The following is a 72,089-nucleotide window of genomic DNA, read 5'->3' as shown; positions in this document are numbered from 1 at the left end:
GAGGACAAACGAGCGCGCCCGAAGATCACCGAGCCGTCACCAGCCGCGGCCGCGGAAACAACCGCGTGGCGCGTGCGTGCGGGCAAGACCGCTCGGTCGTAAGCGCAAGGGGGCGCACCCCCGGATCTGCCCGCGCCCGCCACCGACGCTTCATCCCGACGCTCGGGTCGGACAGCCGCGGATCGCGCATGGACAAGAGGCCGGACGTAGCCATCACCATGGAGAGCTATTGCGCCGGGTGCGGCAAGCCGCACACCACCAGCCACAGCACCGGTGAGTACCCCCACCTGTACTGCACATGCGAAACGGTACGCGTCAAGACGGAGGGGCAGCCCAGAACCCAAGCGGGTCCCCAGTGCGCCGCTGTCCACTGTCCCGGTTACCGAGGCGAGATAGCGAGATGCCAGCAGTGCGGAACAATTAAACACCGCGCATGCGCAGACGCGCTGGAATTCGTAAATTTCCGGGACGGACTTTTTCTGTGTGGGGGGTGCGAGCGACGCGCACGAGGGCACCCAGGGGGTCAGCTAGCTACCACGTCCCGCCCCCTCACCGGGCCTATTACCCTCCCGGAGTTCGCGGGCCTCAACCACGAGGATCCGCGCGTGTTTTTGCGAGCCTGCGAGGCGAGGCTCGTGCGGCACCTGATACCGCGGGAAGAGTGGGCGGAACGCGTGAGTGCGCAGCTGCGCGGCGAGGCGCGCGAGTGGTGGGCCCAGGCGGGCAGCTACGACGCAGACTGGGAGGACTTCGCCCGCCATCTGGAGGCGCGCTTCAATGACACCCGAGCCCTGAACACATGTCGGAGTGAGATGTTTAGCCGTTGCCAAGGGGACAAGGAGGCGGTGGAAACGTTTGTTTATAACAAGCTCAGACTATACCGCCGCCTAACACCCGGGGGTCAAACTAGCGACATACTGCCCTTCATAGTGGAGCTAGTGTCCCCCGAACTTCGCCCATTCTTGCGCGAAGCAGTGACTCGCGGGCTGGATGTTTTTCTCGCACGAGCACGAGCCGTAGAGCATGACCTCCAATCAGCTCGCAGCGCCAAGGGCGTCGCGACGCCCCGGTCAGCCCCGTCCACCAAGGGGGCGGCGCGCGCAGAGGTCGAACATGCCGTAGTGCCGTACACGGGCCCGCCGCCGCCGAGGGGCAACTACCGGCCCACCGACCCGTCCCCGATGGGGGAGGGGATGCCCCTACCGGGCCCTCCTCACCGTGGCGCTGTACAGACGCGTCGCGACGACCACCGCGGGGGAACACAGGGCGCCCAGGACAGCCGGCCACCCCGCTGCCGCTACTGCGCGACAGAGCAGTAACACTGGCACACGGTGTGCCCGACCCGCGAGGCAGTCTGGCGAACGCGAGGGGGCGAGGTGAAGCTCCCGGGAAACTCCGTCTAGGGGGCGGTGACGCAGCTGGCCACCACCCCCCAATTAACAGCCCAGCTCCGCGGAAAGACTCACCCCGGCGCCGCGGAACCACCCAGCCGCCACCCCGCCCACCTATCACAGCTGGAGAGGGCCCGCCTCACCTGGTCGCGGTGTCCGCGTCCCGCTCCAGGTCGCCGGCGAGCGACGCCGTCCACCTGGCGTCGGCGCCGCCCCCGCACGCTGCTGCGGGGGCCACTCAGCTGCCGTCCCATCCACCTGGCGCGGGTGGGGGCGGCCCGCCTCACCTGGTCGCGATGTTCGCGTCCCGCTCCAGGTCGCCTGCGAGCGACGCCGTCCACCTGACGTCGGCGCCGCCCACACACGCTGCTGCGGAGGCCACCCATCTGCCGTCCCATCCACCTGGCGCGGGTGGGGGCGGCCCGCCTCACCTGGTCGCGATGTTCGCGTCCCGCCCCAGGTCGCCTGCGAGCGACGCCGTCCACCTGACGTCGGCGCCGCCCACACACGCTGCTGCGGGGGCCACCCAGCTGCCGTCCCATCCACCTGGCGCGGGTGGGGGCGGCCCGCCTCACCCGTTTGCGGCCAGCCCAAGGTCGCCGGCGAGCGACGCCGTCCACCTGGCGTCGGCGCCGCCCCCGCACGCTGCTGCGGGGGCCACCCAGCTGCCGTACCATCCACCTAGCGCGGGTGGGGGAGGCCCGCCTCACCCGTTCGCGGCCTGCCCCAGGTCGCCGGCGAGCGACGCCGTCCACCTGGCGTCGGCGCCGCCCCCGCACGCTGCTGCGGGGGCCACCCAGCTGCCGTCCCATCCACCCAGCGCAGGTGGGGGCGGCCCGCCTCACCCGTTCGCGGCCTGCCCCAGGTCGCCGGCGAGCGACGCCGTCCACCTGGCGTCGGCGCCGCCCCCGCACGCTGCTGCGGGGGCCACCCAGCTGCCGTCCCATCCACCTAGCGCGGGTGAGGGCGGCCCGCCTCACATGTTCGCGGCCTGCCCCAGGTCGCCGGCGAGCGACGCCTTCCACCTGGCGTCGGCGCCGCCCCCGCACGCTGCTGCGGGGGCCACCCAGCTGCCATCCCATCCACCTAGCGCGGGTGGGGGCGGCCCGCCTCACCCGTTTGCGGCCAGTCCAAGGTCGCCGGCGAGCGACGCCGTCCACCTGGCGTCGGCGCCGCCCCCGCACGCTGCTGCGGGGGCCACCCAGCTGCCGTCCCATCCACCTAGCGCGGGTGGGGGAGGCCCGCCTCACCCGTTCGCGGCCTGCCCCAGGTCGCCGGCGAGCGACGCCGTCCACCTGGCGTCGGCGCCGCCCCCGCACGCTGCTGCGGGGGCCACCCAGCTGCCGTCCCATCCACCCAGCGCAGGTGGGGGCGGCCCGCCTCACCCGTTCGCGGCCTGCCCCAGGTCGCCGGCGAGCGACGCCGTCCACCTGGCGTCGGCGCCGCCCCCGCACGCTGCTGCGGGGGCCACCCAGCTGCCGTCCCATCCACCTAGCGCGGGTGAGGGCGGCCCGCCTCACATGTTCGCGGCCTGCCCCAGGTCGCCGGCGAGCGACGCCTTCCACCTGGCGTCGGCGCCGCCCCCGCACGCTGCTGCGGGGGCCACCCAGCTGCCGTCCCATCCACCTAGCGCGGGTGGGGGAGGCCCGCCTCACCCGTTCGCGGCCTGCCCCAGGTCGCCGGCGAGCGACGCCGTCCACCTGGCGTCGGCGCCGCCCCCGCACGCTGCTGCGGGGGCCACCCAGCTGCCGTCCCATCCACCTAGCGCGGGTGGGGGCGGCCCGCCTCACCCGTTCGCGGCCTGCCCCAGGTCGCCGGCGAGCGACGCCGTCCACCTGGCGTCGGCGCCGCCCCCGCACGCTGCTGCGGGGGCCACCCAGCTGCCATCCCATCCACCTAGCGCGGGTGGGGGCGGCCCGCCTCACATGTTCGCGGCCTGCCCCAGGTCGCCGGCGAGCGACGCCTTCCACCTGGCGTCGGCGCCGCCCCCGCACGCTGCTGCGGGGGCCACCCAGCTGCCGTCCCATCCACCTGGCGCGGGTGGGGTCGGCCCGCCTCACCCGTTCGTGGCCTGCCCCAGGTCGCCGGCGAGCGACTCCGTCCACTTGGCGTCGGCGCCGCCCCCGCACACTGCTGCGGGGGCCACTCAGCTGCCGTCCCATCAACCTAGCGCGGGTGGGGGCGGCCCGCCTCACCTGGTCGCGATGTCAGCGGCCCGCACCAGGTCGCCGGCGAGCTACACCAGCCACCGGGTGCCCCCGTCGACCCTGACAGCACCTGCGGTGCCTCCTTATGCACCGGCGTACCCCGTCAGGACTGACGGGGATGACCAGCGCTACCCGTCAGCGGCCCGCACCAGGTCGCCGGCGAGCTACAACAGCCACCGGGTGCCCCCGGCGACCCCGACAGCACCTGCGGTGCCTCCTTATGCACCGGCGTACCACGTCAGGACGGACGGGGATGACCAGCGCCACCCGTCAGCGGCCCGCACCAGGTCGCCGGCGAGCTACACCAGCTACCGGGTGCCCCCGGCGACCACGGCAGCACCTGCGGTGCCTCCTTATGCACCGGCGTACCCCGTCAGGACGGACGGGGATGACCAGTGCTACCCGTCAGTGGCCCGCACCAGGTCGCCGGCGAGCTACAACAGCCACCGGGTGCCCCCGGCGACCCCGACAGCACCTGCGGTGCCTCCTTATGCATCGGCGTACCACGTCAGGACGGACGGGGATGACCAGCGCCATCCGTCAGCGGCCCGCACCAGGTCGCCGGCGAGCTACACCAGCCACCGGGTGCCCCCGGCGACCATGGCAGCACCTGCGGTGCCTCCTTATGCACCGGCGTACCACGTCAGGACGGACGGGGATGACCAGCGCTACCCGTCAGTGGCCCGCACCAGGTCGCCGGCGAGCTACAACAGCCACCGGGTGCCCCCGGCGACCCCGACAGCACCTGCGGTGCCTCCTTATGCACCGGCGTACCACGTCAGGACGGACGGGGATGACCAGCGCCATCCGTCAGCGGCCCGCACCAGGTCGCCGGCGAGCTACACCAGCCACCGGGTGCCCCCGGCGACCATGGCAGCACCTGCGGTGCCTCCTAATGCACCGGCGTATCCTGTCACGACGGACGGGGATGACCAGCGCCACCCGTCAGCGGCCCGCACCAGGTCGTCGGCTAGCTACACCAGCCACCACGTGCCTCTGACGACGTCGGCAGCGCCCTTGGAGCAGTCGGGTGAGTCGCCCCACCTGGGACAGTTGGGACCTGAGGCTGGGTACCTACTTAGGATACCGGTGGCCATGAATGGGCAACCTGTGCATGCATTAGTGGACACGGCTGCCAGTCATTCCTACGTGTCAGCTCAACTCATACCCGAGGGGGACCTGATCCCGGAGCGTGAGAATGTACAATTAGCCACCGAGGGGGCGAAGGCACTTACGGTCGGCCGCACCCAAATCACCCTTGCCATTAGAGATCACACCAGTCAAACCACCGCCCTCGTGATGGATGGGCTCAGGGACCAGTTGATTTTAGGGTTGCCATGGTTAGCCCAGGAGGATGCTACAGTAGAAGTGCGGGCGGGGAGGGTGCACGTCGGCAAGCAGGAGAGGCGTACCGTATACGGCCTGGGTCGGCGGCTACCACCTCGGCGAGAGAACCCCATCACCCTAGATGAATTGCAAAATGGTGTACCACCCGAGCAGATAGACCTAATTAACCGGGTATTGGCACAACAACCGCAAGTGTTTGCTGCTACTGATATGCTACGACGCACCACGGTCGCTGAGCACGCCATTCCGACCAGGCCACATGAACCCCGGTTCGTCAAACCGTTCGGGTTCGGGCCCAAGGAGAACGAGGTCATCCAGACGCAGATCGCTGAGATGTTGCGCGATGGCGTCATTGAGCCAAGTGAGTCCCGTTACAATTGTTTGATTGTGATGGCCAGTAAGAAGGATGGCTCAATGCGCTTTTGTGTCAACTTCAAGCCAATTAACGCAGTCACCATACCTGCCCCCCTCCCCTCATCAACATCACGGACGCCTTGGCGGGGCTGGGCGACGCATGCATCTTTACCTCGCTAGACCTAAAATCAGGATATTGGCAGGTGCCGGTACGCCCGGAGGACCGGCACAAAACAGCTTTCACCGCGCCTGATGGGAGGCGTTTCCAGTTCTGCGCCATGCCGTTCGGGCTGATGGACGCCCCTGCGACTTTCCAGGCCATGATGGTCCGCGTCTTGGATGGCTACGCCGGCGAGTTTGCTGCAGCGTACCTAGACGACGTGAACATCTGGTCGCGGTCGTGGGAGGACCACGCACGCCACCTAGGCCTGGTCCTTGAGCGGCTGGCCAGACATGGACTCACATGCGCCCCCCACAAATGCCACGTGGGTGCGCGAGAGATTGAGTACCTGGGGCACCTCGTGGATGCCGAAGGCTGTCGGCCGCTGCCCAAACACCTGAACCTCATTGAATCCAAACCTGCACCCAGCACCCGTAAGCAGCTACAAAAACTCCTAGGTCTCTTGAACTGGCTAAGATCCTTTGTACCCCACTTTGCCAGCATAGTTGCCCCTATGACCGACCTATTGTCACCGAAGACCCGGTTTCGGTGGACAGAGGAGGCAGATCATGCACTGGCCACCGTCAAGCACGAGTTCCGGGAGTGCCACCGACTCGCCCGCTTGAGGCCCGACTCCCCGCTATACTTGCAGACAGATGCAAGCCAAGAGGGGATGGGGGCCGTCCTATACCAGGTAGGGGAAAATGAGGAACGCCGGATAGTGGAGTACGCGAGCGCCAAGTTCGGCCAGCCCGAGCGGCGGTACCATGTGAACGAACAGGAGTGCATGGCCGTCGTTTGGGCGATGCGGCGGTACCGACACCACCTGGAGGGCCGGCGTTTCACGTTGAGGACAGACAGTCAGTGTCTAAGCTGGCTGGATTCCGCCCAAGGCCGCAAGTCGAAGTTCACGCGGTGGGCACTCATGCTCCAGAGCTTCGACTTCGCGGTCGAGCATGTGAAGGGGCAGGACAACCAGCTCGCTGACGAGCTGTCACGTCACCCCGACCCTAGGTCCACTTTCCAGGACGACCACAGCTGGGAGGGGCTACTACCCCCACCAGGTACCCTACCTGTCGCCACCGGGGAGGAGGCACCAGCGGTGTTGTGCGCCGTGACCACGCCCCCGGACATTGCCCCAATCCAGGTGTTCGAGACCCTCACTGCCCTAGTGGCGGCCGTGCAGCATGCCCAGCAGACGGACGAGGCCACTCAGACGGAAGTGCAGGCGGGTGAGGGAACAGTCCACCCCTACCAACGGGTAGTAGACGGAGTGCTACAGACACGGGTGCCTGGCGACATGGAGGCATGGCGTCTCTACGTACCCGGGTGCGCACGAGCTGGCGTACTACATTTTCACCACGACCATGACTTGGCTGGCCACCCCGGGGCAGACCAGACGCAGACGGACATCCGCAAAACATTTCATTGGCCAGGCATCACCCGCGACGTTAGGGGTTATGTGCGACAGTGTCAGCGCTGCCAACAGCGGAAGGCGCGGCGGATGGACGGAGTGCAGCAACAGCGCCCCCGTCGACCCCGTGACCCGTTCCACACACTGGCACTCGACATCATGGGGCCATATCCCCGGACCACTCGGGGCAAAAGATTTTTAGTGGTCATCACGGACATCTTCACAAGGTGGGTTGAGGCCTTCCCAGTGTCCAATGTGCGAGCTGGGACCATAGCAGCTCTACTGGACCAGGAAATTTTCCCGCGCTACGGCTTCGCGAGGGTTCTACTGACAGACAATGGGTGTCAATTCACTGGGAAGCGCTGGCGAGCTGACTGTCGTCGGTGGGGTCTAGACCACCACACCACCCCTGTCTATCACCCCCAGGCCAATCCGACCGAGCGTCGTAACCAAGAAGTAAAAGCACAGTTAAGATTGCGCCTGGGGGACGACCATTCTAAGTGGGATGTACATATACCCAAGTTACTGTATTGTCTTAGGCGCCGTACGAATGCCGTCACAGGCCACAGCCCGGCCGAGCTGCTGTATGGACAGAACCTCGCCCTACCAGGGGAGTGCCGGGTGGCAGCGGCCATCACGGACACACTAATCTGTCCGGAGATTGTGGAAGGGAGGGAACAGGCCAGGCAACAGCAAAACCAATTCCTATCGGAGCACACACCACAGACCAGTCACCCCCCAACGCCCCTACAACCTGGACAGTGGGTGTACGTGAGGCAGCACCATCTGTCATCGGTCGCTCGCAATTTCTGTGCGGGGCTGGCCCCCAAGTGGTCGGAGCCAAGGGAAGTGCTCTGGAAATCCGGACCCACGTCATACGCGGTCCGTACCCCCCGGGGACGGCCTGCCAAGGTCCACAGGGATGACCTGCGGTTGGTAGCACCCGGGGTAATGGAAGGCGTGTCACCAGGGCCCAACTCGAGGGTGCCTCAATCAGAGGGCCAGCAGGTAACGAACCAGCAGGTTCTGCCAAAGGGCACCGCCCCACCATCTGATGATAACATTGGACTTGAGCCGATACATATTGCCCCCCCCGAACTTGAAACTCCAACTGCCCGTACACTGAGCCCTCCGATCGACACCGCGGGTGGCACCCATCAGGACTCCCCGATATGGCAACAGAATGACGAGGAGGAGACAGAGGAATGGGATGAGCCATCATGGATGCTGAACATGAGCTTGGTAGATGCCAACCCCCAGATGTCTGTCGATGAGTCAGGTGATGAGTCAGAAGGGGGGGAGGAAGGAACTGACATTGGGGGAAGGTACCCATCACGCACGCGGCGGGCTCCAGTCCAGACGTGCTGTCTAGACGAACATGAGTCCATGGATATCACGCCCCTGGACGAGCCCGGGAAATACATAATTGAGGATGTCACCCCCCCGGACGAGCCTGAGAGAGACCAAGCTAGCCATGCCTACACCCTGGCCGAACATGGGACATACATAATTGAGGATGTCACCCCCCCGGACGAGCCTGAGAGAGACCAAGTTAGCCATGCCTACACCCTGACCGAACCTGGGACATACATAATTGAGGATGTCACCCCCCCGGACGAGCCTGAGAGAGACCAAGCTAGCCAGGCCTACACCCTGGCCGAGCCCGGGAGATACATTATTGAGGATATCACTCCCCTGGACGAGACTGAGGACAATACCTCGGACAAGTTCTTGCCCCTGAAGGGGTGCCTCCCGCCGAACATCACACCCGAGCAAGCGGCAGCCCCCTCCCCTCCACGGCGGCCACAGAGGACCCGCAGGGCTCCGGTTCACCTTGCTGAGTACGAATGGACCAATCATCAGGGCCAGGCCAGGGACCCTACAGTGCCACCACAGTGCAACTCAATGGAGCTTATCTACATCAAAACATCACTGCCCCTACTGAGGGGGAACGAGCATAGTGAGGGAGGCACACAGTCATTTTCTTGTTTGAAGAGAGATGCTCAGGGCCTAGAATCTCACCCCAGGCATAGTACACCACCCCAGTGCCGCGCTTCGAGTGCATCACTCCCGTGCGATCATTGTGAGGCGTCGGTGCACATAGCGGCCTCAGATAGAGGGGGGCATTTGACGCCAGCCGATAGTGCGCCTCTTAGTCGCACAGGCCGCGATGCCTCTCCGACGCCTCTCAAAGCCGTGTGCCACGAACACGCCCGCGCGTGCAACATGGTGCAACGAGTGTGAGTGCACCGAACGACCCGCAGCTAGCACCACTACCGGCCACCTCGGCGGAAGCACTCCGCCGGGTGTGGCAATGTGCTTCCGCCGGACTATAATAGCATCAAGGGCACATGTTTTCTCTCACAGACATAAACTATGTAATGTATATTTCATCAAATGTTTTTATTTGTTAATTCCATTGTTCAACGTGCGAATAGGTCCTAAACTTGGCCGCGTCTGTTTCCCGCGCGCTGCGCTTCTGGCGCGCAATTGGCAGGCCTGCTGTAGCGCTGTGCTACACGAGTGAGTCAGTACCCACCGGGAGCTCGAAGAGGCTGGTCGTCTTCGCGCAACGTTGAGAGGCCACCTTCGCGCCAATTCCGCAACCGCATCTAGATCGTGAGTACAACACCACTGGCCGTGCATCACCGCGCATCACCGCACATCACCGCGCATCACCGCGCATCACCGCGCAGGTCTTAGCAGCAACGTCCGCCACGTACTGTTCGCTCAAAACTCCCCCCTCTCCATAGTAAGCGGGGTCATCGCCGAACAGCCGTACACGCGCAGAGCTCTCTAACCCCGAACAGTCGCGGCCAGGGGATGGATAGCACCATGTAGAGGTCGATGTGTAATAAAAACCACACTTCACGTAGCAGAGTGCATCATTTGTAGTATAAGGCGTCTTGGGTGGCCTAAACAGCCCAAGGATCACCTCTACGGACACGTCCCTGCCTCCCGCCACTTGGCCGAACCCAAACCCCGAGACCCATCCCGCAAGACTTGATAGCTTTGACGGGGAGGCAGCCGGAACGGTGTCACAGTATATGAATGGATGATTGGCTCATCCCTAAACCATCGACCTGTTGGTTGGCTGAGAATGGGAATGTGGCATGGTTGCACTGTCAGCAGCTTTCTCAGCAGCTGGGGACAGCAGCATCGGGACAATGAGTTGGAGGCGGTGCTCATTGCTGTCTTATCTGGCAGTGCGACTCGGCGATGACGATGCAGCTCGACATCGCATCAGCAACCTGTGGGTCAGCTGGGGGTGGTGGTTTCGGGGACTTCATGTCCGTTGTGGTTACGTCCAGCAATATGTCGGTGGCATTCTGGTAATCCGGAAGTGTGGCTCAGTGATGGTGATGCTGTCTGCCATTGCACCAGCAACCGGCGGAGCAGCTGCAGGCAGCAGCACCAAGGGTGAGATATTGGTCAGATAGTGGGCCGTACTGTGTAGGTGGCCTGTTGACCAGCCGCAAAGTGCGGCTTGGTTGTGATACGCCCCTCGTGCCCTAAAATTATATTATTTTAATTTAATTAAAAAAAACCTAGGAAACAGCTGGGCAAAATAATAGAGAAAAATACAAGTATTGCCAGAGGGGGCACGAGGTGGTGAACAAGACAAATTTATACTCCCTGCACACAAGCAACTAGGGAGCTAGTGGATCATTTAAATAGATTTAAGTAATATGATAAATAAATAAACACTACAAAGTAGTTTGGTCTATAGTTTTCCCTGGTTTATTTGAATAGGTTTTGTTTTCGCATTGTTTCAATATCAAAATTAAAGATCTTATCAAGTAACAAAAAGGAGGGCCGGCCCGAAATTATTTAAAACAATTTATATTATATTAATTTATCATCATCACAGAACAAAAAATTGAAATATTCCACCTTATTAGATATTCTTTTGCTGATTACATAGATAATAGTCTCATTGATTTTACATATTCTCGTCGATTAAGTTCTTAAGTCACTGTTCGCTGGTATGCATTTAATAATTTGTTTCGTTGCCGCTAGGGGGAAGTTAAATATCACCCGGGGCTTCACGTTGAACATCTGGCCGGGAGGAAACTCTTCTTAGAGCGAAATGAAGCTGGAGGTCCTGCACAACATGATGGGTGTAATTTCGGCACCAAACTGTTGGACCCTGTCAAACAGGGTGTAGCTCCAGGGCTCAGGAGATGTCTCGCGCCGACATCAGAACGGCGCGGACCGAGAATTGCGCGGATGACGTGACAGAAATCTTCATTTAGAAAATAAAAAAAAAATTAACAAAATATAAACTAAGACATGACTTGTACTAATTGTTTCTACTGACTGGCTACTACTGAAATTTAGCTGGGATCACATCCCTTAAGGCAGCTGACTACATATCTTATTCACACGATTTTGCCGTTGCCGCGAAAAGCCTCTTAACACAGAGGATGCCGAGATGACGCGGTAAGTAGCCGAAGTCAGAGTACTGAGTGCCGTGGTGGCAGACAAAGCTCCTAATTAAAACGGGTGATAGGCCCTAGGGAAAAGGAGGGGGAAAGTTCGGTTCTAGGCCAAAGAAATCCAGAGGTGACTGAGTGGTCGTAAGCACGACTTCAATTGTTTGCGCCGAAAGGCGACTGCCGGCGGGCACAGAAAGCAACAAACAATTGACTTCTACAGGTCACGATTTGAAAGCATAGGGGCATATGGCGCCGCGGAGCTGCTCTCTAGCGGCGTAAAGGGGAACTAACGGAAGCAGTGAACTGAATCGCCACCAGGTGTCACGAGCGTGGGCTCTGCACGCTGGCGACCAGGGCCGAAGTTACTTTTTCAGTCACTAGGTGTCGTGGAGGGCTCTATAGGGATAGGGAGAATGTCCTTGGAGTAGGCCATCGCCTTGGCGGGGTTCATGCCAGGGCAATGATCTTGGGCTTAATTCTTAGAATCAAGGAGGGGTGTACATGGAATTTGGGGGGGGGGGGGGGGGCAGAACACGCAACCGGGCTGGGAACGGGCCTCCTAGCCATGACTTTCGAGGAGTGAACCTAACACGAATGCGTGATGCTAAAGGCTATGGTAAGCTCATCTCTGAGAAATGGTAACGACTCGTCCAGAGCTGCTATATTCAGTTTTGGTCATTCAGGGAAATAATATTACAAACCCGGGACGTGCCTGCAGGAGAAATTCAACCGGGCTGCTAACGACTACATTAGACTAGCAAAAGCTCAGATTGATCCTTGAGAAAAGGTGCCTCTGTCCACTGGCACAAAGTTTTACTACGTAGAGTACACCAGCCTAGCAAAGAGTAAATCATCCTTTTGTAACCGAATTATAAAGAAAAATAAAATTTCAAAAAATAATTTAAAATTATAATAAAAATTAAAAAAAAGTGTCGAAATTCTTTATTTCCGGCACAGTTGCAACAACAAAAAGTGCAAGAAGCCTTCTCAGCATCTGGGGTCATGGTGTCATTGGCAGCAGCACATTGAGGGTGTTAAATGCTTATACTGTGTCAGGAGCCTGCTGAATTAACTGACAGCATGTCTCGGCGATGATGATGTGACTACCATTGCACCAGGAACCTGCGGGATAGTAGGGTTTGTGGCACCAGGGGTGGTATGCTGGAGTAGGTATGACAGGTCCATCCCACCTTCAAGGTCCATCGGTACAAAAAAGGCAGTATCTGGACAGCTTCCAAGGGTGATGGTAAGTCGATATTAATGCTTCAGTCAAATGTAGTGGAGGCATCGTTGTGATGGAGGCGGCACATTGGTGACCAGCCATGTGTTCTGACGGCAGCATGAGGTGCATGGTAAATGTTATTTGTGCTGTAAAAGTTTGGTGTCGTGAACACTAGCGATGGGTCTATGGTGTGATATAGTGAACACTAGCGATGGGTCTATGGTGTGATATGATGCACATCAAATGGTGTTGGGTGGAGTGTTATCAATGAATGCTATGTTGTGTCTATCAGCTGATGCTGTTAGCGTGGGCTTCCCTGTCTTAAATCAGGGAACGTCAAAGGGCAAAAACACAGTCAACTTGTCGTAGTCCCGGATATCACCCCCGTGATGCGGGCTGCGTATTAATCTCAGGAAGGGTTCAGGCCTCGTGGCGGGGGAAATTAACACTATCCGAGCTACAATGATGTTTCGACAGTTTGAACGTAAGTATTTATTGAGCCCTTCTCTCAATCTATTTACATGGGCGATCCGCGGCACAACACCCGTCCCTCCGCAGAGTGAGGCTCGGCTGCACGTGTTTGGGGGTGGGCAGGCGCCAAGTGCGGGCTGCACCCCCTGGTCTCGTTTGTGCTTGATGAACTCTCTCTGCCCTTTCCTTATGATAGCGAGAAATAAATTCAGTATGAATGCCGTTGCCGGCAACGTAGAGTCCGTCCCGCTGCGGCACGCCCGTGTCCGTCGATGCACACAATGTCCAATCTCAAGCGAACAAGAAAGATACTTATGTACAGTTAAAATATTTACAATGGAGACCGACCGCGTGACACGTGTGGACGCGAGACTCCCGATTCCCCAGACCCAGTCTCACCCGTCGTTGTCCTCGTCTCTCCGCGACACTCGTCTCGCTCTGCAACCGCTTCGCTCCGCCGCCAGATGACTACTCTTCTCGTTGCCTGCGACTCTCGTCTCTCCGCGCGTCTGTCCCGGCCGGCTGCCAGACTCCGACTGCCTCCCCTGCAGCGCGCCTCTGCGCCCCTCCTCCCCCCACTCTGCGACACGTGCAGCGCTCATGCAATACTCCGGGTATTGGCCTCGGCTTCGTTGCCCGGTGACAGTTAACATAAATATATCACATAATATTTTAGGAAAAACATATAATAATTACAAAAGTTTATGGAAAAAATAATACATCAAAAATTATTAAATATAAAAGTATGTTCCTCATAACACATTATCACTGCACGGGGCAGGGGAGGATCAGGGGTTGGCGCAGCATAACGGACTTTATGAGCAGGGGAGACACTTGGGTCGACGTCAAACTGTAAGATTAGATGAGTGAGATAAGGTATGAAGGTGGTGATGATGTTGGAATGGGTAACCTCTGTCTCTCATCATAGTCAAGGCTTTAACAGCATCCCAATTGCATAAACATCGCCCATGGGGGTCAGGGCGGAAAAGTGTATGCTAGAATGCTGGGTTCAAATAACAGCTTTTGGTGTAATATCCCTAAGATCATGGATGATTAACACGGATCACACTTGAAACTATATATTCACACCTCTGCTCAGAATTTAGAGGGTAAACAGTCGGCCAGTCATAATTCTGCACACTTGTTGCAGCAGAAATCATTGGGTATGCAGTGGTAAATAAGTGCTCGCCTTACTTCGTCTTGCCATAGATATGGTACTCAAAACATTATCCACACTCGTATTGTACTGAGGGTTCGCAATTGTTGGCTAGCTCACATCTCGTAGGCTTCCTGGAATCTATTTATGTTCGCGCGACATGTGGTGATCCATGAATGAATTATTCGGTGGTGCTCGGCTCTGCTCTGCTCTGCTCAGTTCGGCTCGTCTGTCACGCAGCCAAAACGGGCTTCGTGCACACTAATGTGCGCTCAGCACGTGGTTGGAGGGGTGGTGTCCAGCGCTCTCGCCTGATGTGGATGCGGTTATTGTGACTCAAGATTCCTCGCCAGTTCCATTTGTTGCACCAGCCAGGCATGCACTAATGTGTTTACTATGACTTATACCTAGAGACCTGAAAAATTCGCAGATTCATTCGGTGATAGGGTAGAATTCAAACACATATACCTCTTAGATAATTTTGCTATTGGCTTACTGTTCATCTGGACGAATCTCAACCAGTTATAAACCCTCAACCAAAGAAGGATCGAATCACAGACAAACCAGCTGAGACGACTTACAAGTCGGCAGCCAATGAACTTGCGTTATTTGCTCGAGTGTACAGGGAAATGTGCAGTTTATCCTGAAGGCCATCGAAACCGCGAATTTTGCAGGTCTCTACTTATACCATTTTTATGCATATCCCTACCGAGATTTTTGCCTATTTTTTATGGTTGATTAACACCAAACTGGTTAAGAACAATTTAACAACCTGCCACCTTTTGCAGTTGGTGATGATGACGATTGCCCGAGACACCAAATAGCAAATTATAATGAAGCATGAGCATTAGTTTAAAGGATTGTCGAGATTCTGATTGTTCAGAGTTGCCATGGGACATTCAGACATACTACTGTCTGCTGTCTGTTATAGATGCCAGGGATGCTATGCTAATAACTTAATTAGAATGTTGATTTATCTGAAAGGATTGCTTTAATTTGCATACAACCCTCTTACAAGGAGCTATTTATCAAGTGTCCTGTTTAGTTCTTGTGGAGTAGCTTGGCACAGCAAACTTTACTTTGTCACATGATTAAGACTATACGAGCATCGTTAAACAGTATATTAGCCAGAGGTGCCCACCCCCCCCCAAACACTATGACTCACCCCCCCTAACCTAATAATGAGCTCCCCCCCCCCCTTTCACGAAAATTTTTGTGTCATTTTCTCAATGATTTACTCAATGATTTTATAATATTATACTTTTATAATATTATATTTTGTCACATTTTGCATTAATTAAAACTGATTTTCTAATAATAATTTTGGTCATATCAGGTAATATTTAATATTATAATTTAAGCATACTATGACATGTGACAATGTTCTTTTCAATCTTTGCTTGTTAGCTTAAAAATGAGATGAAATAGTATCGCAGCATCACTCACAATAGTTCAGCAGTACAATGGAAAATTTTAAAAATTCTGAATTAGACATATATTTAAAACAGTTAACATTGAGATATATGATATATATATACATCTTAGCATAACAAACAAAAGTAATACAGATAACTGCCTGTTTGAAAATCTAGCTCAAATTGAATTTGTGTCTCCTTGCAATAACTTTCACTAGCAAAAAAATTGCATGATTAAAAATTAACGCTGATCTATATCTTTGACAAAAGCTTCTTCCTTGTAGATGTAGATAGAGAGAACTTCTCAACGATTTCATCATTTGAAATGGATGCAAGCACATCTTTTTCCGAACACAGAACCATTAGATTTGACAGCCATCTGTCACCCATGCACGATCTCAGCCTTTTTTTCACTATACGTAACTTACTCATTGCTCTTTCTGCGGAACAACTTGTTACTGCCAATGAGAGTTAAGTTGCATAAACAACTTTAATAGCTTTAAACCCAGAAAAGTTATTGAGGCATCAATAAGGTTTCAGAAAGCCTTCGGTTACCCACAAAACATTTTTCTTTTCATCTCCCTCATCTTCCTTTTCCTCTTCATTACCATCGATTTCTTCTGTATCTACCAGGTTTTCATTAGCCACTTCAGTCTCTTCATCTTCCTTTCTTGATGTTCTTGGGCTTTCTTTTACCACATCGGATAGTGAGATATTTGGATGTGTGACAAGGTATAGATCACTGAAGCTGTTCAGTTCTTCAGCCACCGAGTCACAATCCCACTTGTAGAAATCACATAACTCTTTGATGTCTTCAGATTTAACATTATCTTTCTCTGCATTAAGAACTCCTGTGTGAGAAAAGTGGCTCATTTGCAGAACCATTTTTAAGGAATGATCGGAAAATCTATCCTCGAGCTGACGATGCAGAGAATCTAAGAGCTTAAAATACATTTCAATTTTAAGTCTACGATTTAGGTCTATTATGGGCTCGTCAACCCCATCTCGTCCATTGCCCTCTTCCTAAACCTTATTCTTCCAGGTACTGGTACAAGTGGATGAATATCATGTTTTTTTGCAAAATCTTCAGACTTTTTTAACACTTTGGACCAACCTTCGTCACTTCGGAGGTTCTTGATATTAGTCTTAACACTGTTAATGATTGTTTGAACAGTCCCATCATCTATAACTACACCTTGATGACTAACTGTCACAGGATTCATTACAGTGAATACAGACTGGGCGACATGAAGAGGAGTGATTACATTAAAAGAGTTTAGCTAGCTCAATAGCCCTTTCGCAAGAGTCACGGTTTCTCTGTCAAATTTTTTGCTGTCCTGCAAATCCTCTAAAGCTGATGTAATCTCCTCGAAGCACAATATTATAACTTTTATTGCTTCGGCTTTGTTTGACCATCTTGTTGTTTGCACCCTCTTCAGTCGCTTCCTCTTGTCGCTTAACTTTGTTCTCAAATCCATTTTCTCAACAAAAACATCATGCGTTTTATGCCCAGAGTTAAACAAGCGATATAATTCTTCCAGCACTGAAAACAATTCTTGAATCTGGGGGCAAAAATCAATTGATTTCTCAAGAACGAGGGCGAATCTGTGCGAAGTACACCAAACATAGAAGGCAGTGTCATACTCATTTTGAATTAAAGTTTTAAGTCCTGAAAAATTTTCCCCCAGTGTCATACTCATTTTGAATTAAAGTTTTAATGTCATTCATTTTCCCCCTTCCAAGAATTGTCACAACCGTAATAGGCGGAAATAAATATAATTGATACCGCCTGCAATTCTCTCTCTCTCTCTCCATCCCTCCCCCCACGCCCCTTTCTTGTTGTTCCGATGCTACGTCCGTCGCATACAATGCGGTGACCTAATAATTTTATTTGTGCATAGTTTGTAGAAAGGTCCAGCGCATGCCCTTATATTAGTGCCACATACATCCCCTGGATAGTTAGTAAGATACAGAAGCCTGAAAAACCCATTTTTGGCCATGTTCAAGGGTAATAAAATATTGTTTTTATGTACAGTTCATTTTGAAAATATATTTTAGTTCTTGCCTAAAGTTTGAGTTCTTTTCATACCGAATCCGATTTCTAAAATTTTCTGTAGTATTCTGTTTAAACGTGTATTTTAAACACTATGTAACACTGTTCTTTTGCTAGGTAGGCGAGTGCCTTAAGCAAGGGCAGTCGTTTGAAATGTGTGTTCTTTTCGTAGATAAATGGCGTGAACACACATTTACATAGTTTCGGTATAAAAACGTGTTCTAACACGCTGCGGCGTGATTTTCTGGCATGTAGACGGGCCCCGTAATAAGTGTCTGATACCGATATGTACATTTGTATTGCTTATTATATTTTACATTTACCTTTCTCATTCTGGTTGATAAATAGCAGTAGATGTCGATGTTCCCTCAACAAAAAGGTTTCCACTCAAAACTATCACTGCACTGCACCTGAATTATTTTGATTCCTAATTTCTAAATTGTGCTTAACTTTATAAAAATGCTTCTTCTTGCAATGGTCTGCCCACTTATCATGTCTAACAGTCCCTTCACACAAAATCTCTGAACATTTATATTTATATTGCGTTTGCTTTTTAAGCATGGCTACAATACCAGCATTATATCACGATTACACTTCAAAAACTAATTAATTCGAAGATGATAACAATAAGAGTAACGCACAAGCACAACCCGACTTCGCACTGATACATTCAGTAATGGCAGACAATAGCTTCAGTGTGGTCTAGCCAATTCTGGACGTCACTGCCAGCTATAACAAGCAAAACAATGAAATGAGAAGGAATGTGTGTAAAGTGATAACAATTTTCCTTTTTCTGTCTATATTTTTTGACTCGTAAAGAAAGTGTGGGGAATAATCGGAAATATGGTCTCAACTATCAGGCGGGCACGAGATGAACATAGGTATAGAATTTCCAAGACTGATAGAATGCATCAGATTCTCCTTTCAGTTGCATGGTCTGCGCAGGCGCGAAGTTTTTGTGCGCTTATTGTCGAAGCGGGGATATGGACCATCCTGAACCAACAGATGCCAAACTGCTTTTGTTGAGGAAAATGTGGGGTTGCCAATTTGATTTACATGATCCCTTTAAATTATCAAAGCACCAGAAACGTACTTTCACATTAGAAGCTATAAGTATGTAAATAATATATATATATTTCTCGTCTTTTAACAACGCCTCCCCCCCCCCCTGAAATTTTAATGACGCAGTCTGCGTCATTACCCCCCCTTGTGGGCACCCCTGTATTAGCTGAGGGCTCACTGGCCTTAGGTCGAGACTAAATATACAGACATCATTGATGTGCTGCCTTGAATGAAAAGTTAATGGGTGATAAATTTACTTTAATCATTTAGCATGTTATGTGGCCTGACGAAACGTACATTTCACTACACTAAACTTAGTTACCATCCCTCAATGTTTAACTAACAAACAAACCACTTGGATGCGAACTCATGGACATACAATGAAAGACGTTATACGTGGATCAATAATTACATATTAGGCATATGCTAAATGGCAACCAATTAACTGCCAAGTAGGTGGAACAAAGGGCGGGCTCTTCTGGTCGTTTTATTAAAAGGAGTTAGTTCATTGGAGTTGAGAAACATTTCTGATGTAGGGGGCTGACCACGGAGCCGATGACTGATGATGATAAACTTACTGCGTGATGGAATGTTGCCGATTTGGAGAGCACCTCTACAGTGCCCTGACATGGCTAGCCCCATAAAAATGAGAAACTGCAAGATCCTTTGGTCTCTGTATTCTTCCAGAATACCTGCCAGGTGCAGCAGAGTAATTCAGGCCAAGGATATAGCATAGTCGCACTAAATCATAATTTGTTATTTATTTATTAAAGTCTTTTTCTGTAAAAACATTCCCTTCTAATTACTTACTTATTAATAAAGTAACTTCAATGCAAAGGAAGAATACTGGTCGATTGTCTTTCGTATGCCAATCAAAAATGTATAGCCGTAGGGGCCTTTCGCAGCGTTTCACTCGCTCCACTGTGCTGTGCTGTGCTGAAGGAGCATTCAGCACACACATTAAGACACATACACTCTAGCTAGTCACCGTTGTGGAATAGCAGTATTGTGCGGATTGAAGGAGCACCGACAGGTGTTATCAGCCTGTTACATATCATATTGTCCTGATTAAGGAAGGATATCAAATTATAACATTTCAAAACAAAACATTTGAAAAATATTGGCACTGCTGAAGGTACGTAGATGAATTTTTTTTAAGGTTACATTCCTTCATTAAATTTTATAAAGAAGAGTAGCTTTCAAAGCTAAGCTTTATTGATAAAACAAATACAACTTTATTTTAAAAATCCAGTACATTACCTAATAACAAATTCCATTCTTAAGTGTCGAGCGACAAGTGCTCAGGTGACCTAGTTAAGAGCAAATGTCTGAAGTTTCACTGTACACTGATGACCTGCCATATTTTGCCATTGGTGATGATGTTTTTTGCCCAAGGTGACAACTAGGAAATTACAATGAATCCTGTGGCTAGTTCACAGGGTGGTCGAGACTATGATTACTAAAGGCCTCTTCACAATAGCGCAGCGCGGCGCGGCGCGGTGCGGTGCGATGTGACCATGGAGGTAATAGTCTATGGAGTGGAAGCAGGTGTACTTTTCAAGGGTAATCAATGAAGCCTGTACCCGAATTAAAATCTCCGGACTGCGCATACACACGACGATTGTTTACATGTACCGCCATATCGCGGGTGGCAAAAGAATAGCAGACAGCAATGTAATTTGTATGACGCTTTAGGAAATTTGCATGCAAACATTTTAAATATGAAACTATTCTTTTTATATTATTAGTAATAATAACAAAGAACCACGCAGGAGGGCTAGCATAGCTTTCACATTTAAACAGTATTATAAGTGCTTAATTAGGAACAATTTAATTACAGACTATGAGTGTACGAACTGCCAATACCACATTCAAGTATTTACGATTCTGCATGTTTGTTTAATACAATGAGCAACTATAATACTTGGTTTTTAAAATTGTCTTGATATTATTTTTTACTGTGAATATTATTATTGATGTACTGCGACGACTGATGTGAAGTGTTATGAAATCGACACTATACTTTATATTACAATTAATGAATGTTCAATTCAAACTAGTTTTTGGATTCCACGAAATGCTATGCTGCAAACTGTAGTCGAATAAAACATTTTTTTAAAAACAGCTAATGAGAAAATTGTACAAAGGTAGCGAACGTGTAGATTAAGTGTAGATACTTCTCAAGATTTTTTCATTGTGAATAAAAAAAACATGCTGTTTTAATATTCATTAAAAATTTAATTTAAATCAACAGTTGAAAGTGCCTAGGGTAGGCCAACATGATTTTATGCATAATTAACATTGTTCATGCACCTAGTCCAAATGTTTAATTTATGAAGCCACTGAATTCAATTCAATTCTTTGTTTTCCAGGAGACTACACTTACACACAAATGTGGTACAAGTAGTATAGGACTCATCAGCAAAGTTATATTTCACAATATAAGTTACCTATTTGATTATATATATACGTATATATACGTATATATATATATATATATATATACATACACACATATATATATATATATATATATATATATATACATACACACACACACTTGACAAGTGACAATAAACAAAGGGTAAAATTCTTGGGTCGCGGCTTTTCCGTAAATAAAATAATAAAATTCTGATAATACATTTTTTAAACACTAATGACGTTCCTCTACTTAACCTGAAAACGGAGTTTCTAAATTTCTACTGGTTTCCTAGATATTGCAGTTAGATATTACTGGATCATTCCATCAGGACCAAGATATTAACTTGGATACGTAATTATGGAACTTTTACTACATTATCAATTGGTAGACCAATGACAAGCTTGTAGTCAAGAGAATAAAATTTATGTAAAATATTAAGTTTAGGTGCATCTGCCTTGCATCGTAAGTGTGCGCTCCTTTTACACGCCATATTTTTAGTAACGGCCGTTCAAAGCACATTAAATTTACATGTTCATGAATATAATATCTTACATATACATTTACTATTTACAATACTATTTACGTCGTCCAACAGCACTTAAAATTAGGTTAGGAAAATTGAAAAGCCAAATTCAGCTCTCGCTGTATGAACGCACATTATACATTTACAAAAAGAAAATAACAGTTTCTTACCTGTGGAAAGTTAATCCACCACAATTTAGTTTTAGCTCCACCAGTAATTTTTGCTTTAACAAATTTAAGTAGTTTATCATGTTCATTTGGAATTACTAACTCGAAGGCTGATTCAACATTATTTATGAATTCCCTTAACTTTTCCTTATTTCCAGAAAACGGCTCTCCGATTAGTTTAATGGCCTCAGACAAGCTACAGAACAGATTGACAATCTCTCTCTCCTGTTGTGCCATCGTTGAAAGTTATTTCACGTACAACTACTGTTACAAAATTTGAGCACTTATAAATTCCTTCCTTTTCACTGCAACCATAAGAATCAAAGGGCGCTGAGTGTGACTGACCTGTACAATAATATCTTCTTTCTTCATTTGTAGACGCCTTCTGGACTCGTTGCTGTCGTCTCACCGAAGTCTTCTTTTGTGGTCTTCTTTCTTCGATATCCTCTAGAATCTCTGAAGTTCTCTCTCCAATATCTTGTTTCTTTGTTCTTCTTTTCTTCCTTACTTGAACAGACGCCATATGGAATCTGCACCTGTCTTGTCCTTAGCAGTCAGCTCCTCTGCTTCTTCCGTTTATACTTGTTCCTTCTATTTGGCTAACCCCACATCTGAAACCAATTATTGTTGCGCCCGTCTGCCTATTACTGTGCAGTTGGGCCTAGGTAGGTTCGAGTGCCGAGCGGTACACTCGCTGATAGCCAAAATTAAGGGATAGGTACCCCAAGAAGGAACTCCATGAATCAGTGGAAGATCTTTTTTACTCCTGTTCCCAACTCTACACTTCATTTACGTACAAGTCAGCTACAACCATAATCATATTCTAGACATCCGCTCCCTCCGAGAGCCTAGCCTCCTCTGCTCGCGGTCCCCCAGCGTCTCTCATCTCAGTCCACCGCCAGCAACGCCGTAATCAAAGTTCAGATTTTCAGGCGTCCAGTCACGAGGCACTCCGGCTTCCAGGAATCAGCAGCGATGCACACGCATAATCATCCTCGGTTTGTACAGTATACAGAGTTCCACAAACAGTTCTGTGTACATGCCTGCTGACGTTTTCAGATTACAAACATTCGCTACGCATCAGCCGGCTAAGTGCACATGTATCCTTTCCACCAAATCATAAGAACTACGTAATATTTTTATAAATGTCTTAAAACGTATGCTTAAATGAAATAAATACAATACAACGAATACAAACAAATAATCTTGTCGATATGTCTATCCTCCCGGAATCCCGGACACAACAATGCACACAATAAAAAACAAAACATTTTTAAGCAGTTCAAACTTAAACTATTATTATGGCACTGGGAGAAAAAAAAAAAATTCACCTTTCAATTTGGTAAGGTAAGTGCACCAGTAGTCGTCATGCTAAGAACAATTTAAGGGAAAAAAATCGCCTACCTAACCTTTTTGGTGTATTAGCGCTTATTATGTGTTTGAGTTGAACCTCAAACATTCCTCTACAATAATATAACTCACTTTTGTATAAAGACAAATTATTTTAGTATATTTACAATTTTAAAAAAAGTGTTATTTTGAGCCAGTAGTCGTCATGCCAATTTTCGTATTTACCAGTACTCGTCACATCTTTGTGCCAGTAGTCGTCATGCGTAATTTCGATGCCTATAGATTGTAAACAAGAATTTGCAATTATTATATAGTACCATTTTGGGTTTAACACTTTGTTTTAAATGATAATGCAAACTATTAAATGGAACTGCTAACATAACATTGTAATGTAAATACACAAACATAAAAATTATATTACTTATACTCAACTTACCGACCTATACATTGCTTTCGGCAGTCGCAATTGGTCGCAATAAATAAAGCTGGAAACAAGATACATTGTGCCAACACTTACATATAAACATTGGAAAATACAAACGTGATAAGAAGTTATTAAGTACATTTTTACATAACACACGTAAAACAAAAAATGTACAAGTATTTAAAATATTCAGTCAAAAAACATTCTTTAAAGTGATCATTTTTGTTTCGTGATTAAATTTCACAACAGTATGAACATTTGCCTAATGAAAATGCAATAAAACATTGAAAATAATTAAACCTAAAGTTATATTTCTTAAAAATTATCTAATTAATTATTGTTCAATAATTGTATTAGTTCGTGCAATCTTCCACAAGTTCTCTAAACTTAATTTTCATTAACATCAACAGATGCACTAAAAATGTAGTTGACCCTGGCACCTTGTTGATTCATGCTTGGAGATGGAAGAATGCCATTAATCTGTGACCTACTTACATAAGAAACATCATTTTCTTTTGTCACAAATACCTTCTTACTCTCGTCTTGAGCTCGCATGCCCATAACTCTTACTTCTTCCCCTTCAGTTTCTTGGATGATGCAAACAAATCTGTATTTTGTTGCGCCCCTTTTCCCACCCATAAATGTCACAAGAACAAAAGATCCAGGCCGCAAATTTTCATCAGTCACCTCTTCTAACTCTACACATTCTTCTTCTTCATGTTCCCCACTCCATTCATCAGAAGATTCCATAGGAATGATTTCTTCCTCCGATGATGATGATGTAGAATTGTCATCCACTTTCCTCTTCTTGGCAGTCTGTTTTTCTTTCTCCAACCTCTTTCGCAATCTTTCAGCTGCCCGTTCTTCCTTTTGCTTTTGCAAGTCAATTTTGGCCTTCTCTTTCTTAGAAAAGTAATCTTGCCAAGCACTCGAACTAGCAACAGAAGGAATTTTCTCTCTTGGTGCACGTTTCTTTAACTTGGTTTTCTGAGAAGGCCAAAACAATGCTCGCTTGAAGGGTGAGGGAATGGATTTGTCTGTGGGCACAGCAGTAAGATCTTTGGATGTTGATGGAGTAGGCTCAGGATTAATTGAGGAAATGGTGTCTTCAATGATTGGTAGTTCTTCTTCAACAGCAGTTGGAGGGTTTGATGGTTTTTCAGGTACTGTTGGTTCTTCAATTTGGGGGTGTGGTTCCTCATGTTGGGCAGAAGAGCTGGTTTCGACCTTGTCGTAATTTCTAACATGTCTCCAATATTCAAATATTGACGTGTCTCTAACATCTCCCTGCCACACATCTCCCGATTCATTGAAAAGCTTCAATTTGTTATGTCCCAGAAACTTTTCCAAGTGCTCAACAACCCGAGAACTACCAATATTACTTTCTGGAGTCTTGGGTGTAGGTGAGGAAAGTGTTGATGCTGGTGTGCATGGGACACTGGAGGGCCTAGAAACGAACTTGTCCTCATCCACTGCAGAAGGATCCCATGGGAAAATTCCACTTTTCCTGAACGAGTGCTGCAGTATTTCTGGGGTGACAACTTTCGCGATCACAGTATCCAGCAGTTTGGCGAAATCTTTCTTCTTTAGTGTGGGGTCTTCCTTGTGAGCCACACGCTGCAGTCGCCACTCATGAACTACATTTTTCCATGCACTTTTGAGTGGCTTGAAGACTCCGACATCCATGGGCTGCAGTATGTGGGTGGAATTAGGCAATAACGCCACTAAAACTATCCCATGATCTTTGCAGAATGTGCTGCTGTTCAGAGTCAGATGTGATGAATGGCCATCAATGAAAATAATTGCTGGTAAAGTTATCTCCTTCTTCACCAACCATGGGTGAAATATGTTAGTCAGAAATTCATAAAATACTTCACCAGTCATCCAACCATTTGGTGACTTGCCAATTCCCCACTCGGAAGTTATTCCTGCTACAATATCCTGTGGAAGCCTTTCATACTTGAGGCACAGCAGTGGTGGGCAAAGTTCACCAGCTGCATTCCCAGTCAGTAATACAGTGATACATTCCTTTTCGTCAGAGTTGACTTGCTGAAAAATGTTTTTGTCTCCTTTTTTGGCCAGAACTTTGTTACCCTTAGGGTTCAGGAAAAAAGCAGACTCGTCTCCGTTGAAAATTCTTCTTGGGTCAGACAGAACATCTTCCAGCTTGTTCTCCTCCAAGTACTTGTATACTTCCCTAAACCATGCTGATATCTGTTCCTGCGAGACAGCTGCCCGACTGGAAGTCAGATTTTGTGCAGTTCTCAAGGTTAAACCTGGATTCCTTTTAAGGAAAGATGTGCACCATTTCCTACCTGGCCGCCCATCTTTAAAAGGAAAAGGCCTCCTTAACTCCTTAGTTAACTGCTGCACACTATTCTGCAAGTCGTCTATGGTAATCGGGAATCCTGCTTTACAGAGAGAAAGAGCCCACTGCACTAGCATGCTCTCTTCCTCTTTCTTAAGCCAAGATTCGGGTCCCATTTTTCGTCCTATAGGTGTCTTGCCCTTTACTTTATCCGAAAGTGTGTTCCTCGGAACACCATGTCTTTCCGCTGCCTGTTTTATGGACATCCCGTCCTTCACAGCCTGCAAAGCCTCTTCCATCTGGTGGGGCTCATATTTCAGTATGCTTCCTCTCAGCATGGCACTGCAAATGAGTTTTATTGTGTTAATTTATGATTTGACATCAAACTAATACCGAATGAAATACTTACAAACTATTTTCAAATCATATCGAGAAATGTTTATTTTAATGAAAATAATCCAATACTTATATGTAACCAAAATTATATATTATCGGGGAGGAAGCAAAATACACTAATGAGGGTAAGTTTTCAAATAGTTCTAATTTTAGTATGTTAATTATTTTTTAAGCTAATGTTCTAGTATTCGTCATGATTCTGTACCAGTGTTCGTCACCTGTGACGACTACTGGTCCTGATCACTGATTGGATGTTTTACAAACACAGTTAACTTATCATGATGTAATATACATTTTAACGAATGCAGATATTCGATTTTAAAAATAACTGACATGTACCAGTGTTCGTCAGGCATGACGAAAACTGGTGATTTATGGTATTAAGTGATCCAGTGCTCGTCACCCACATTTTTTTTGTAACTTTGCATAATATCGCTAGACTTAATATGCCAGATATTTTGCTAAACACCTCTTAGAAACATAAAAATGCAAACATTACCCTGAAAGAAATACGAATGCAATAATTGAAAAAACTAATTACTTACCTTCTTAGCACAAACCAACAGCAGTATATACCACTTCTCGGAGTATGGTGCACAGCCTCTTAGATGCGGGAATTCCCCTTATGTAATCGGGTGCGTTCCGAAAATCTTTATGTCGACAAAAATAAGTGACTATCAATCTGAATTTTAATACGTTCGAATCGCGAGACTTTGCATACTTGCACTTAATATTAATTTTTTTATTTATAAGTGACGACTACTGGTGCGATGACGACTTCTGGTACACTTACCTTACTGAAACATATTTCTTCCAACACATAAAAATTAATTTTAGACATTAAATGTGTAAACATTTTTATAACATGCCATGGGTAGTGGCCATCGTGACTTAAACAAAAGAACATTTGCCCTTTGAAATAGTATGAAAATAGTTGAAATTCATAACCCCAAATAATTTTCCAACGGGGAATGTTTATTTTTCCCAGTCCAAAATTTTCTAGAACCGAATTTCCCTATCCCGCCCAGCTCTAGATAAAACACTTAAGACAACTATCCTAATGCTCTGTCATGCCAGACAAGAGAAGACTGCAACTTTCGAAGGGCAGCCTCACTTCACACCCACGCACACCAAGCTGTTCTGTTGTGTGTACTGTACAGTCAGCATACTGGAGCATCCCAGCGAGTACTTGCAGATATCTGGGGTTGACAAACTGCAACAAACCACTGAATATTAACAACTTAACAATTACTGGTTTACAAGACAAGAGAACAACACATATTTTGTATTGTTTAGAAAACTAGCCTGCTTACACGTAACTGCTGATGGCACACAATTAAAGCATTCCTTACTGAATATGCTGAAAGATTAAAGTTTTTGAATTATAAGAATTAGTTTGATTAAAAATAATTTCATGGCACTTCAGTCTATTAATGTTTTGAAACTGATAGTCATACTATTGAATAAACAAAAAAGGAAACACTTAAAACAAACCAATATTAGCTGCATGCCAAGACAGTAACAGGTAATTCAGTGGAATCTACGTTGTCTAGGCATGCAACATTTGACTTCAGCTGACAAAGGCTTGTTCTATGTAGTCATTGTCAATGAAATTATTTTAAATAAATATTCCCCATTCAAAGAAGGTAAAAATTAGTTTACTATTGAATTTTTTTTGATAGACTGAAAAAAAAAAAACCTTCACTCTGACATTCAGTATTAATAAAAAATTTTGAATTTAAAATTAAATAACTTATCACTTTATAAAGATATCAATGGTCATTTAGTCAACACATCCATTCATGTGTTATTTCTGCTTTAAGATGGGTGAATCTTCAATGGAGACTTTCAGTTGTTACCTTGACAAGCCTCAATCAAGCCTGGCTAAGACAATGATCGTTTCTTGCACATACAAAGAACACTTGAGAATATTCCATCTGATGTTGCATGCAGTTGAGTGTAAAGTTCTGTCTATGATTACTAAATTATATGAAACTGTTACTCATTGAATTTAAATAAAAGAGTTTGAAATGAATTTGGGTAAGTTATTCTTCACACCATGTGTCCGAAAGAAAACACTTATTGCTGATCGCTCCTCAGTCCTATGCCTTCATGAAATAATGTCCCTAACGACCTGTCATCTAGTTAGGTACAGAATAAATGGAAAATATGTCCCAGTAGACCACCCGGGCCCGCGCCATATGCTTGGCGCCTAAATTTCTAATTACAGCGTCTGAAAACTGGAAAAAATGCCTACTGCGGCATGGCCCCTGCATCTAGATGTAAAATTGTCCACCTCTATTCCCTCATAACATGGTTCAGTGATTTGCAGTCTTGTATGTCCTTTCAGCACAGTATTTGAAACGACTGAAGATGCTAGACAACTGCGTACCACCAAGCATTGAAGAGGTAGATGCATGACCTCACTTACTAATCAAAACAGAACTTTTTCATCCAAGGATACAATTACATACAAAATATCTACCTTATTTTCGATTGAGGTGTTCTGAAAAAAAAATAAACATACAAACTAAAAAGTTCTTTCTGATCGGATGTGACAAAACCCTAATAAATTTACAGTCTCCCAAGCGAGTGCTGATTTTCCCATCTTAAGAAATGCAGCAGAATGTCTCAGCGACATATCAACTGTCTGAAAAATTGGTGCCACTGTGCTGCACACATATCTCTCCTTTCTTTTACTAAAACAATACACAACATTCCAGAAATATTATTATAGCTTTAGGCATAAGAACAATACTGAAAGTAAATATGTGAAATACTGTTAAAGCACTTAAAACACTAACCAAGCAAACAACGTGAAAACAGTAAATTAATGAATTGGGAAAAGGGGGGGGGGGGAGGTGGGGGGGGGGGGGGAACAGGAGTCCTCCAAGAAAATCCATTGGCTTATGGCATCATCCAACATTAGAGGTCCAAAACCCAGAACCAGTTGCACCATTTAATTTTATTATGAATTTATATACATAATACCGTAGAACGTAGTTATATTGTTGCTTAGCTGACAATACTAACTAATATTTCAGTAAATGTCAGATGGTATTGTTTGCTAAGCACTGATATGCAAGATGTTATCAAAAGAAAATAAGTGATTCTCCTGAGGTTTATATTTTTTGAATATTAGATATCAACCTGCGAAAAATCCTCGACAGACCCCGCCGGAACTCAAGTGGATCACCTAGGTGGGAGTCGAGCATTCTAGCAACTCGATCATGTAAACTTATGGAGTGCACTCACAAGGGCTTGCACTTGGCCGCTGTGTAGCACTTGGCGTTCCAGACGCGCACGGAGCCGTCGCGCGCGCACGAGGCCAGCAACTCGCTGTCGCCCGTCCAGCAGAGGGCGGTGACCGGGGCGGAGTGCCCGCGGAACTGGGCCACCACGCTGGCCGCCGCCAGGTCCCACACCAGCACCCGCCTGTCCTCCCCTGGCACGGCACAACACACACACAACACCTCTACAGCGCGCTACAGCTCACAAGCCGTGCCTGCCCCCAGTCCGCAAGTTGTGCAGATTTATACTTACGCGATAACTCATTGGGACAAACAAAAACTTCAATGCTGAAAACCAATTATTATTTCACTGGAGAATCTACCTGTAGCAGTCAGTCATTATTATTATTATTATTATTGATTACATTTAATAAAATATACTGTCCCAACCCACACCCTGGCTAAGTCTCATTGGTCTGAATTGCACATACAGTACATAAAAAAAAAAAAAAAGAAATTTGCTGTGTGCCAAGAGAATTTACGTTCCAAAGAATGATACTTTACTGAGGTTATGTATGTTTACCTTGAAGATTGCCTCAAATAAATAAACAAAGTCACAAGTAAAGTTTGTCGATTTAGTTCTCTCTCTCTTTAGCAAACTATGAAAACGGCCACCATTTTACAACACATTAGCATTTACACTCTGAAAACAACTAAAAACTTGCTGACAAACAAACCTTCACAAAAAAATCGGTTCATCACTTGGGCACAATATTTTATACACAGTTCATTAAGGACAATCCCGCAATCGCTTGCGACGAATGGTACAAAGGGGCCGACACACCTTTGTTTGTCACCTATGGTCAAAAACTTCTAATTAAAAAAGTCCAAAACAATATTCCTCAGCACAGATTAGACCATAGGTGTGAAATTATTTTCGACTCTGCATTATAACATAAATTTGGGTGCTCTACTGCTCTCACAGATGCCCAAGTGACAACTAACTACAAGACTACGAAACTGCAGCCACCACGCCGGGAAGAGGCAGGTTCGTGACCTCACCGACCAATCACAAAACAAGCAACGCACACACACAATGGCAGTTCAGACTGCAATTCCAACTGATAAGTCTAAACTGTACTGATTGTGTGTGTGGGGGCCTTTACTGGAACATACTCTGAAAAATGTGGGAAGGGCAGGATTCTGCAACGCTACAATATATAAAAAAAAATTGTCGACAAAACCAGTTGAAACCAAAATGGTGTCTTTCAATTAAAACTCCTTGGATATAAAAGTGGAATATTAATAGACGTCAGGCTCTATGGCATATGTCCATATAACGTTTAAAAAAATTTTTCGGTTGTGTGCATAATAATTTTTTAGTTGTTGGAGCGACTATCTGCAAAGAGCCAATGTGATGCCACATCATACTGGCACAAGAGAAGAGAGGAGAGCATCAGGCCTGGCCAGTGCTCCGAGCTTGCGACTTAGCACCTGCACCGCCCGTTCCTCGGAAAATGCCATCGTACCTGCAGAGGCCAGGTGCTTCCCGTCGGGGCTGAACGCCACGGCTTGGACGGCACCTTTGTGCCCCACCAGGATCCTGACCAGCTTCGAGTCGTACACGTTCCACACCCGCACTGTCTTGTCCGTGGATCCGCTCGCCAACAGCATACCGTTTGGGTGGAACTTCACGCACTGAGGGAAGTAAAGGATGACTGACATAAAACTATAAAAAAATCCACTTTTACCTAGAGCTAGGCCAAAAAACAAGGAATGTTAAATAACCAATACTAAATATTTTTTTTTTACAGATTGTTGAGACTGATGACATGATTGATGTTCCTAAAATATACAATTCATAAAAAAATTATTTATTATATAAAACTAAAAAAACTATAACCCATTGCATCCATCATTCGCTGAGTGATTCACAACACTTTGCACATCCATCATAAAATTATTCCATTTCAATGCCGCCAACTGTTGAGAAAACTTACCTTGTGTAATTAGATTCATTTGAAAACTAGCTGCAGTACCCGGCTTTGCCCGGGCTGAACACCGGGTGATATATTGTCCGCGAGTTACAGCAAAATGGATAGCGATATGTCCAGTGTGGTGGACATTAAGAAATGACACATAATTACTGTTTGTGTATCTGTGACCTATGGTTTTCTGTTTACCCATGGCGATTGGTTGAAAGGTTTAAGGTACGATTCCTAAGGCGCGACTCACGTGATTCTAGCCGCGCGGCAGAGCGTCACGAGCATCTGCGCATGCGCAGCATGATGTAGTTTGGCCGCGCGCGGCTGCGCAGCGCGACGCGACCCGACTGGTGGCGGGACCAGTCCAGTCTCTTCCGCCGCGCGCCGCGGACCGAGCTGCTGATCATACAAATTGAATTTTCAAGTACAGAAGACGTAGTGCTTGCTGAGTTAGTTGGCCAGCATCCATGCTTGCATGATTTAAAGCATCCACAGTATAAGGATCAAAATGTACGGGAAAATGTGTGGGCTGATCTAATGAACGAGAGGAGATCCTGAAAGCTCTTAATCGAAGTAAAATAACGGAACGTGAAAATGATGCAACTGATGTGTTCTTCAGAAGTATGTCGCTAACAGTGAAACAGCTACCACCCTCTCTACGTGCACAAGCTAAGATGCGCATCTGCAGTGTTGTGTCAGAATTAGAAATAAGAGCACTTGAGATGGCACAGCACACAAACCTGTCTCCTTTAGGAGCTCCTGTACGATCTTCATCCACTTTGTCTGACACTTCATGTCCTAGTCATTCGGCGAGTGATTACTATGATGATGTTACAAATAGTGGCAATACACACCAATCGCAGTCATTGTTACAAGGTTCCTTCCAATACAACAATCCTATTATCAGTGAAACAAACAAAACGTATATGTTAAATATGTCATAACATACAAAACTTATCAATTCGTGTCATCTCCACAGTTGTATTGACCACGTGCTTTGTCTTTATATTTCTCTCATACTACTTTATGCAAGATAATTGTACTTTAAGCAATTTTATTCACTCTACTTAATATGGCAATTGAAAGTTACAATTCCTGATACTAATATTTATTTTAGAAATTAAATTTTATAACTAAAATTAATATTGACATGAGTGCTTTTGTTATATTTAATTTATAATTAAGTTCAACAGTTTACCTTAATGTTATGGCCCGTTTCTCTGCAGGTGTTATTGGTTTTCTTACTTTGTTGCACGACTTACATTTGACATCATCTTCCACTAGTCCCAAAATATAATTGAACTGCCTTACATTTAAACGGAAAAACTCCCTCGTCGTCTTTCATTAAGTGTCTGTTAATAAGGATTGTGTAGAATCCCTCTTCTCGTCTTGCTTTAAACATCACATGTGCATCAATGTTTTTGATGTTGTGACTCAGTAACAACGTCATCAGTTGATCTTCTTCTTCGTCCAGCAGTAACCATTTAACAACGTTACGTTAATCCATTGCTACAAACAACTGGAACTGCACTGTGGTCGCGCCGTATGAAGTACCTATAGTTTTCAGCCGCTTCTTAGGAATGGGGCAACCTCACGAGCCGCGCGGCTAGAGTCGCGCCTTAAGAATCGTACCTTTAGAAGTAGATGCGCTACAGCGCCATCTAGCGGCGAGTTAAAAAAAATGGTTAGCATAAAAACCTTCTCCATGATAAAAACACTTCTATGTGCCAACTTTCATGGCGATCAGTCAAACGGTGTAAGAGTTTATCGACGTCAAACATGCCAACATTGAATTATATATATTCTTATATTTCGAAATTTTGGGGCTTTCACTTTTGCGGAAAGTGGATGTTCAGGATCTCGAATGGTTTGGAACACTCCATCTCGAAAGAATAGATATTTGAAATTCCTGAAATTGTCGAAATTTTGGGGCTTTGTTCCCAGAGGGGGGCGGGGGTTCGAGGACCCTCAATGGCTCGAAAATACTTAAAATCGAAAGAGATAGATTTTTAAAATTTTCTAAACATTCGAAATTTTGGGGCTTTAACCACCTGTGGGGTGTGTGTGTGTGTGTGTGTGTGTGTGTGTGTGTGTGTTTGATGTTGAGGAGCCCGAATGGCTTGGAAACACTCCAAATCGAAAGAAATATAAAGGAATATAAGAATGTAGGCATTTACTGTACTCCTATCTACCATAACAACAATATTGACAAATAGAAAGCTTATTACCTACCCATGAATAATTATCTAAATAAATTAATAAATAACTGTATGTTTAAGAATTTACGTACATACATAATATTAAACTTCAAACTATACACACCAAAAAAAACTAAGGATGTTTTTGAAACTATTTTTTATTTGTCATAATGTTTAAAACATTTGTAGGATTTGTTTATTATATGTAAAACTGTGGTGGCAATATTCCGCTTATCCAAAGGAGTATAGAAATTAATAGAGATATCACTCCCTGTACATACTACAAAACTTTGAATTAAGTAAAAAAAAAAACATAGTCCAAAATGAAACAAAAAGTATAAAAAACAACTAATTTGACAAAAAAATTTATACAACTGGAATGACAATGTTAACATCCACCTGAAATTTAATAGAAGTAGGTAGGTAATAATATATATAAAAAATTAAATGAAATTAAAACATACATAAATAAAATTATCTCACACTTAACCAAACATAATGTTTAATATTAAATAAAGGAAGATGGCAATTACACGTAACTATTCTAATTAATAAAAAAAATCAACTTTCCTAAAATAGTAAAATTCAAATTTTTCAACAATATATTACATAATTGATAAATATTTCTGGTCTTCGGTCTCAGTAGCCCTAAGACTCTTGACGCTCAGCAGATAAATTATAAACACTAAACCAAACTCCTTGCAAATAAGTAGGTACTGTAAAAAAAATTACAATATTACAAATAGAAAATATTAGTAGGCCCTACCAACCTATGAATAAATATTGAAGAAATTTATAAGTTTAAGAATTTATGTACCTACATAATATTAAACTTCAAACTATCCACACAATAAAAACCTAAGAATGTTAGTGAAACTAATTTTTTTTATTTTTCATAATACTTAAAATATGTATGTTTCCAAAATGAAACAGTATAAATAATGACCAATTTGACAAAAAAATTGTACAACTCGAATGACATTGAAAACATACACTTGAAATTTAAAAGAATTATGAGTGCCCCAGGTAGGGAGAAAATATATAAGAAGAAATTAAATTTAAAAAATGGGTGCGTGTACTTAGGTACGTGCATGAGAAGTTATACTTATTTGGCATAATTAAAAAATAGTTTTTAATTGCATGCAAAAATATTGCGTGGAGTCCCCACGCGCGGAAGAAGTGAAACTTCGTAATGTGGAAATGAAAATAGGAAGGGGTAGAAATTGTTTTTTAGTGAAATCATATTGTATCAAATCAAACTAAAAAAAAAAAAAGAAATAAATTTGTAACGATTCATAGATTGATAATGAATGTGTGTGTGTGTGTGTGTGTGTGTGAGAGAGAGAGAGAGAGAGAGAGACACCTATTGAATGTCTATAAAACTTACTTTTTTATGAGAGCAGATTTTCATGAAATAAATCATGAAATCATTCAACGATAAAAGCTGTTCATTTAATCAAGCGGACGGGTTCGCCCAAGGAGAAAATTGACGCGGCGAGATTTCGTGGACATAGAGAAATGACACACACTCACTATATATGTGTCTATGAAACATTATTTTTTTCTGCAATTTAAATTGTAATATACAAAAACGGTATTGAAAATTGAAACAAATATGGCGACACTACAAACTGCCAAGATCTTTATTTTTTTCTTACCCTCTACTTATTTCCATACAATAGCAAAACGTAACGTAATGGCTTGAAAGCTATTGCTCGGCAGACATAGAGGAATGACACTAACAGTTTGTATATCTATGACACACATTACATAAAATTAAGATATAGTTTTTTAACCCGTTTAAAATTTATTTTTTTAGACAAAAGATAGCCTATGTCCATCCCCAGGATATAATCTATCTCCTTGCCAAATTTCCTTATGATCCGTCCAGCCGTCCAGCCGGGAAAAGGTAACAAACAAACAAACAAACAAACAAACAAACAAACAAACAGACAGACAGAGTTACTTTCGCATTTATAATATTATTAAGGATTTGTGACATATTACAATTGTGCCCGGATAAAACAACAATCGTTCCTTGTACATCAGAAACACTTGGAAAAGATTCCACCTGAAATTGCAGGAAATGGGGTGTTAAGTTTTTTCTATTAGTATTATTAAATAATTAGAAAAACTGTTATGGGTTGGATTTCAATAGAAGAGTTTGAAAAGGAATTTGGGTAATTTATTCTTCTCATGTCATAACCTTACATGTTATTTACACTATGTGTCCAAAAGAAAACATTTCTCACTTTTGCCGATCACTCCTCAGACCTATGCCTTCATGAAAGAAATGTTACTAGTTACTAGCGACCTTGTTGCCTGCTAGGTACTGTCACGGTAGACCAACGGACCACCCAGGCCTGCGCTGTATGTCTGGGTCCTAAATTTTTGATTACAACTTCCGAAAAGAAAAGAAAAAGTTGAAACTTATTGCAGCATAATCTCTGCACCCAGACGTTAAATTAAATGCTTCTATGCACTCATAGCCATACCATCTCATTCTTGCTTTTTCCATGATTTTGTTCAATGATGAATGTAAAGATTACATTATGTTCATTTGATAAATGATACAAAAAATTAAAAGAAAAATGAAAGCTCTATTCGATCAAGGAAATCACCTAGATCAGAAACAGGGATTATCAGTCCAGCTATACTCACACTACTATAGATAATACTAATGACACTAATTGTAATAGAAGTGCTGCCAACAACTAAGTGCCATAACCACATTAAATGTTTTCAAAAAATATATTGAGCCATAAGGCCAAGCAAGTATGTGGTAGTTGCAATATATTTTGGTACAGCTGCAGGTGAAATTTCCAGCTTGCAACATTATGTAACTGTTCAATCATTATTACTATGAACATATCCTATGCTTCATGTTCAACCAATAAAATTAATTTGTAACAATCCAGACCTCACCAGCTAGCTATGACCTGAATTACACATACATAAAGCACTCACAATATTATATGATCTTGCACATATTTAATTTGAGACTGTTCACTACGATGAATGTTGTGAATATTATTAATGTATTTGGAGTGAAAATTCAAATAAAAGAGTTTATCGCATAATATCGTAGATTTATTTTTTCTTTACCAAAATATTTTCACTGTCCACAAATATACAAAACCAACAGAGTTCATAGAAACTCATCACTCAGCACGGAAAGATTCATTCAGGATTATGCAAATGACAAAATTCTTCCTCATGTTAATTCTTAGCAGATAAACATGTCCCGTGGTCACTTATGAACACATGGTATGACCAAGGATAACTAACTGCACTTGGGATGACACAAAAGTTCACTATTACTCACGTTAAAAAAAGTTGTTTATCGGCATAGCCAAGACCACAGTCGTTAAATTTGTCTCTCACTAACAACAATAATAAATTCATGAGCCACCGATCAGCACGACCTCACATGGCAACGTACAAGCGATGACTAGCCAGACAAAGCACAGTACAAAAAACTCCTTAAAGTACAGACTGGGGCCTTCCCGAAAAAGTTGCCTTTCTATTGGCTACAGATACTTTGCTTACAATTTCTGCTCTGCGATTCCCTGGTCAGAGAGTTTTCCCACGGTCATGGCAAATGTATCTGTCTTTTACTAACACACAATGCGATACTGTTTCATTTCAGCGCCTTGGCATTGCGCACCTTTATTTCTTTCATACAAATCATTGTCCTACATTTTAGAAACGTCCCAAACATACCATGAAATGAAGATGTAAAATTATAGTAATTATAAAAAAAAATTTCAATGAAATAAAGTACTTAAAATCACACAGATAAATAGTAACCTAACCAACATTATAATATTTTATAAAATCATATACGGAGTTAAAAGAGCTTTTATAATTTTAATAATTAAATATCAAAACTAATTAATAGGGACCTCAGAAAATGGTGAACCGCGAAATACATGAAATACAGCAAAATTGGGCACTATTCACCGTTTTCACGAAATCTGCTATTTTTTCACAAAACACGAAACTTTGCGCGAAATCCACGTAATTTCCGTTACCAAGAATGTTTACATTGGTCGGATACTGTAAATAATCTTACTATCGATTGTATTGATATCGCGTAACGAAATTGATTGTAGTTCCAAAATGGCGACAAACATGTATATTTACGTTGCCGCTATGTAGCACCGTTACGAACACAATTTTCGTGTTGTTGATATTAGTTCTCAAAAATTCTAGCGCACAGAAGCGAACACAATATTTACACTTACATAATAGTTTCATTCTGGCCGAACACAATATTTTTTCGTGTGCGTGCCACTACGGCATAAATGTTTTTACTGTGCAGCTTGCAGTAGTGTTTTTTTTATGACGTCTCGGTTACTCGGTATTAATTTCCAAGCATCTAGTTAGTAGTGCTTATTTTTGTGTTAAGATGCCGAAAATAGTTACGGTTTTCGATCGAGAACGAGAGATGAAGCAGGAAGGATTTTATATATTTGATGTTAAGAATAAGATAATAATGTGTAAGTTTTGCAACGTTCGTGTGGACTGGATGCGTCTAGACACATACTTAAAACACATTTCTAACGCAACTCATAAAAAAAAAAATTATGTGCGGCATCAACGTCGACTACCGGTACTGCAAAACAGACGTCTATAGGAGCTGCTTTGCAAACTTCTAAAAACATAGTTGTAAACAAACAACAATTTATAATTGACTTTGTTGAAATGATGGTGGGGGCAAACATACCTTTGTAAAAAGTTCACTCCACTTCATTTTTTCTTAAATTAAAGAATTGTAATACTATTGTTTCTGTAATTAATAATTATAATTACTTTTCTTCTTCTTATTCAGACCATACATTATTTTAATTTCCAAACATAGTAATATTACAACACAATTAAAAAAAAAACAACATTTGGTTAGAAACAGATGGAATAGAACAGGCTAGGGGAACACAGGGTTGCTGTAAAGGAGACAAGACCAAGAAGAAAACTAGAAACACTAAAAACTTTTTAGTGTTTGCCAACTGAGTGCATTTTATGTTTAATATTAAAATTTAAAAAAAATTGAAGCAAAACAATCCTCGTTTGCCAATTTCAATTTTAATTTAATGTATCTCACCAAATTTTTACACCGATTTTTAGCACCGCTTGCTTATTTTTACACTGATTTTTTGCACCGCTTTTGTCATTTTTTTACACTGAAATGAGCCAGATTTATTTACCATTTTCTGGGGTCCCTACTAATTAATTACAAGAATATTCATGTCAATAAAATACCTACCAATACAAAAACTAGGTCACCATAACCTTGAACCATATAAGCTATCATGTCTTACTGACAAGACATAATATTTATTCCTATGAAAAAAAAAAACTCATAAAAGCTGGGGGAGGGCAGGAGTCTTGCAATGTTACAAATTCATGACTGAATGTATATTAATTTTTACATCATAAGTACAGGTAATCAAATCATTAAAAATTGGTCATAGCCTCAAAAATTCTTTTTTATATGTATACTGAAAATTGAATTGTTGAACATTAACATTTAAAGAAATTCAATACCTTGAACAAAAAAAATGCTATTTGTAACAGTAACTTGTTCACATAACTAAAGCTCCTAATACGAATTTTACAGAAGAGGGAAGAAAGAAAACTTTGGAATTCCAACCTTACTGCTGTTTGTAACAATACTCATACTTCAAAAATCAGAATGTTCAATTTTTATTTATGTCAATAATACTAAGTCAATATAAACATACACTCATGACTTTTACTGTAAAATAATAATGATATGAATGTTTTAATTAATAATGAAAACTTAAAGGCAAACATTAGGTAAGTTTGGAGTTACGAGGATTGTTACTTCACTGTTTGGATATTTTAAATTGAGATATCCAAAAGTGGATATTCTGCTCCATAAAAAAATTTCTTAGTTACGAGACTTCCAGAGGACATGAGAAAAAAAAAAAAGAATAAAAAAAATTCTGAAAAACGTAATGCAAATAAAGTGAAAATTGACAAAACGTTGATTTACAAGGTTCGCATATTATACAGATAATTTATTAGTGAACCAATGACCCACCTCAACATCCATTGTGTGCGCTGCCAAAACCCTCAAAGGGAAGGTCCTATCAAAGGACCAGAGCCTCACTGTGCGATCATGTGACCCAGTAGCTATGTTCATACCCAAGACACTTGATGCCACGCACCAGATAGGGTAGTTGTGTCCCCTAAAAAAAAAAAAAAAAAATTCTGCATTCTGAAGCTGCAGTACCGTATTTATACAAACTGCTTTCTACAACGTTAAGTATGATGACGTGAGCTGTTGAGGCCCACACTCAAAACAAACTGACAAACGAGCTTTTCACAATTCATCTAAGTACTACATCACAGGTCAACAGACATTCTGAAGCCCTGAAGTTTTTTAGGTTACTGCAAAAATTAATTAAATTTATGTTCAATGTCTAGGGCCTGGAAAAATTAGCATCTATTTATTACAAAATTAGCATTTATGATGTTGAAAATTAGCATCTATTTTCCAGAAATTAGCATCTATTTTTGAGAAATTTGCTTAAGATATTAAAGTTACATAACAATACAAGAAGTTGTAATAGTGTTTATACCCATTATGACGAATTTTAACACAAACCAAAATCATTAAACGGTATTTGTAAACAAACGTTTGAGCACTAGTAATTTCAAATGAAAACAAACAGACAATTCAAGTTGGCCAACTTCAGTACGCTAAACGTGCACCACAAAATGTATGATTTGTCTCTATGTAAAATATTGATCAGAAAAAAAATTTGAAAACTAAAGTGATTATCAACAAATGTATAAAAAACCGCGTACTAAAATATTTGTAGTAGTTTTGAGCATTTAAAATATTTTCATTTTTATCTTTGCAAGTTCACTACGATCCCGTCAACGACCTAGATATTTTCTAGTTTTGTTGGTTTCCGTGAAGCGCTTCCCGGGAAATTTGTTTTGTTAGGTTGGATACTCTTCATGAACAGGCAACACACGATGCAATGGCGAACGTGGCGTGATCTATCAAAACAAAATAACTGCGTCGATAAGTAGTGTGAACATTCTTTTCTAAACATTCAACGGTAACTTGAGTAAATCGTAAACACTAAATTTACAAAATTACTTATTCTATACTATCAGGCGTGATATTTGGTTAAGGAATGTTTTCTAAGTTAAGGTTAGGATTCGGATTTTATTCCTTCAACAAGCCTTGTCAGAAGCTATTGTTTACTGTAATTGTGTTATGGTGGTTATTTTCAAAAACAATACTTTGAGGAATGTGTGTTCAAGCCATTTTGTTGCATTCTATAGTGGTTTTTCGCCCGATAATGGTAATTTTACCGCGATTTCGCAAATATAGCATTTATAACAACAATTAGTAAAAAATCGCATCTAACCTCAAAATTCGCAAAAAAATCGCATCTATCGCAAATTGCGAATTTTTCCGGCCCCTATCAATGTCACATTCAACATAAGTAAACTGTATAGGAAAAATAATACCAAGTAAAACTGAATACATATAATATATAAATTGTGGGTAGTGCCTGCCCTATATAACAGTGCCCACCATAGTAATTATTTTTATTAGACCTGTCAATTAGTCTTATGTTTTGTCTATTATGTTTCTGCATCTTTAAAGTTAATTTGCTTAACTGTTGACAGGCACGTTTCAAAAAAAAAAAAAAATAGTTTGGTTCCAGTCTTGAATGAGGTCAACGTTTCCTTAGTAGGTAAAAGGAAAACACACAAAAAGTTGGAACTTTGTGTCATACTGTGATTTGAAACTAAACTTAACACAAAAAAAAAAACTTGAAACACTAAATTAAGCTAATTTTATTTATATTATAACAGATTTAAAAAAAATAATACTTTGCACCATTAATTTTGATCTAAAATATTATTACCATGTTTACCAAAATCCAATAATACTTAGAATAAAAGATGACCTCAAAATAAAACTGACAAATATGATACCTGAATATAAAATGACTTTTAAGTGGAACATCATCATAAAGTACAGTAAAAGATCCTTGACCCAGCATTCTAAGGACCAAAACACATTTCGTAATCAGGTTGATTCCGGCTGTTGAACTTGGCCACCAAATTACGTTACTTCCCTGGCAACTATTTAGTCAGCTCAGTTTATCACCACTGTTGGTGTTCATTTCAGTGAAGTGTTTCCAGTATTCTAGCGTGTTGTTTCACACATACATTTCCATGACGATTTTTATTTTGTCTTCCATTGAACAGCTTTACAACTTTTAAATACCACAGTAAATTAATTACAATTACATGAAACTAAAAATGGTGACTACTAGGCCTGTGCGAATATCAGGTTTTTAGTTTGAATTGAATATGAATATCAAATTATTCTTGAATACTTATTTGAGTATTAAGAGTTAAAATCCCACTTCAATTTTTTTTTTCCACGTAAGCATTCAATTTCTTCCACACTGCAAACTAAGAGAAGAACGCTCCATAGAGTCAAGACGTCTAAGGCTCCAGCTACTGAACACTGCAGAGCAGCTAGAGTTAAGATGTACGGGCTTCAGCTACTGTACGCCTGGTACCTGTAGACTGCGGCACAGGTGTTGTCCGCAAGCCGCCACGCACGCATGGTTGTGTCGTACGACACGGACAGGAGCAACTCGGAGCTCTCCGGCTCCTGCACAAAGAGCACGTCCATGACCTTGTCCCCGTGGCCTCGCAGGGACACGGATGGAGCATCCGTCCTGCAAGCATCCGTCACAATCACAATTATTGTAATCAGTGGCTTGCATTTAACCACCAGTGATTTTCTTAATACTCAGATGCTGTGAATTCCGTTTTTTAATCAAATTAAATGTAAAATTATTTAAAGCATGAAATATTTTTTATTTCGTTACTTTTCTCAGGAGTCCAAGAAAAACTAATTCAATATACACCAATATTTTGATTTTACTTATAATCAATAATCAAGTTTTCAATGGAGATCTTTATCAATAAATTTTTAACGTGTGCACACTGCATACAAAACAAATTATGCCTGGCTCATATAAAGCTTTTTATTTTGGAAGGGGGTGGAAGAAACGAAAAAGGAGTGGGGAAGACTAATCATAAGTTTTGCTCCGGGTGAAGGAGAACCTAGATCCGTCCCTGCAGTCAAACAGTTATGATATGATTAGAGCCACCTGTTTGCGGTGAAAATAAATGGCAGATTTCGTCAATTTTTTTTGTTGATTTCGGTGTATTTTTCATCATTTTTAAAATTGATTTCGGTGTATTTTTCGTCATTTTTAAAATTGATTTCGGTGTATTTTTTGTCATTTTTAAAACTAATTTAGGTAAAAATTTCGTCGCTTTTAGAAATTCTGCAAACCAGATAATTACGAATAAAGTCGGTGTCCTGCAAGCATTACTTTATGAGCCCAAAAAAAGAAAGCAAACATGGACGCAGAAGGCAAATTACTGAACTATCAAGAAAAAATATACGACACCGACCAGAAGGCACACCCTAGCCATGCGTAACATGACGCAACACCGAAGCACCCCTCACGGCGATCGCTCCCGGAACAGAACAGAACGAGCAAATGAAAAACAGCCCTATATATAAAAAATCCAGATGGCGCTAGTGTTGCATTCAGTAGGCCTGGAAGGAGGCGCCTACGTCACGTGGACGTCAGAAGGGATGGCGGGAGGGGGCTTTAAGGGGAACAAGGGAAGGGGAGGAGCCGGCGGGCGTCTGAATGCCAGCGCGCACGTTGCACCCTTTTAAAATGTTTCCTTACTCAAAAGCCTACGTGTTTAAAAAATTTCAGAAACTTACTAAAATAGTTATACCAAAATGTAAACAACATATTTTCTAGGGTGAAAGATCAGAATTTCATACAAATTTGAAGGGCCCAAAGCTGCTATTTGTCCTATATCACAGTGGATCACTTCTGGATGGAGTTCGCACACCTGGTGGTACTTATACTTGTGTTGCACTATGTCTAAAATAGAAGGAAAATGATGATAAGCTGATGGTCTTAATGCCCCGCTATCTGATATGCCGGAAACTACAGTAGCTACAAAAAATTAATTAGTTGAGTAGATGAGTGGCTCAAAATAATGATCTTAGCAATCTGCAATATTTTATAACTAGCTAATGCCTGGCATGCGTTGCAATGCCTCAAACAATTAATTTTGTAATTTTTTTGATGTAGATACAAACATATACAAAGCATCTCTAGTGCACTCTCTCTCTCTCTCTCTCTCTAATTCTCTATCCCTCTATATATGTATACGTATCTTTATCTGTCTCTCCACATATCTCTCTCTATATATACGTTTCTCTCTGTATCCATATCTCCCTCTATCTCTCTCTATTTCACTCTTCTATTTACCTACATATCTCTCTATATGTCACTCTATAACAATGAAAATATTAAAAATCTATCTTTTTACCTGTCACAGGTGACATGATAGGTATATAAAAAACCGCACATACTCAAATGCAATGTTTGCCAAAATTTAAAAGCAATCAGTGAAGAATTTTGGAAATTTAAGTTTTGAAACGAACAAACATTAACATTTTTATTTATACAGAGGAAGATAAGAGTTAGTTGCTTTAGTTTAAGGGCTAAAGAGAAATCTTTAGCTCAACCTTCATCCCCCCACGTGTCTGCGCAGTTGTGCCATGTGTGAAATGCTTACAGCTCTATGTCCGGCTCCGGCTGCTCGAGCGTGTCGCAAGCAAGGCGTACAGGAGGCGAGTACGGCACGCACAAGCGCTTGGGAACAATGTTCCACAGCCGTATCTCATTCTCGAAGCCCACGGCGCACTGCTCCACCGAACCAGACACTGAGCCACAGTACACACTGAAACACAATTACAAGTTCATACTTCAGGCTGTCTGTCAGCCCACCCCAACTAGCACAGGAAAACAGTTCACATTAAAACAAACTCTACTGGTAAAGCTGCAACAGATTTTGGCACAGCCTACAGGTGAAGGTATATTTCAAAGCTCATATTTCTTTTGGTATATTCTTAAAAATTCTGAAAAATTTAAGAAATTTTATAAACATTGAGAAAACTTATTATACAACACACATATTCTAAAAGTATTGATCAAACATTTTCAAAAATATTCAGTGGCAGCAAAAATTTCTCAGTTGTTTTCTTTTTAATACATCCACAATTTTAGTAAAATTTATAGAATATGTATACTTGATACGAATGACATAGCAATGAGCTAAAAAATTAGCTTGGCGCAGGTAGGTAGGTTCGGTTCTGTGAAAGTAGTGAAAACTCCCATAAAGAAAACATACCTATTTTGTCCCATAAACTAAGCACTGTCTAAACAAATATATTCACCCTTTCACTTTTGGACTTGAAATCGAGACTTGAAGTACATAAATAGTAAAAATTAAAATTATATTAATGATGCAATTAAATATTAAGTGGTGGTGGAGTGAACACATGCACACACCCTACTGGTGGGAGGTTTAAAATCACGTGGCAGTCATAGTGTGTGTTGATGGGCGGAGATGAGGTTGTGGTGTGAATGGGGCAAAGCCCATCGGGCTTAAGGGAGGACATATTCCTGGTCTACGTCAACATTGTAATTCAACTGAACAAATATGGGTCAAAATAGCATTACAATAAGTTTTCAAGCAAATAATACAATTTATATATATATATATATATATATATATATATATATATATATATATATATATATATATATATATATAAATTTATTGTTGTGCAAATTAAAATGTACTTTTTAGTAAATCTTGAAAAATATTATTTTATAAATTCCTTGAAATGCACCACAAAATTAATTTTTAAAGTCCGAAAAATTACATTCTAGAGAGGGAAAAGGTGAGTGGGGGAGAGAAGTCGTCGATCCCTGGGCAAATTTCCCACCATGCCCCGGCCTCATGGATACAAAAAAGCATGGTTATTTCCCATACCTCTAAAGCTGTGGTATTTTTACCCATTGTTCGAAAGTAATGTTTCTTTTTACATGAAATTATTGTATTGCCATCTGGATTACATATACATACTTGCAAAGTTTCAAACTGAATACGACAATTAGAAGTAGATTAAAATCGACTTCCAAGATTTGATTACATAATTAGTTACAAGCGAAGCTAATAAAAGTGCGTTAAAATAACATACACATTACAGGTAATTTATCTGTAAATAAGTTACCTGACCACTTTCAACATAAATTGAATAAATGTGTGTGAATCTTAGATATTTTAACTTAGCACATGTCTATTAGCATTATGATGTCTTTTTTTTTTCTGTCTTGAAAGATAATGCGTATGATGTACAGCCACATAACACTTTGATTAGTAACTTGAGAACACAGTCTTCCATATCCACACAATTTCAGGTTACCTTCAAGGCGAACTGAACTCACTTGTTCTCCGAGCTCTGAACGGTGTAGAGTCGCAAAGGAGACGGTGACATTGGGCTCACGTGCACCCACTGAATTATCTCCTTCAACTTCAGCATCTCCTTCACTTCGCTAAACTCTGTGTGCTCCCCTAAGCTGCCACCAGTAGGCGCCTAGGGTTAATAAAGTGAAAAAATTCCAAGACTAATAACATGTATGAACTACATCTCTTTTTTTTTTTTAAACTGATTAAGATGTAGCAGAATACCAGACATGTAACAACCAAAGATAACAGAAAAAAATAAATTGATTTATCACTTTGCAATAAAAGTTACAGAAAACAAGTTTAAGTTTGAATCTCAATTTCTGACGAAACTTGGAAACTTTAAATATAAAACCAAGATACTCGATAAGGGAGTGTTCAAGTATTACGTAACGCAATTTTTTTTGATATTTTTGACCCCCCCTCCCCCCCATGTAACGCGCCGTAACGTTTTACTGTACCCCCCCTCCCCCCTAGTAAAACGTTACGTAACCCCAAGTGACCATTTTTACCTAAAGTCACAATTATGTGGCGTAACGTACCGGAATAAGTCACTAAAATACCTTTGTCATTGTTTTAATCGCTTTAATGTTATTTATTAACATTTGAAATGTCTTGTTTTTAAAAGCAAGAGCTTTATAATGTTTTTTTGTCCTAATAAATTTTTACTACTCAATCATACATTTAGCAATCATACATTTAATTACGTCGTTTTCCTGACTTGGCCCTGTCCTTACACATTTTTTGCTTTATCCGCCATTGTTCTTCTCACGCATTCTCCTATTTTAGCGTTTTACTAATAAAGCTATTAAAATCAAATAACAAATTTTATTTCTAATAATTATTTTTACTTTTGGCAATGCAATTACAAACATAAAACTAACTGAAATAAAACATATTTGTCAAAATATAATCGTATTTAAGAATACGATCTAACGAAAACGAAAAACATTTAAAATAAAATTAGCCATAATTAAAATAAGTAGATTGTAAAATATAAAATAAAAAAAAAAAAAAAAAAAAAACCCACACAACAATTAAATTGGAGTTTTATTGCTTCTCTGCCCATGGGCTTGCCAGCCACTCAGATTCTTTCATTACTGGCATCCGGAGAGCAGACGAAGAGGGTTCCGGAATTGTTAACCCGCTTGCATCAACTTCGTCTTCGTCGAGCCAATCGGCATCCTCAGACTATGTTTCACAACGACGCACAATGCAGAGAAGCTCATTTGCCCTTCTTGCAGCAAGTCGCTGTGGCCGTACTCGACTTTCATGAAGGTCTTGGGCAGTCTTGCCATGCATGAAACGATTGTGCATTTGCACACTCTTGTGGGATGTAAAATAAATCCCACAGGTTGAACATACTCGGTTCTTTAGGTCGGATTGTACCGATGGGCAAAAGAAATTGTAAGGCATCTGCTAAACCCTTCTAGAGGAGGCGACAGATCAACAGACAACCTCACAAGAAGTGGCGAAAACTTGCATGATCCTTTGTCTATCTGACTAGGTACCACGAGCTTGTTTGTGGTTTGAAGGATTGGGCAGGGTGGCGGTAGGAAAGTTTCTGGAAAGACAGATTTTAATGCACTCCTCAAGAGGGAACAGCAGGATTCATCCGCGCATTTAATAACTTGCAAGAAATATTGCGATTCACAGACGTGAGCGCTATACCACGCCATATTAGGTTCTGCTGGATCCTGCAAGCTATCTTCAGGGTTTCTATTTTCCGCCGAAACATCGTAGTTGTCAATTTTCATACAGTCGGTCAAGTGCTTGGAGCACATAAACGAAAAGGGTTGCCATCTTGGGAGAACAAAATACGAACAATTTAATCGGGAATCCCCCGTAAAAAATAAACGAAAAGGGTTGCCAACTTGGGAGATTTTAATTCACTAGTTTTTTTATTAACCCTTCAGACCAATCGTCTTTCGTACCACAACATTACTGTTGTGATGAGAGAAAATCTCACACATAGAAAACCGTGTATTTTGAATATCAATACCTATATAATTTCTAAAATGGCGATTGGAGTCTACGTTGACAACCGAAGTATAACGAAACCATCCGAATAGCGGTATTTTTTGTTTTAACTACTTTACTGGAGTGACGAGAAAAACTATCACAGCTGTTGATAAATATATATATGTATATTGTTTTGCTTTACGTTTGGAGTTAAAAAAAAAAAAAAAACATTCTCGTAAAGCAAGCAGAAGCAATTTTGTGAAGGTAAAAAAAAATTTAAGTTATCATGCCATTTGAAATTTTGAGGGAAAAAAAAAGTTTAAAAAGTGTGTGAAAGAATCTGTCTCTATGCGACCGTTCTGAATGGTTAAATAAATAAATAAATAAATAAATAAATAAATAAATAATAATAAAAAAAGTGACATAACGCGTAGGTCAAACCCCCCCTCCCCCCCAAATACGTTACGTAATACTTGAACGCTCCCTAACTAAAATTCATACATACTGTGTAAACACATTGATTTTTACCTACCGCAGAACAAATTTTTAAACACCTGTCATAAAATAAAATATTACACAATAACTTAAACGCAGTCTTGTCTGTAGTGTTTGTGATGTGACAAGAGTTAAAAATTACAGGAGAAAACCAAACATGTTTTCTTAATGAAATTGAAAAACTTATATTTTAACAGCGTGGCAGAAAGTGCATTGTTTAATAAGTATATACAGTAATTACAGGAATATTTTTGTTTTCTCTGACTTTTCCAGAGTACATGGAATTCCCCGACATTTCCAGGTTTTCCCTCACCGTAGCATATCCCTGTTATTCTTCTCAAACATACTTACAGTTAGTAAGTCACACTGTCAAACAATATGTAGTTGTATAAACTTTTAAGATTTACTGAACTTTTAACATTCGCAAGTAAAATTAGTCGTTGGGAGAATCGTAAACTAGTGTGAGGCCACCAAAAATACCTGTTCTTTCTCTGCAGTCCTGCTGAGTTCCACCAGGTCTTCATCGTCTTGCTCTTGCACGGAGTTGAAAGTTACCATGTCAAAGTCAAACCACCTCTGGAGGACCTAAAACAAAACCACATACAAAACATTTTAACATCTCGCACAATCAACTGTGTTAAAAAAAAAAGCTTTCTGTCGTAACCTAGTCAAATAACTAATACTTACAGTATTGGTAAAAAAAAAAAGCATGGTTGGTTCTGGTTTTTAATTATTTTTTAGCACAGTTATGTAGAGGTTTAAGGAGATGGAACCTCCCATATTACATATAGGCAGCTCCCAGCTATTAGGGTGCTGATTCAGTAGCTTGTAATTAGAGCCAAGCCATGAAGTTTGGATTAAAGTCATGACTAGGGCCAAGTATTTTTCGTAAAAAGGTTTTTAGACCAGCTCTGTGTGTTAAAACATTGTAGCATTGTCTGTTTTTTAAGGTTGGCCTGGGTTTATTTCAGGTATATGTTTACTGTCAGTAGTGTTGCAAATGGAAAAAAAAAAAAAAAAAAGCAAGGGGTTTTTTTCCTTCAAAAAGACATGTTTTTTTAGAAAAAAAAGTTTGGCCCACTTTTCAGGTTTTTTTTTTTCATTTTAAAAATAAGTTCCTTATTATCCTTTCTAATAGTCAACGAGTTATTAATTAAATATTTAAACATAAGTTTATGTGTGATATAAAGTTTATAGACTTAGTAGGCACATGTTTATTTTATTTAAAAAAAATAGCAATAAAAAATAAAAGTGTAATTCTCGAGAAACACACCAATGCATTATTTGGTATAGTTTCACTGTTTCACAGCACAGAAAACAAAGCAAATAGAATAAGAGAAAGTCCAAACACTATAATTAAATCTTATATAATATCAAAAAAAAATATATCCGCCAAAGTTCAGAAAACATACACAAAATAATTTTTTGAAAACCACAAATAAAAAAACCACAGTCCACCACTCAAGACAATAAGACATACAAGTCCACTTCGTCTCCGCAACACACATTTATAAGTCCATCTGTTCTGATTCAGACGCATCCTTCCGAGTATCAGATTCAATGTCAAATTAGACAAATATTTAATCAATGCAAGCTTAACAGAATATTTTTTTCCTGTGTTGGCGAATTACTGCATTACATTTTAGACATCGACGATGATGAGTCTTTTGTGTAACCAAGTAAGGTTATATTAAGCACAGTAAGTATGCATATTACAATTATTTACTGTTAAATACGAAAATAAATATGTGGGTGACTCATAAATTACGGTAACTTTATTTTTGTTACTAATGAGCCTGTGAATTGCAAATTATCAGGTCATGACTGTAGCCAAGAAGTGAGGTTAAGTGCTGTTAAACCTGTAAGATGGGTAGTTGGCAGTTAAAAAAAAAAATATATGTATTATTAAATTGTAATAAACTATAGTACATATGTTCAACAAACATTAGTTTTTACGGTTATTTCTTAATTTAACTGTAGCGCATACTTTACAGTTAATCTTTATAGTGTCTATGAAAAAAATTTTTTTTTGTGTGAAATAAAACAGGGTTTTTTTTTAGAAAAAAAAACATGCTTTGAAAAAAAAGTTTTTTTACAACACTAACTGTCAGCATATCAATCACAGCCATCCAGTGCAGAAACTAACACATCCTGAATGGCCTAGACAAACAGGGCAATGGCCTCTCTTGCAGACGGCCACCAATTAATTACAAAGGAACACTCCCTAGTGGAGGCATACCTTATTGCTAGGGATAGGATTATATGGTCAATTGCAATAAAACAGAAAAACATGTCAAATCACAGCAGAACCCCAAAATGCATATTCATACACTACATATACAGAACCGAAATGCAAGTTATAACATGGAATTAAGTAGCATTTAACCAAAACTTAATTCAAATCATAAAAAGAAACTAACTTTTAATGTTTGATATTTAAGGAATGCCGTTATTTCCCGACAAAAAAATTGTGGTAAAGTGCATGGATCAGAAGAATTTATTTAATTTGTTTTATTGTTCTGGATGTATCAGTTTTAAACCAATAAATTAAAAATTATTTCACTGTAAAATTGCAGCATATAAATTTTACCCCTATTTTGGAAGATTAAGTATTACAAAACAGCTTTTATAGAAATAAAAACAGTAACATCAAAATCCCCTTTTTTACAAATGAAACTGGTCTAAATATAAAACCACCAAATCTGATCTCAAATTATTAGCTTATTACAGTCTACTAACAATTAAATTAATTTTTTTGACGTGACGTCTAATAAATCGATGAACGCCGGCTGCATGCACAAAAAGTGTCCCGTTATGCCGTGTCCCGTTACGCTCATTGTACGCTTGCACCGCATCTATCTCTCTTCCGCTCGATTGGAGCAACCATCGATTTGACTTTTTCGAGGCACTTTAAACTTGAAACACTCCCATTCGTTTCCTACTTTTCCTATCATCGTCCTATCCTTAACAGAATAACACAGATTGGAAGAAGTTAAATAGCAAACATGTATAAAAGTTATAGTTAAAATAATCTCTTCATTAAAGTAATAAACATATTTGAATTAATGAGTGCAAATAGTAAATTTATCAATTAAATTGTAGATTTCATTTCACTCCTTCTTTGTATCCATACAAAATAGTGATAATTTAATAAAAATGATTCAATTATATTTATAAAAGTATGCACTCATTTCATCAATGTTTTGTTATGACGTCACGTTAAACTATCGTCCGTAAACCGACTTTACAGACAACCAATATTTTTTTGTGAAAAATACATAGTCATGACCCTCGTGAGCTGCTGCTGTGTCACCTGTATGAGCAGCATGTGTTCCTGCTTGGACAGGTGTCTCTGCAGCGCCGCCATGGCCGCCGGCGAAACAGACACCCTGTACTTCCCGCTCCTGCAAGCCGGCACCACAACACGCATCACCGCACCGCCACACACGCACGCCTGCCACCGACCGGCCGGTCGCTGCAGCCACGGTGCTCGCCTGGCACGCTGGAATAACGTGCGCAGCTAACACGAGCGGATGCTTCAGGCACAAGCTGACATTCACGAGACACTATAGCAGAATATTATTAGGCACTAAGTACCACAGTACTTTTCAGTTTTACGTACGTATTTTAAATTTCCTAAAAAAACATTTTACTTTTAACATAAATTTAGTAGAACGTGTTTTATTTACAAAATATAGAGGTCTGTGAGTATTCAAAAAAATATTTGATATTCACAAATAATTTGATAATTGAGTGAGCATTTCAAATTGAATATTCTTTTTTTTTTTATACTTCATATCCAATAGATACAAGTACAACTCATTCACAAAATATTAAATAATAATAAAAAAAGTGTGTATAACTCAGTGCACGTGATAGAAGAGAATCTTCTTTGGCAATTCAAACCTTGAATTGTAAGTATATCATATGGGGTCAAATGGCAGAAAGAGAGAGAGAGAAGACAATTTTTAATATAAACATGAATTAACAAAATTATTACTTACTTCAAAATAAATGCTTAGGATATCAATAATAATTAATGATCAATCAATAATGATAAACTAACAAATATTACTCACTTTTGAAATACACCATAAAGAACCACAGTGCATGTTACTGTTTCTTTAAACAATTCTGCCATTTGGAACACACCAAATCTCAGAACGAAATGTGATATTCATAACAGGTAGTGCTATCTATGCAGAAAATGCAGGGGTTGTCTCACTCAACAGCGCACTCTACGCTGCTGGTTTAATGAGGAGGAACGCAAGCACGCTGGTAGCAAATATAAAATATAAGGCAATCATACTGTATAGGATACCTATATCTATTTTCTGAAACAAGCGCATGCGTACACTCTGTCTTATTGTTTCATTCATCTCTCTCTCTGTTCTATTTTCTTTTGGGTGGGTAATGAATCTTTGCACAAAGAGGAGAATGAAAATGAGCCCAGCAACCTATTTAGCATAAAGCTTTCTTTATAACTTTTTGGCCAAGTACCTATTCTCTGTCCTTTTTGCACCAGAAAAGTTTCACAACTATTTTTCATGAAAATTTTGCATTGAAATTCGGTTTTTAAATTTTTCTCTCATCAAGCCCAAAGGATTTTCACTTCAAAAATATAATATGTATACTGCAAAGATGATTCATTATGAAATTTAGATTTATTTTATGTAACATACCATAACCATCCTCTATGTGTATACAAAAAATGATCTGTGCTTAAGATAAAAATTATTTAAAGTTATTTACTATTATGTCAGTTGCATCAACAAAACAAATTTCCAAATTAAATTTGTTAATGGATTTTACAACACACTATTAGGCTACTTCACTTTTTAAAATTAGTACAATTTTTTTTAACTGTGAGTTTTCAAAAAACAAATAAGCAAACAAAGATTGAACTTAATTTTACTATAGGTACATGCAATATAGATGTGATAAACTTTATCTCTAGTTGTTTATCTATGTATAAAACTCACACAGAAAAAAACTTTGAGATAGGTAGGTATTTACTAACCCTATTGAATTGTAGCAGACAGTATGACCAGAATTGATGTCTCAGTGCTTCAACTATTGTCTAGTATTAAGATAAAAAGTACTTGTAAAAACCTATCTACCACACAACAAACATTTACTTTGAAATATTATTGCGATCTTTTGAAGACCTGACTTCCTCTTCTAGAAGCAAAGTTACTTTCTTTACATTTTCGATAAGTGCTTGTCTTTTTTCTCTCTCTTTTCTAAGTACTTCTGATAATGGGCTCTAGCATTTCCTGCAGCATGTATAGTGGGTTTCCTTATGGTTATATTTTGGAAACCACCCAGTGCATCGTATATCTGCCTCTGTGGTATTAAAGATTCCTCTTGTTTTGGATTTCTACAATGCATTCTTTATTTACCGAAAACATTATCCTCAAGTCTCGCATTGCCATGAGAAAAAAATGAGAATTTTCTTCACAAACCTTTCAAGTACTTTTTTGTCACTTTTACAACTGGAAAGAACTCTAACCAAAATAAGTCACAAAATCTGTCTTGCTCTCTAGAAAAAAATTATCCACTTCTTTTTTAAGCACCAGTTCCAGTAATTTATGTACATGAATTAGGGTTAAATTGCATCAACTTCCACCCTTGTCATGTGCTTTTTCTGCACCTAGTGCTACAATGTGGATGTTAAACTCATCTCTAGCATTTGACTGCAAAACTATAATTTCAGGATCCAAGCATGATACACTCTTTGTTAAGTGCATACTTTAATGGAGACATCAAACATTTTTTTTACATAAAACCTGCAGACAAGTTCTACATTCTTGGCAGAATGACAGGATATCAATTTATTTTACTTCTGTCATAATTTTTTGCATGGTTTCAATTGTAGCAATCCCAAATTCACCTCTTCTGCAGTAACTAGATTTTTGGCTTCTGAAATGTCTACACATGTTACAGAGTTAGTAGCATTCATTAGTTCTGCCTTGACAAATCTTTATATCAGATTTCCCAGAATTACGCCTGTGCGAAAACTATTTTTTTTAGTTCAAATCGAATACGAATATTAAATTCGAATAGTAAGAATACAAATTAGAATCTCAGTACAAAAACTTTTCCCGTCATATAACAACTTCTGGAAAATTATAATAGAAACTTATATTGAAATCCTGTAAAATCCTGTAAATTTTTCCCTTTAGTACCTATTACTGCATTACTTTACGCTTTAAGCAACAGCATTTCCTCCTTTATACGTCGCAACAACATTTCCCACTTTTTAAGTCGCAACAGAGCTGCATTTAATAGCAAACCATCAGAAAAGTTTAGACTGAATACTAAAAGTTGAAAGTGAATAGTGCAAAGTTTTTATTTATTTACATTACTGTGTGTGGTCACAGCAGCTTTGTTTTAATTCTAAACAATTTAATTTTTTTTCAAGTGCCATGGTAATACATATGGCCATAAACCAAAATAATGTTAATGTGAATGCAAAAATTAAGTTCAGTTTTATTTCTCTCCTTTTAAACTGTAATGTATTATGCATGAACCAAGTTTGAAAAGCGGTTTTTTTCAAAAATAAACAGTGGGTTACTGGTCCCATATTGAAATAATTTTTAAAGCAACATGATCAAATTCCTGTAAATATGGCATCTTCGTACATGATCGGTGATGCTCGTTGTGCCTTAGAAATATTTTAGAAAGGCAATTGGCAGCACTGAATTCCAGACATTCCTGTTTTTCTCCGCTATTTATGATACACTAGAGTCCCGTTATAGCGAGGTGTCACGGTTCCGGGTTTGATCCTCGCTATAACCGTGTCCTCGTTATAACCGAATTGGACAAATTTTGGGCCCCAAAAAATAAAAATTAACCGAAAATAGCATAAAAATTGTGTTTAAACCTGTATAATTGGAAAATAACAGGTTATATTAACGAAATCTTAATTTCTGTGAGTATATGTGTGAATTCTCTTTAAAACGATACCCCATAAGTACGGATGCGATCACCGATTGCGTCAAAAGAATAACACGCCACGTAAGTATAGCATCTCAGCCCGCGGCCGACGCAGCATTGTCCTGCTATCTATTGTCAACGCGAGCTGGCGGCCATGTTGGTTCGGGATGTTGCAAACAGGTGGTGCTAGTGTAGCGCGACGATTTAATTCCTTACAAAAAAGCAGGAGTGCGGCAACGCACGTACGCCTCAAACGAAATAGTCGCTGGAAAACTATACTTTTTTCATTTAAAGAAACCTGTCAACCTTTTTTAGAAAATAAATTTGTGATTAAACTCAACCATCACCACCCCTTTCCCGGACAGATACCCCAACAACTGACCAAAACAAAAGTTACAAGAAAACTGTCCTAGCGATTCGGAAATAAATACGGTAGTGCCTACTAGAGGTGTAAAAGTAACGAAAAACTGTGTACCCGTATGTATTCGTTACTATAACAATTAGTACTCGTTACTATCGTTACGTTACTCATTACTTCTGATACCGCATAACATGCTATGTTATGTTGCAGCAACGAATCCAGTCGTATTGCGTACGCGTACAGTATGACGACGCGTAAATAAAATAAATAGAATATAAACAATTAACAATATTTGATAAATAATAGTTTTTGTTAACCAAGAAACAATTAAATCTCATTAGAGCGGCTTTTTAATATTATCTCTTTTAAGATAACAAAAAAAACGTGAAAATACGAGATTATAAAAACAAAAACATACATAAACTTGGACGACGAATTTCCAAATTATACTTTACTTAATAAACAAACCTCGTTCTTTGTAACGTAAATTCATCTAATATGCGCGCGCATGCGTAAAACATACGAAAAATGTGAGTAACGAGATGCATTCGTGTGTAACGTTTCGTTACTCGTTACTAGATGGCGCACCCGTTACTCAGTACCGAATACATACGGTTTACTACAGCTCTAGTGCCGACGGAAGTTTGATAAAAGAAAGAACGGACGGGATTCTATTTTTAAAGCCACGCACTTAGGTGGCGACTGCAAGGCTGAAGAATGTGACAGGCGTCAACGGCAAGATGTCTAGTGGCGAGCGAAAGGGGTGGAGATAAAGCAGACAAATAACAAAAGCGCGCTTCAAGCGATCACGCCGTAAATTCCTCAAAAATACCTCGTTATAGCCGTGTTCTCGCTATTACCGTGCTCGCTATAACCAGATTCTACTGTATCTGTTTTACAATCGACAAAATATGTGCAGCTAAGACGGAAATTCTATCTGTGAAAATCTGTAATAATTTAGTATAATCCGGGAATCTGTTTAGAGCCTCAAATACGTGAAAACTGATAAAATTAGTGAAATCAGCAGGCCTGATTATGCACCTGTAGTAAACACGCATTAATATTATTATTTGTTGTATGACTATCAACTAAACTAATAAAAAAATATTTTCCTGACACAAAATGTATTGCATTATCAGTGATTAATCACACTACCAACTTAGTATAGTGCATTGCAGAATATCTTAATTGTTTTGAATCCTTGCTAAGAGTAGTCATTCAGGCAATAAGGCCTCATGTCCTAATATGTTTTTGATTGGAATGCATGACAGACAGGTTAAATATAGTAGGTTTAATTTTAGACAGTAATTGAAGAATAACCATCATAAATAAATTTTGGAACTGCTCAGCTTAGCTATAATGCACAACATAATAGCTACTGAAGAAACCACCAAACAAGTCATGGACATGGTCACTATCTCAGGGGTTGGTTTAGAAAGCATGGGAAGGGTGACCACACAAATCTGCAATAAAATTTCCCTGACTTTCCCTTGACCAAAATTTAAAATTTCCTCACTATTATTTGTTTAAATAATGAAGATATTTTGATATTTTCTGAAAGAAATAATGAAAATACAGCATCTACCATTCCCATAGATGGCCAAGAATTATATTAATCATCATGCACTAAAACACCATCTGGAAAAAAAGAGATGCCAAAGACTGGGTGATATTAGAAAGGAGATGAAATTTTTCTCTCAAATGGCTACCAATGGGTAGCCAACATTATGTGGTGTTATAAGAATGCCATATTCGTCATTAAAAATAGTGGAGTTGTCGTTACCGTAATTCAAGATTAAATACATATATGTTAAAAAAGTACATAGCAAGTACACTAACGTTGATCAAGTGCTACAAAAATTTGTGGTAAGAAGCTTAAAATGAACATAAAAAATACTATTTATAATGGTAAGAGTTAAGGTAAAAACAAAAACTGTAACAAAACATTCAACATTCTTCTGGTTTTTTCTTAGTTCAAGACAAAGTTCCAATATAATTTCAAATTTAAATTTTACATTTAGTCGCTGTCTTATTATTTCAATACTATAAATATGAATAAAAAGTGCAATGTTAAATACCCAACATCACATGTTTCTCTGAACCTTCATCCATGTCTGTAGGTATCAGCTAGACGGCTTTAAATTTAATTAATTTTATTTTATATATTAATATATAAATAATATGGTATATTAATTATATATAAATAATAATTAAATTATATATTTACTTTAAATTATAATACATTTTTTTACTAAGTTTTTAATAATAGGTATCCTAAACGAAAGATTTAGGAAATAAATTATATATTTTAACAGACAAAATAAGGTAATTGAGGTGAATTTTGCTGCATTTTGTGTTTTGCTTTATATTTGTGTTATGCTGTGTATTGACTTTCATTTCCACGTTTAGCAGTGCACTGACGTAAATTCTGCTGTTATTCCTGTTTTATCGCCATTCACAACATAACCCAGAAAGTTGACTCCCTGACGGGGGGCACGGCACCTGAAGACCTGCACCAAGGGCTTGTTGCCGATCTCCTGCACGGTGTAGGTGGTCTCCAGCTCCTTGAGCAGCGGGCGCATGTTCTCGCGGGTGGCGAACATGGGCTCGTGCCGCTTGAAGAACTTGGTGACGGACGGCCGGTAGCCCCCGCGCAGCATCTCCAGGTACAGGTGGCAGAACAGCGGCCACAGGATGGCAACCAGCTCGAACTGCCACACCTCGTCGTTCAGCTCGATGCAGATCCAGTTCTTCAGCCTGGGGGACGGGACACCAGTGAACTGACCAGTCGCCAAATGCATCAACTGAGAAGCCACTGCTAAACTTGCACAAAAATTTGTACTATTTGGACATCAACTGTGTTAAATAAAACTGATATTAAGTGCACGATGGTGAGAAAATCTGTTCATTGAGTCCTTTATTATTGTTGCCGGTTGTGCTAAAAGTGACTAAAAGAGTAAGACGACAAAGATTGAGGCCCACAAATGTGATTAAACTTCCTGTATTTGAACAGTAATGATGCCTGGCAAATTCATGACGAAACGATGACAGTTATGGAAGCGATGGCCAATCTTACGACATTATTGTGAAGTGGAAAAGGAATTTCCAAAACTGGACACACGTCCTTCACAGATGAGCCAAGACCTGGATGACCATTATTGATGGAAGATACTGCCACAGTGAATAAACTGGAGTGTTTAATCCTGGAAGACAGATGAGCAACCATTCAAATGATCATGAACAAAACTGATCTGAGTTATGGTACTGTACTGAACATTATTCATTAAGAACTGCACATGTCTTAAGATGTATGCATGCTGGGTTCCACGTTTGCTAACCTTTTTCGAGAAACAAACATAGCGTGACCTCTATCAAGACAGATGCTGAAGCTGTTGGAACAAGATGAAAAGGATTATTTTTTGTCATCTGGTAACCAAAGAGAAGCTTTGATCCATTAGTATGATACAGAGAAACAAAAAACGAGCACGGAGTAGAAATATGCCAATTCCTCTCCTCTGCTGAGGAGTCATTCTCATAGATTATCTTCCAAAGGGACAAACCATCACTGGTACATACTGTATTAATGTTCTGGACAAGTTGCGAGATAATCTGAAAAAGAGATTCCCCGGTAAGCTGTTTCAGAAGTGTTCTTCTCCTAGCTGTCAATGCACCAGCTAACCCATCAAAATTTTCAACTGACAAAGCAAGGGTATGTGGCTTCGAGATCTCGCAGTATTGAACTTATTCACCTGATATCGCACCGTGTCACTTTTTCTTGTCTCCAGAAATGAAAAATCCATTGTGGGTATCCGATTCAACAACATAGTTGACGTTATTCATAGAGTGGAAGAGTGGTTTAAGGCACAATCTACCAACTTCTACAATACGTAATGGTATTTGAAGAGTCAAGAAACGCTACGAAAAATGTGTGAATCTGTATGGTTCTGTATGGTGACTAGGTAGAGAAGTGGTAACAAATACAAATCAAACAAACTTATTGTGATTTTTTTTTTTAAGGTGACAATTAAAACTTTACAATATCCCCTTGTACAAGCACATGGATTTCCCGGATTCAGCTACCTAGACTCGCTTTACTTATATGACTGGACTTCAGTTCTTTCAAAATACCCTGGATGACCATGACAAACACCTGCAATGCAGTCCAGAGATATCTGTCATTAAACACACTAAACAGGCTAAATTATGTACAGAACAAGTGAGTCTAGCCAGGAGCAGATAGAATACGAAAAATAATTGTGGCTCAATACATATGACTGCGTCAACTGGCATCTAAATACAGTAGGGCTTCAAAAATTGGATCACTTTCCAGTCAAACTTAATTTAGGAAAATTTAAAATAAGGGTTAGCAGGAAAATTTAAGGAAAAATTAAAACAATGTACTTGTAAAAAATGTGAATTAATACTAAAAAAAATTTGAAACATGTCACCAATTGACTGCAGCTCACAGTGTGGCATGGATCACCACGTACAATCCCAGTAAACACACACTCGCCACACAGTGCAATTACGACTGTGCAGCAATAAAAGTGATAATTTTGACTGAACTTATGGCACAAAATGTGGTTTAATGTTCCTAAAATGTTAATTTGAACATTTCAGCTCTCTCCGATTGCCATACCAGACTTGTTTATTTTTACTGTTTATACTTCATTTCCTAATACAGCACGTGCCATAAGGAGGTCTGGTTAAAGAGGCCAACATTTTAAAAAAAGTTCGAAGTAAGTTAAGGCTCAGGGCCGTTTTCACCAACGCCTCCTAAACACACCCTCAGCAAAGGACTGCTTAAGTTTAGGCGTTCCTTAAAGTCAATTCTCACGAAATTGGTTTTCACCATCGTCACATTCACTTATGTAGGGGTTGCTTAGTTAGAGACTGGCTTGCCATAGAGCGAGGGTTCGTACAGATATAAGTACTAATAGTTTTCAGGTTGGTACTTCGAACTTTTTGTCACGTGACATACATAAGCCAATCAAATATTTTAACTAAACAGTAAACAAATATCTGAATGTTTATTAATTTTGCGGTAATTGGATGTTACGATGTTAGTGTATTTTCACGGAAAGTAGTAGCTATATGGTCGTTGCAAAGTAGTGTGAAAATGTTTGAAACAAAGAGAATGAAAACGCAAAACTTTTCTTCTGATGAGAAAATGAAGGTGTTGAGCCTAGTTGAGAGGCATAAAAATATAATAGAAAATAAGAGGACGGATGCTGTTTCGAGCAAAGAAAAGGACGCAGCATGGGAGAATTTATCGCTATTGTAATTTTGTCTAAGTTTAAACTAAGTTTTAATAGCAGATGAAAATAAAAAAAAATATCAGTTTTTTTCCTTTAGAACATACAAAATTCCTTGTAATAAATGTTCTTTTAAGACTTTTCAAAAGAAAAACCTTTAATTACTTCCTTATTAAATGAGTTCTTAAATAAAAGTGGAGTATGCGAACATTCTCGAATGTATTTATAATAAAGGATTTCACATTAAGTTCACCTTAAAAATGTTCCACAACTTCAGCAATAACATTTATATCAAAAATAAAATGTACACCTTCGGTTAGTTCTTCGTATTCCTCCACGGCATCCATTTTATTTTTCTTGTTTTGTGACAGTAAGTGCCGCTTAAATAGTTAGGGGCCCGATTTCCACCACTTAAACTAAGGGATGCTTAAGATTACTTAAGAGTTCCTTAACTGTTGGTGAAACGATTCAATGTGCTAGGCAGCCCTTACACATGCCTTAAGCAGCTCTTAAAAGTTAGGGGACATTGGTGAAACCGGCCATCAGTCTCACAACCCATGTAGAATTGTTTCTTGTCATTATTATTATTATTATTATTATTATTATTTAAATGCTATTTGTGTAAAATTTAACACAATACATTTTCTTTAGTTTATGGTTTTCTCACAAATATTTCCATTTCCAACAGATATTTAATAATGGGCGTAAAAAATTGCCAAGGGATATAATAATCACAAAATCTTTATACAACCATTATATTACTATTCTTACATACTGTCCAGAATATCAGTCAGCTCACATATTGCTTTTCTAAAATTTAGGAAATATTTTTTTTTTTTAGTAGATTTAGAAACATAAAAAAAAAAAAAAACTGCTTAATAATTTAATGTACTTCTTAGGAACCTACTAGTCTCATGATTACACATCTCCCGACATCATTTACACCCAAGTTATTGTTACTAAAATATTACTAAAATTAAATTTTTGAACTTCAAACTTGATGGTAACAACTTAATAATTGCAGTAACTGTCATTATTGCCACCACTGGAGCTTATACTCTCTTCACTGCTGGTTGAACTTCCTGCTCTACTTGCAACATATGCCCGGGGAACAAATATCTTGCAGTTCATCAATCTGTATGTTAAAAATGTGTTATTTATAAACAGAAATTTGCATCCACTATGCAGGATAAAACAGATATTTTTGAAGGCATGAGAATGTTTTTTTGTTTTCTTGCAATTACTGAAATGCCAGCATATAAGCCACATGTGCATTTTTTCTTTATAAAGTAAGTGAAAAATTTCAGAATTATATTGGCAGCAATACAGTAAATATCTGTAGAAAATATCTGTGTTACAAACTTCAAATGCAAGAGAGGTACCCTGTTAAATATTCAGTAAATATCTTTTTAAAGTAATGATGACAGAACAACAGATGCATAAGAAGTATTGCTCTCAAATGTCCGGAAATAGCTCTTAGAGCGAAGCAATGCCAAACAATGAAATAAATCATCAACCTTCTGTGTGACACCAAGGCTTCAGGGAACCACCTAGTCAGTGGTGTGTCTACGTAAGTGAGGCGGGATGATAAGTGCAATGTATTGCCTCTAAGGGCAAGGCTATGAACTATGAACTGGTGTGCAGTCTTCCATGGCATATACCTAGTGGTGGAGAAATGAAGATAAAGGCGTAATGCAAGTCCTTATAGTGCTTTCATGCCTAAAGATTATCTGAAAACACACAATTTAGCAATTTTCACTCTTCTAAAAAATACAGTTTCAAAAACTAAACATGGAAATGGAACTACTCATCTGCCCGTAAATGCTTTTTTGTGATCAGACCCTACACCGACATCTAATTGGCACAGTTTCTTCTGAAGCTCTGCACACCGTACGTGTGACGGGTGGTAGGTGGGACCCTCATGTGTTCCTGCGATTACAACTGAGGCAGGTGTTTACACGCACTTGGTGTACTGCTGATCCACCAGCAGGATGTCAGTGCTGCTGGAGCTGAACAGGATGGCGTTCAGCTCGTCCGTGTCCTTGCTGACAGCGGCCGACACTACCATCTCCTCCGCCGTCACAACGGCTGGTCGCGGCTGCTCCACGTCACTCGCGTCCTGAAAGAACATCATCACGACGACACAAATCAACAAGCTGGTGCATAATGAGGCATGCTTCATGCCTCTGTTTAGTTCTTACCTGACCTAAGAAAAACTTTACTGACTACACTGTCAAAATTTTCCATGTTTAAAATCTGGCTATTTTCTAAAACAATTTTGTAAAAATAATTTTTTTTTTTGTTGAGATATTCCCAATAAGTGTTGAAAGTAACATATCACACGGCCAATTAAATTAAATTAAAAACATTCCCAGAACGGTAAACTTAAAATAGCATACATCTCAAAAAATTTTTATATTAGTTTCCCAAATAACATTGCAAAATTAGAAATTTTTTCTTCTTCTATAAACAATTGACTTCCCTGCCAGTTCATTTTTTATGGTTACGTACTAGCCCCCAGCCAAACAGTTTGGTCGCTAGCGCCAGCTGTTCATTGGTCTTCAGACCGGCACAGATCATCATAGCTGAAAATTGCAACCAATGATAAATTTTAACGGAGGAACGAAGGTAAACATAGTGTGTAATCTTGGTAACAGTGAAGACTGAATATCGTTGTGAAAATAAACAAATAGTATTGCGAGTTTTAAAGTAATAGTAGCGGTTGTGGTATGAGTAACAGCGAAGTAATAAGTGGAATGGCTGTGTGTTCTTGCCAGACGGGCATGTTTCGCGCGTGCTTCACGGTGCACATGATCTTTTTTTGTCTATTAGTTGTTCACCGTAGTGTCAACATTTATTTCTCATTATTGGAGCAACCAGACTTTTGGGGATTTGTTTTACCCCAAATAATGAAATAGTTGTCGATTGTGTTCAAGAATATTAGAAAAATATGTTCAAATCAACTATAAACAAGACGGGAGCTTGTTCCACAGAAAACCATAATCTGCCTATACTGTCTCTGAAGTTGGAAGTGCAAAAAATGGTTAATTTTTTGTGCACTAAGGTTGAAGACCTCATGAGTGAAAACCAAGTAGGCCTACTTAAGATGTTACTCAATGATTCACATCCAGAAACAGCTGTGATTAAGCAGGAACTCATATAATGGTAAATATTTACTTGGGCGGTATTTCCGAAAAAAAATTTTAAAAATCCGAAAATACCTTTATTTAATGCTCTTCCACTTCCTCTTTTCATTAAAAGCGGCGGAGATTAGAAATTCCAAATACTTTAGGAGATATCGAATTTTTAAATTTCTTCATATGTAGTTGAGCGTTATTTGCGAAAACAAAAGTTAAAAATCCGAAAATAACTTTATTATATGCTCTTCAACTTCCTCTTTTCATTAAAAGTGGCGGAGATTAGAAATTCCAAATACTTTAGGAGATATCGAATGTTTAAATTTCAGCACAAAACCAGCGCCTTCCTGAGGCGTGCGTGCACCATTGTTTCTTGTTTACGTACGAGTATCTATTTTTTATTGGATAATGATGTCACGAGATTGTTCGTGATAGGCCAGAATTAAAATGAACTAATACGTGATTATTTAGTTCAATTATTGTTTAAAACTGTGTTTAATTACCGCCTCCAACCTAGGTGAGTTTTTAACGTTTCTAATTTTAAAGTCTTATTTGTTATTTTGATATTGTTGCGCAAGTAATAAGTAACAAAAAAATTTACGTGAGTTGTTACTGTACATCCTTTGTTACGGGTTTGTTAGGTAAGGTCAGTTACATTATAAATAATTTAAAACTAAAGAATAATTAAAATTAATTCACATTATTTTTAATATCACCTTAGTTTGAAAGTATTTATAATGTAACTGACCTGACCTAATCGACCATTTTAGTTTACTGTTCACCCTCTGTCCGGGTTTGTTTGGTCAGGTCAGTTACATTATAAATATTTTAAAACTAAACAGCCATTAAAATTAATTCACAAAATATTTTTTAATGTCGGCTTAGTTTGAAAGTATTAATAATGTAACTGACCTGACCTAATCAACCATTTTATTAATTACGCATTCACGATTCACGTATTCACGAACACACGGCAAAATAACAAAAATGGCGCCGCTCGAATGGTTCCACAGGTCTTGTATTGCAAAATTAAAAATTCGATATCTCCTAAAGTATTTGGAATTTCTTATCTCCGCCGCTTTTAATGAAAAGAGGAAGTTGAAGAGCATATGATAAAGGTTTTTTCGGATTTTTAACATTTTTTTTTTTTTTGCAAATACCGCTCAGCTACATATGATGAAATTTAAAAATTCAATATCTCCTAAAGTATTTGGAATTTCTTACCTCCGCCACTTTTAATGAAAAGAGGAAGTTGAAGAGCATTAAATAAAGGTATTTTCGGATTTTTAACATTTTTTTTCGGAAATACCGCCCAAGTAAATATTTACCCATATAATTAAGAAAAAAATTTAAAAGCAAATAACACCAGTAAAAATTCTTACATTCAAGTTTTGAAGAAACCTCTGAACATGAACAAGGTCGTCAATTTGGAAGTATCCGGTGACTCGTGATCCACATACAACTCAGTACGAAAAGTGCGGTGTTACGAGCGGCTACAATTCCAACCAGTCAGTTACTGACAGCGATGGCTTCACTGTTGTGCAATACACATTGAAATCTAGATCTAATACCAACTATGGAATGATAACTGCATCTTATTCCTCATAATTCAAAACTTTTATTTTTCATTATCAAGAAGTTTCCTAATAAATTGGACCTGCTGTTATACTTCATGATACTGGCATAATGTAGGGGTTGTAATGAAGTCAATGCTGCCATTTTGGTGATGTTGTGAATAACTACAGGATCAGGTTGCAGCTAGTATTAAGTAAACAGTAGGGCAACTTCAACAATCGGGCCAATCTCTCATAGAAAACTGCCTTGGCTACGCAATTAAAACACAATGGTGACGGCCAAGTCACTGCAGTTTACTTAATGAAACCCACAAACTGTAATTTCTCAGAAATCGGTACCACAAATTTTTTAATGCTGGTTTTCAGGGTAAATAAGAGGAATGTCTGTAGTGTTGAACAATATCACTTTCGGAATTCAATTTTTCTTTTCTTAACAGACATGTAACAAATTTTAAAAATTAACCTAATTTTTTTTTCAAAAGCGATGTTATTTAACTAAACATTAACTCGGAACATTATAAAACAAGACTATTATGATTTTTGGTTAGATTTTACCGCCGCCTTTACCCATCCAACTAAGGATTTTGCCTATCTTATGTTTATACAATAAACAAAATATAGTTTCTTGTATTAAGACATTAAATAACACAACCGCCCAACAAAACTAATTCAAGAAAAAAATATTGACATACCATATAACCTCTACGCCTCAAGTATTCGTTTGCAATGTTGCTTATAATTTCACTTCTAGACTGCTTCATGCTTTATTTATTACTTCAGTATAAAACCAGTAACTATAAATTATTTGTAAACTAATTAAATTTAAATTTCTTAGTTCTGCACAGTAGCATTTTGATTTTTTTTAAACACGCACGCATGGAGTCACGATGTCACGAATGATGCACGCATAGAGTAAAGATTAGTGGCTGACTGCGTCATGGGCCACATAGATAGGTATGGCAATTTCCCTTCATTATCCTTTCGCTTATGGTGGTATTAATATTTATCTCTTTAGGAATATCTTCATCAAGAAATTCTTTAATATATTCTTATTTAAATGTTTGTGTGCCATAGACGTTGCTTGAAATTGTCCCAAGTGATTGCAAACAAAATGGTGTTGATGAAGACACCAGCTTATGATAGTTACATATTTCTTATTTCTGAGATAGGAAAATACTATTTTATAAGTTGCCTGCGAAGCCCATTGTTACTGATCCAATGCTTAAGATAACCAATAAGACCGTCATTGCCAAGACCTCTGCAGTCGTGGCCCAAGCTTTTGCTTGTTCATAAAATGGCCGATTCTTGTGAATCTCGTATTGTTAAAACTTATATTGCCGTCGTCCGGGGTCTCGGGCTCGAGTCCCGGTGTGGCTCCTAGTGGGAAAAGGCGGTTCTTGATCTGTGTTGTCCGGGTGGGCGCCAGACTAGCTCGTTTCTAGTCGTGAATTTGGGGTCGTGGATGTATGTGCCCCTGCGTGGCCCACTAGGGCCGGCGGCGGTGTTGCGTGAGATGATTTTAAATAAGAGACGTGGAGTTGAGGTGGCGGTGTCGTACCTTTTATTCAGAGGAGCGAGTCGTACACAATACAACACTCTACAGAGGTCCCCGGAGGGTTTTACTTGTTATTCCGTGGCGCCGTATTGTTTGTGTTCCGCGTTACGTGGCCTCGGATGCTGTTATGTCTCAGACGTCTCACTGGGTACGCAGGTAACGTAATTTCGTAACACAAAGGCGGGACACAAAATACACTGAATTAAGGGGGCGCGTACAGGTTACGTGTCACTCGTTACTCGGGTAACGTAAGTTAGCAATACAAAACACGGGATACAAAAATACACTGGATTAAGGGGGCGCGCACAAGTTACGTGGCACTCGTTACTCGGGTAACGTAAGTTAGCAGTACAAAATACGGGATACAAAAATACACTGAATTAAGGGGCGGGCGATTGGAGACGGCCAATCCCGTATGCAAATGTCTCGGCGCGGGTGTTGTGCCCACTGTGGTGAAACACGTACCGCAATTAAGTTTGTCCAAGTTCCCTTGCGGGTTTGTGGTCAGCGCCGTGCGCGTGACCTTAAACAAAGTTCTGTACGTTGCGGGAGACGGCCCGTGCCGTATGCTGAAGAGCAGCCCCGCTGACCAAGTGTGGTGCGGGGTGTCCTTAAGTTGATGCGGCCGGATTAGGTCCGGGACCGAAAAAAGGGACCGGGTACTCACGGAGAGGTTAAGTAATAAAAGGGGTTTGGTTAATTAGTGACTATATTTACCGGACGTTACTTTCAATGTAGACAAAGGATGTTGCCTCTCCGTGGGACGTAGGTCCGCCCCGGTCCATGAGCTGCGCTGAACTGCCGAACTGGCATGGCGTCCGAGGGAGGCTCGGCCTCTCTCGCGCCAGGCGTGACCTCATTACGCTAGACTCCAAACGGGTGTGTCTGGAAGAGATTTTATTGTCGCTAAAATCCTAATTTAATGTTTCAGGAGGAATGGGTACGGTTCTTCTCTTGTCTACTCAGGTTTCCGCGGCTTTGTCTTTAATTGCTGTTCGGGTCGCCTGACTCGGGTGGGCCATGGCCAGGGGTGTGTTCCGTTAGCGGGAGCGTATACTGGCGGGTGCAGGTCGGGCTCTGGGGTGGTCGTCGGCCAGACGACGTCAATATAAATCCCATATGAAGTTCTGAAGCAATTTTATGTGTGTTTTAAAAGCGTTAAGTGTTTGTTTGTGACAGATGGTTATTGATTAGAGAAAGAATGCAATGGATGTGGAAGACAATGCTATTAATAATGTTTGATGATGTACATATCGTCAGAAAATTAAATTTACATTCGTGATATCCACAATCCATTCAAAATAGAAAAAAAAACACCGGCATTAAATGTTATGACAAATAATCTCCGCCATGACATAGGTAAGTTACTTGAGCTTTGGTAGCACAATGCTGAAACTGTGTTTCAGAAACAGAGGTAATTATTTTGAATTTGTTCAAATCTTGTCACAAATAAAAATTTAAATTTATTTTTTTAAATTATAGATTATTGAATAGTACAAATATTGCTTTAAGAAAAATATATTTACAATTTTTATTTGCTTATCTGCAACAGGTGGAAAAAAACAAGGGTTAAATGACAAATAAATTCATAAGTTCCTTCACTATGCTGTCAGCCACTTTTTCGTGTCTGAAAATCAGGGTGATCCTAATGGGTGCTGGATGGTTAAAATCTATCCAAGCTACCTTGCAAACTAAAAAATCGTGGTTGCATGGATCATCGGCTCCAGTGTGATCCCCTAAGCTCGAAGTTGTCGGATGTTGCTGGAACGAGTTAACTATTAAAACAAGTAAACACTCCCTAAACAGCATAGAAGGCTGTTTCATGCCTATGTTAGGTTACAAACTACTAAAATAAATATGTTTGGAAGAAGACTTGGTTTAAATGACATGTTACATTTTGTACAGTTACAGAATTTTTGCATGGGCAAATTACAGTGACACTTAAAAAGGCAAAACACAATATACACATTTTTTTATATGACATGTAGCCTACCTTGTAGATTCGGATCAACTAAAACATTGATTGATACACTTGTGATTGGGCTTCCGCCAGGAGGCATGGAGTCTCCTCTTTACTCGCCTAATTTCTGAAGCCTCTTCCTCATGTCCTTTCATCTACTCACATCCAGTATCTTTCCCTCAATCCCATTCCACTCCCTCCCCATCCTCACCAGGAATACTTACCTTCCTCTTTGTGTTCTTCTCCGCTCTCTCTGAATCTTCCTTCCATGATCCCTCCTCCCTCTATACACCCCTTTGTTAAACTTGTCTACCAGCGTTTCCCAGACCTCCTGCCCCTTTTCACCCTAAAAAAAACTCCACCAATATCTCTATTTTCCTATTTCTGTGTAGTTTGTCCCGCCCTAGCTCCTTCACTATCACTGATAGCCTATGTGTCTCACCCTTCAACCCTTCCCTCCTCCTCCACATGTACCCATCGCCCATCTTGTCGCTTTGCATAGCTCCCTTTCCAGTTCCTTAATTTCTATCCTTAGATATGGGTCACAAATTGCCGCTGCATATTCAAGCATTGGCCTCACCAATATTGAATACGTCTTCACCTTTACTCTACGACCTTTCCCCTCCAGTGTCCTAGCAATCAGTCCCAGCCATCTCCTCCCCTTCTTTAATACCCACTGAAGCTGCTTTCTCAAATCTAGGTTCCTCTGTAGGATTACCACCTTGATTTTGTTGATATTTATCCCCATTCCATTTGCCCTTGACCAAAGTTACAGTATCTTCAAGTCTTCCTACAGTTGTTCCGCTTCCCCCACAGTTTCATAGATTATGCATTCATCAGCGAACAATCTCAGTTTGCTGTCCAATTCCTACCCTGCGATGTCTGTAAGAACGATCGGGTGGGCAACAATTGCTATCACGACTTGATGAGCAACAGTTGCACGAGCCACCAGAACAACAGAAGTTTCTGGAAGAAGATTCTCCACCAATTATATCTGTTTGCAGCTGGTGTCTGAAACATACAGGAGAAGGAAGCAATAGGTATATTAATGGCAATTTTTTAATTTATAATTTTTTATGACAGTTTTTTAAATCAACAAAAATAGCATTTCAATATGATAAAAAAATATATGGTAAGTAAAGGCTAGGTCTCACACACCGTGGGTGTAGATCCCTTGGGGAGTGATGGGGAACCCCTCCTTCACTGAAGGGGGCCTGCCTATGCTTGTAAAATTGTTACTGTGAAACGGGGTTGATAAACATAAACGTCAAAACTATGTTTTATGGAAAACTTTCTGGATATGAAAGTTTTTTTGTTTACCCATTGCATGGTTATAGGCTAAAATAGATGTAGAATATAACGTACAAGAACCTTACCCAGCGATGACTTGTGTCGGTTAAAACGCAGGCGCAAAACTCTCGGGCCGAGCGGGTCTCTGTTCCGAAACCTGCAGATTCGCGCCCCTGTCACATGCTGTGAAGTTATCTTATTTCACGTAAGTGTTCATACTTATGATTACTTGCGTGAATTTTTACAGCTCAGAAAATATCGTTCTGGCGAGAGATCTAGTTGTGATCCAACTACCAATACAAGAAAGCTTTCGGGAAAAAATTAAAGGAAAATGTATTATTTAATATGAATAATAATGTTAAGAATATGGAATGACTAAATCGGCGCATGAGAACGGGCTTCAAGCATGCGTTATAATAGTGTAAGGTTTTTTATTTTTACACCCACTGCCTCTCTTGCCAAAATAATTGACGACGTGAATATTTTAAAGTAACTGTATATATTTTTGGATGCGTGTTCCTATTAGTTCTGGAAAGCAGTTTTAATGGCACAATAAAGGCGGAGATTCGTAAACAGGGATCAAATGTAATCTTTTAAGAAGAAAGACTGCACGACACAAAACGGCCGAAATGGGATAAAGTTAACTGTCTGCTAACATGATTACATTTCCTGCTCATGTGGTTTCGGTATATTAGAAGTCAGCAAGCAGTAAACAGTTATTACGACATTAAATTGGGTTTAAAAAGAATAAGATATAAATTTTACAATACCGAGAGGAGTTTGACCCATTCCCTAGCATTCCCTAGCAGCCTAGAAGTGATTTTACATGCTTGTGTTATTGTTTACTATTGAGGGATTGTCGGCGGTGATTGCTCGGACGTCACTCCCTGGAGACGAGGGTTGGTAACTTAAACCCAACCTCCGATGCAAGTAAATTTGCAAGCAACGAGTTCGACACAAATTTGCCACTAGTCGAAATGTGTACACAGAAAAAAAAAATTGCTGTACTTTAACAAAGATTCCATTGGAAACACATTGCCAAGAAATAGTTTGATATACTACAAGAAATATATTGTAAATTTGTATGACACGTGGTTATGGTTTTATTCGCATATATGAAATAAGTTTTTTTCTCGAGATAATGAGTATTTATTACAAAAATTGGCACATAATTTTATTTTTTATTGATGTTTCATTAAAGCATATATATTTTTTAAGCAATGAAAAAGATAATCGAAAATTAAATAATTTGACATTATTTTGTTTTGTTATGCATATTAATGTGCGCAGGTAATAAAGGGAAGCTATTAAAAAAAATTGCTTGTCTGTAAAGTCGGTTTACGGACGATAGTTTAACGTGACATCATAACAAAACATTGATGAAATGATTGCATACTTTTATGAATAAAATTGAATAATTTTAATTTTAATAATAAAAGAA

At 40.9% G+C, this 72,089-nt stretch overlaps 1 protein-coding gene across 1 annotated transcript; it reads right to left on the bottom strand.

The window, feature by feature from the left end:
• Window positions 1-27,068: 27,068 nt before the first annotated feature.
• Window positions 27,069-66,758, bottom strand: LOC134542510 (TAF5-like RNA polymerase II p300/CBP-associated factor-associated factor 65 kDa subunit 5L). The gene is made up of 12 exons (XM_063386864.1): window positions 66,536-66,758; window positions 63,097-63,251; window positions 58,380-58,634; window positions 51,891-51,981; window positions 49,058-49,162; window positions 46,102-46,250; window positions 44,384-44,548; window positions 42,280-42,441; window positions 39,762-39,909; window positions 31,041-31,209; window positions 29,537-29,726; window positions 27,069-27,494 (listed from the first exon to the last, which is right to left on the bottom strand). The coding sequence occupies exons 1-12, from the start codon at window positions 66,602-66,604 to the stop codon at window positions 27,392-27,394; spliced, it is 1,761 nt and encodes a 586-aa protein (XP_063242934.1). The 5' UTR covers window positions 66,605-66,758; the 3' UTR covers window positions 27,069-27,391.
• Between the last annotated feature and the right edge of the window lie 5,331 nt (window positions 66,759-72,089).

Source organism: Bacillus rossius (genome assembly GCF_032445375.1).
Source record: "Bacillus rossius redtenbacheri isolate Brsri chromosome 4 unlocalized genomic scaffold, Brsri_v3 Brsri_v3_scf4_2, whole genome shotgun sequence".
Lineage (NCBI taxonomy): Eukaryota > Metazoa > Arthropoda > Insecta > Phasmatodea > Bacillidae > Bacillus > Bacillus rossius.
This window is presented reverse-complemented; position numbering and strand designations above follow the sequence as displayed.

Coding starts and splice junctions, on each gene's coding strand:
- LOC134542510 (XM_063386864.1), bottom strand. CDS start 66,604: ATGAAGCAGTCTAGAAGTGAAATTATAAGCAACATTGCAAACGAATAC. Junction 46,251..49,057: donor GGACTGCAGAGAAAGAACAG/GTATTTTTGGTG, acceptor TATTAACCCTAG/GCGCCTACTGGTGGCAGCTT. Junction 29,727..31,040: donor GAAGCACCTGGCCTCTGCAG/GTACGATGGCAT, acceptor GTGCCGTGCCAG/GGGAGGACAGGCGGGTGCTG.